The sequence below is a fragment of the Oncorhynchus gorbuscha genome, linkage group LG16, assembly GCF_021184085.1.
Source record: "Oncorhynchus gorbuscha isolate QuinsamMale2020 ecotype Even-year linkage group LG16, OgorEven_v1.0, whole genome shotgun sequence".
Taxonomy (NCBI): Eukaryota; Metazoa; Chordata; class Actinopteri; order Salmoniformes; family Salmonidae; genus Oncorhynchus; species Oncorhynchus gorbuscha.
Genome location: NC_060188.1, coordinates 8,408,204 through 8,480,111, shown reverse-complemented (window position 1 = coordinate 8,480,111; position 71,908 = coordinate 8,408,204). Strand labels below are relative to the sequence as shown.

The following is a 71,908-nucleotide window of genomic DNA, read 5'->3' as shown; positions in this document are numbered from 1 at the left end:
GTCCAACATCACTACTCTGGACGGTTCTGACTTAGAATATGTGGACAACCACAAATACCTAGGTGTCTGGTTAGACTGTAAACTCTCTTTCCAGACTCATATTAAACATCTCCAATCCAAAAATGTAATCTAGAATCAGCTTCCTATTTTGGAACAAAGCATCCTTCATTCATGCTGCCAAACATACCCTCATAAAACTGACTATCCTACCGGTCCTTGACTTCAGCGATGTAATTTACAAAATAGCCTCCAACACTCTACTCAGCAAATTGGATGCAGTCTCACAATGCCATCCGTTTTGTCACCAGAGCCCCATATACTACCCACCACTGCGACCTGTATGCTCTCGTTGGCTGGCCCTCACATCATATTCACTGCCAAACCCACTGGCTCCAGGTCATCTATAAGTCTTTGCTATGTAAAGCCCCACCTTATCTCATCGCACTGGTCACCATAGCAGCACACACCCATAGCACACGCTGAAGCAGGTATATTTCACTGGTCACCCTCAAAGCCAATTCTTCCTTCGGCCACCTTTCCTTCCAGTTCTCTTCTGCCAATGACTGGAACGAACTGAACAAATCACTGAAGCGAGAGAATCATATCTCCCTCACTAACTTTAAGCATCAGCTCTGTACATAGACCATCTGTAAATAGCCCACCCAACGACCTCGGAGTGTGGTGTCAGGAAAATAACCTCACACTCAACGTCAACAAAACTAAGGAGAGGAAACAGCAGAGGGAACACCCCCCTATCCACATCGATGGAACAGTAGTGGAGAGGGTAGCTAGTTTTAAGTTCCTCGGCATACACATCACAGACAAACTGAATTGGTCCACTCACACTGACAGCGTCGTGAAGAAGGCGCAGCAGCGCCTATTCAACCTCAGGAGGCTGAAGAAATTTGGCTTGTCACCAAAAGCACTCACAAACTTCTACAGATGCACAATCGAGAGCATCCTGGCGGGCTGTATCACCGCCTGGTACGGCAACTGCTCCGCCCTCAACCGTAAGGCTCTCCAGAGGGTAGTGAGGACTGCACAACGCATCACCGGGGGCAAACTACCTGCCCTCCAGGACACCTACACCACCCGATGTTACAGGAAGGCCATAAAGATCATCAAGGACATCAACCACCCGAACCACTGCCTGTTCACCCCGCTATCATCCAGAAGGCGAGGTCAGTACAGGTGCATCAAAGCTGGGACCGAGAGACTGAAAAACAGCTTCTATCTCAAGGCCATCAGACTGTTAAACAGCCACCACTAACATTGAGTGGCTGCTGCCAACACACTGTCATTGACACTGACCCAACTCCAGCCATTTTAATAATGGGAATTGATGGGAAATGATGTAAATATATCACTAGCCACTTTAAACAATGCTACCTTATATAATGTTACTTACCCTACATTATTCATCTCATATGCATATGTATATACTGTACTCTACATCATCGACTGCATCCTTATGTAACACATGTATCACTAGCCACTTTAACTATGCCACTTTGTTTACTTTGTCTACACACTCATCTCATATGTATATACTGTACTCGATACCATCTACTGTATGCTGCCCTGTACCATCACTCATTCATATATCCTTATGTACATGTTCCTTATCCCCTTACACTGTGTATAAGACAGTAGTTTTGGAATTGTTAGTTAGATTACTTGTTGGTTATCACTGCATTGTCGGAACTAGAAGCACAAGCATTTCGCTACACTCGCATTTAACATCTGCTAACCATGTGTATGTGACAAATACAATTTGATTTGATTTGATTTGATTTGATCCCCATACTGTTATTTATTTTGCTCCTTTGCACCCCAGTACTTGCACACTCATCTTCTGCACATCTATCACTCCAGTGTTTAATTGTTATATTGTATTTACAGTGGGGCAAAAAAGTATTTAGTGAGCCAACAATTGTGCAAGTTCTCCCACTTAAAAAGATGAGAGAGGCCTGTAATTTTCATCATAGGTACACTTCAACTATGACAGACAAAAGCAGAAAAAAAATCCAGAAAATCACATTGTAGGATTTTTAATAAATTTATTTGCAAATTATGGTGGAAAATAAGTATTTGGTCAATAACAAAAGTTTATCTCAATACTTTGTTATATACACTTTGTTGGCAATGACAGAGGTCCAACGTTTTCTGTAAGTCTTCACAAGGTTTTCACACAGTGTTGCTGGTATTTTGGCCCATTCCTCCATGCATATCTCCTCTAGAGCAGTGATGTTTTGGGGCTGTTGCTGGGAAACACGGACTTTCAACTCCCTCCAAAGATTTTCTATGGGGTTGAGATCTGGAGACTGGCTAGGCCACTCCAGGACCTTGAAATGCTTCTTACGAAGCCACTCCTTCGTTGCCCGGGCAGTGTGTTTGGGATCATTGTCATGCTGAAAGACCCAGCCACGTTTCATCTTCAATGTCCTTGCTGATTGAAGGAGGTTTTCACTCAAAATCTCACGATACATGGCCCCATTCATTCTTTCCTTTACACGGATCAGTCGTCCTGGTCCCTTTGCAGAAAAACAGCCCCAAAGCATGATGTTTCCAACCCCATGCTTCACAGTAGGTATGGTGTTCTTTGGATGCAACTCAGCATTCTTTGTCCTCCAAACATGACGAGTTGAGTTTTTACCAAAACGTTATATTTTGGTTTCATCTGACCATATGACATTCTCCCAATCTTCTTGATGGTAGGCGTTTGTTACTTTGGTCCCAGCTCTCTGCAGGTCATTCACTAGGTCCGCCGTGTGGTTCTGGGATTTTTGCTCACCGTTCTTGTGATCATTTTGACCCCACGGGGTGAGATCTTGCGTGGAGCGCCAGATCGAGGGAGGTTATCAGTGGTCTTGTATGTCTTCCATTTCCTAATAATTGCTCCCACAGTTGATTTCTTCAAACCAAGCTGCTTACTATTGCAGATTCAGTTTTCCCAACCTGGTGCGGGTCTACAATTTTGTTTCTGGTGTCCTTTGACAGCTCTTAGGTCTTGGCCATAGTGAAGTTTGGAGTGTGGCTGTTTGAGGTTGTGGACAGGTGTCTTTTATACTGATAACAAGTTCAAACAGGTGCCATTAATACAGGTAACGAGTGGAGGACAGAGGAGCCTCTTAAAGAAGAAGTTACAGGTCTGTGAGAGCCAGAAATCATGCTTGTTTGTAGTAACTTGCACAATTGGTGGCTGACTAAATACTTTTTTGCCCCACTGTATGGCCTATTTATTGCCTTACCTTCCTTATCCTATCTCATTTCCACACACTGTATATAGACTTTATTTTCTATTGTATTATTGCTGTATGTTTGTTTATTCCATGTTTAACTCTGTGTTGTTGTATGTGTGGCACTGCTTTGCTTTATCTTTGCCAGGTCGCAATTGTAAATGAGAACTTGTTTTCAACTAGCCAACCTGGTTAAATAAAGGTTAATTTTTTTTTTTAAATAACAGAATGACACACATACACAGTGCACTGTCATCGCCCTGACGCTCTTTATTATGGAATGACACACACACTCCCTTTGTCCAATAACCGTCACAAGCACACGCACACGCACACACACACGCCGGTAGACTGACCTTCAGTACAGATCCTCTATGGACACAGGTACGCCCATTAGAGGAGGGGTAGGTGGGAACTGAGGAACCAGCCACAAACTCCGGCCTTGCAGGTCGAAAAGCATCTTTATCAGGTCTAAAACATACTTTAAACCTCTAAAACGGGCTTTCTAACGGTCTAACAGTGTTGTTTAAGTCATAAAAGTATTCTTTAAAAGTACAAAAGTATAACATTCTAAGCAGTAATACAGCGTTAGCATTTCACCGCAGTCTATTGAAGCTATAGCATTGCAGCACAGGACTAAGCCTTATATAAAAGGCTGTGGTCCTGGCCGTGCAGCATCACTGGACAGAACATGACTGACAGAGCCGGCTCTAACTTTTTGGGGTTTCTAAGCGAGATTTCGTGGGGGGCCCCCCCACCAAGCGGGCACATTTTTTAGTGGTCCACCTCTTGACGGCGGAGAGAACTTTTTTCCTGCAATTCTACACATTGTGGCATGAGTTGCAGAGAACATTTTTGAATTTTATAACACATTGGAGGGGGCCCTAAGCGACCGCTTATGTCGCTTATGCCTGGAGCTGGCCCTGGTGACTGATCTTTGATCCAGGATGAGAAGATCAATGGAGGCTATTGGAGCCCCGATCCAGAAGAGGCTAGCTGGTTCTCCACCCCATAACGCCTCTACCACCTCCTGCTAGACCTCCACCCCATAACATCTCTACCACCTCCTGCTAGACCTCCACCCCATAACATCTCTACCACCTCCTGCTAGACCTCCTCCTCATAACTCCTCTACCACCTCCTGCTAGACCTCCACCCCATAACGCCTCTACCACCTCCTGCTAGACCTCCACCCCATAACGCCTCTACCAGCTCCTGCTAGACCTCCACCCCATAACATCTCTACCACCTCCTGCTAGACCTCCTCCTCATAACATCTCTACCACCTCCTGCTAGACCTCCACCCCATAACATCTCTATCACCTCCTGCTAGACCTCCACCCCATAACATATCTACCACCTCCTGCTAGACCTCCACCCCATAACATCTCTACCACCTCCTGCTAGACCTCCACCCCATAACGCCTCTACCACCTCCTACTAGACCTCCTCCTCATAACATCTCTACCACCTCCTGCTAGACCTCCACCCCATAACATCTTTACCACCTCCTGCTAGACCTCCACCCCATAACATCTCTACCACCTCCTGCTAGACCTCCACCACATAACATCTCTACCACCTCCTGCTAGACCTCCTCCTCATAACATCTCTACCACCTCCTGCTAGACCTCCACCCCATAACATCTCTACCACCTCCTCCGAGACCTCCACCCCATAACATCTCTACCACCTCCTGCTAGACCTCCACCCCATAACATCTCTACCACCTCCTGCTAGACCTCCTCCTCATAACATCTCTACCACCTCCTGCTAGACCTCCACCCCATAACATCTCTACCACCTCCTCCGAGACCTCCACCCCATAACTCCTCTACCACCTCCTGCTAGACCTCCTCCTCATAACATCTCTACCACCTCCTGCTAGACCCCCACCCCATAACATCTCTATCACCTCCTGCTAGACCTCCACCCCATAATATCTCTATCACCTCCTGCTAGACCTCCACCCCATAACATCTCTACCACCTCCTGCTAGACCTCCACCCCATAACATCTCTACCACCTCCTGCTAGACCTCCACCCCATAACTCCTCTACCACCTCCTGCTAGACCTCCACCCCATAACATCTCTACCACCTCCTGCTAGACCTCCTCCCCATAACTCCTCTACCACCTCCTGCTAGACCTCCTCCTCATAACATCTCTACCACCTCCTGCTAGACCTCCTCCTCATAACATCTCTACCACCTCCTGCTAGACCTCCTCCTCATAACATCTCTACCACCTCCTGCTTCCCACCCCTTTACTTTGTTACTGGGTACAGTGTATTATTACCTGGTGGTGTTTGTGTGTGCATGCGTTCATTTAAGCATGTGTGTGTCTTCACTCAAAGCACGGGTTGACGTGTGTATACTGCAGATGTATTGCTCATACAGACAGCAGCAGCCTACTAGACCAGGGGAAAGGTCTGAGAGGAGAAGAGGTCTTTCAAAGATTTACATCTCCAGTCTTCGCTCTAGTGAAAACATGCCTGAGACATGCAGGGCCAAGTGGGGAGTGGAGGGAGAGTATCATGTATATAGATTGACTGTATGAGCTTGGCTTACTATGGATCATCCTAAAATCCTAGCTCTGTGTGTGTGTGTGTGTGTGTGTGTGTGTGTGTGTGTGTGTGTGTGTGTGTGTGTGTGTGTGTGTGTGTGTGTGTGTGTGTGTGTGTGTGTGTGTGTGTGTGTGTGTGTGTGTGTGTGTGTGTGTGTGTGTGTGTGTGTGTGTGTGTGTGTGTGTGTGTGTGTGTGTGTGTGTGTGTGTGTGTGTGTGTGTGTGTGTGTGTGTGTGTCTGGATAAGAGCATCTGCTAAATGACTAAAATGGGAGTATAGCTTCTAAAGGAATACTGTGAGATATGATACTGTGAGATATGATACTGTGAGATATAATACTGTGAGATATGATACTGTGAGATATGATACTGTGAGATATGATACTGTGAGATGTAATACTGTGAGATATGATACTGTGAGATATGATACTGTGAGATATAATACTGTGAGATGTAATACTGTGAGATATGATACTGTGAGATATAATACTGTGAGATATGATACTGTGAGATATAATACTGTGAGATATGATACTGTGCGATGTAATACTGTGAGATGTAATACTGTGAGATATAATACTGTGAGATGTAATACTGTGAGATATGATACTGTGAGATATGATACTGTGCGATGTAATACTGTGAGATATGATACTGTGAGATATGATACTGTGAGATATAATACTGTGAGATGTAATACTGTGAGATATGATACTGTGAGATATGATACTGTGAGATATGATACTGTGAGATATAATACTGTGCGATGTAATACTGTGAGATGTAATACTGTGAGATATAATACTGTGAGATATGATACTGTGAGATATGATACTGTGAGATATGATACTGTGAGATATGATACTGTGAGATATGATACTGTGAGATATGATACTGTGAGATGTAATACTGTGAGATATGATACTGTGAGATATGATACTGTGAGATATAATACTGTGAGATGTAATACTGTGAGATATGATACTGTGAGATATGATACTGTGAGATATGATACTGTGAGATATAATACTGTGAGATATGATTAGACATCCAGGTGGAGTCACACCTCAATGTGTATATCATGAACCATTTTCCATAGCTATGCAATGACCTGTTATGCTTGGCCTAACCATGGTTATCCATGTGATATGTGCACGTGTATGTTTATGTGTTTTACATGTAATGTTCTGCTCAGCAGTGACATACAATACCCCGCCCCCAGCCTTCTAGGTAAACTGAGCTGCTCTTTGAAAACTCATTCTAGTATTGTGTCAAGCTGCACTACTGTTCAGCGTTTCTTTCCCTGGTGCTTTGATGTCCGTCGTAATTCTTTCTCCAGTTGTCTTGTTATGCTGTTGCATTCCCACCAAGCAACGCCAACCTCCCGTGGGGGCGCTAATATTCTCTCTCATCCTCAATCTATAGGAACAATAAAAGCCATGTTTTTTGTTTGAACTGGGACAGGGAATTTCCAGTGACCATAATGATGAGCCGTCTAGTTAATCAGATCATGAATAATGCATGAGATGGAAGTGTGTCTCCTGTGTGATCAAGATTGCATCGCAGCACAGTTCCTGGGAGGAGAGGAGGTTGCGAGAGAAAGACACGTGTGGGGAGCATGTAGAGCACGTGAAATACCTTACTTTATTTTAAAAAAAATATTGAACCTTTATTTAACTAGGCAAGTCAGCCTGAGCACCGTCATTAACAATCATAAACACTTTCGACCCAGTCTCCTCTAAAATATGTCCCATTACTTTGCAAGAATGTCTGTTCAAGTTTTAGTCATCATAAATGATATAACATCATAGAGAAACACTGTTGATATTACATAGTGTGAGATATGATTAAACATCCACATAGAATCACACCTAAAAGCACTTTGAATAACCCCTAATTATTGATTGGTGCTTAGCTAACACCAGCATGAATGTGTTGCATATTGAATATCAAACGTTACCTCTAATGGTTTGGTGTGTAACCTAACCTCTAATGGTTTGGTGTTTAACCTAACCTCTAATGGTTTGGTGTTTAACCTAATCTCTAATGGTTTGGTGTTTAACCTAATCTCTAATGGTTTGGTGTTTAACCTAACCTCTAATGGTTTGGTGTTTAACCTAACCTCTAATGGTTTGGTGTTTAACCTAATCTCTAATGGTTTGGTGTTTAACCTTACCTCTAATGGTTTGGTGTGTAACCTAATCTCTAATGGTTTGGTGTTTAACCTAATCTCTAATGGTTTGGTGTGTAACCTAACCTCTAATGGTTTGGTGTGTAACCTAATCTCTAATGGTTTGGTGTGTAACCTAACCTCTAATGGTTTGGTGTTTAACCTAACCTCTAATGGTTTGGTGTTTAACCTAACCTCTTAATGGTTTGGTGTTTAACCTAACCTCTAATGGTTTGGTGTTTAACCTAACCTCTAATGGTTTGGTGTTTAACCTAACCTCTAATGGTTTGGTGTTTAACCTAATCTCTAATGGTTTGGTGTTTAACCTAACCTCTAATGGTTTGGTGTTTAACCTAACCTCTAATGGTTTGGTGTTTAACCTAATCTCTAATGGTTTTAACCTAACCTCTAATGGTTTGTTTAACCTAATCTCTAATGGTTTGGTGTTTAACCTAACCTCTAATGGTTTGGTGTTTAACCTAACCTCTAATGGTTTGGTGTTTAACCTAATCTCTAATGGTTTGGTGTTTAACCTAACCTCTAATGGTTTGGTGTTTAACCTAACCTCTAATGGTTTGGTGTTTAACCTAATCTCTAATGGTTTGGTGTTTAACCTAATCTCTAATGGTTTGGTGTTTAACCTAACCTCTAATGGTTTGGTGTTTAACCTAACCTCTAATGGTTTGGTGTGTAACCTAACCTCTAATGGTTTGGTGTTTAACCTAACCTCTAATGGTTTGGTGTTTAACCTAACCTCTAATGGTTTGGTGTTTAACCTAACCTCTAATGGTTTGGTGTTTAACTCTAATGGTTTGGTGTTTAACCTAACCTCTAATGGTTTGGTGTTTAACCTAACCTCTAATGGTTTGGTGTTTAACCTAACCTCTAATGGTTTGGTGTTTAACCTAATCTCTAATGGTTTGGTGTTTAACCTAACCTCTAATGGTTTGGTGTTTAACCTAACCTCTAATGGTTTGGTGTTTAACCTAACCTCTAATGGTTTGGTGTTTAACCTAATCTCTAATGGTTTGGTGTTTAACCTAACCTCTAATGGTTTGGTGTTTAACCTAATCTCTAATGGTTTGGTGTTTAACCTAACCTCTAATGGTTTGGTGTTTAACCTAACCTCTAATGGTTTGGTGTTTAACCTAATCTCTAATTGTTTGGTGTTTAACCTAACCTCTAATGGTTTGGTGTGTAACCTAACCTCTAATGGTTTGGTGTTTAACCTAATCTCTAATGGTTTGGTGTTTAACCTAATCTCTAATGGTTTGGTGTCTAACCTAACCTCTAATGGTTTGGTGTTTAACCTAACCTCTAATGGTTTGGTGTGTAACCTAACCTCTAATGGTTTGGTGTTTAACCTAACTAATGGTTTGGTGTTTAACCTAACCTCTAATGGTTTGGTGTTTAACCTAATCTCTAATGGTTTGGTGTTTAACCTAATCTCTAATGGTTTGGTGTTTAACCTAACCTCTAATGGTTTGGTGTTTAACCTAACTAATGGTTTGGTGTTTAACCTAACCTCTAATGGTTTGGTGTTTAACCTAACCTCTAATGGTTTTAACCTAACCTCTAATGGTTTGTGTGTAACCTTACCTCTAATGGTTTGGTGTTTAACCTAACCTCTAATGGTTTGGTGTGTAACCTAACCTCTAATGGTTTGGTATTTAACCTAATCTCTAATGGTTTGGTGTTTAAAATAATCTCTAATGGTTTGGTATTTAACCTAACCTCTAATGGTTTGGTATTTAACCTAACCTCTAATGGTTTGGTGTGTAACCTAACCTCTAATGGTTTGGTGTTTAACCTAACCTCTAATGGTTTGGTATTTAACCTAATCTCTAATGGTTTGGTGTGTAACCTAACCTCTAATGGTTTGGTGTTTAACCTAACCTCTAATGGTTTGGTGTGTAACCTAACCTCTAATGGTTTGGTGTTTAACCTAACCTCTAATGGTTTGGTGTTTAACCTAACCTCTAATGGTTTGGTATTTAACCTAATCTCTAATGGTTTGGTGTTTAACCTAACCTCTAATGGTTTGGTGTTTAACCTAACCTCTAATGGTTTGGTGTTTAACCTAACCTCTAATGGTTTGGTGTGTAACCTAACCTCTAATGGTTTGGTGTTTAACCTAACCTCTAATGGTTTGGTGTTTAACTAACCTCTAATGGTTTGGTGTGTAACCTAACCTCTAATGGTTTGGTGTGTAACCTAACCTCTAATGGTTTGGTGTTTATCTAACCTCTAATGGTTTGGTGTTTAACCTAACCTCTAATGGTTTGGTGTGTAACCTAACCTCTAATGGTTTGGTGTTTAACCTAACCTCTAAAATAATTATAATTTGCAAATTGACCACATCTAAGCCCAAATATAGTTTGTATTTGAAAATAACAATTTCATACCTTGATTAAATTGAGACATGATCTCATATCTCTTCTTTTAATTTGTGGGAATACTGGGAAACAGATTTTCTAAATTATACATATATTTTTGCTGAATTCCAGGTGTTCTTACAGTCTTTTTGTCACAACTTCCTCCGAAGTCGGTCCCTCTCCTTGTTCGGGCGATGTTTGGCGGTCGACGTCAATGGTCTTCTAGCCATCGTCGGTCCACCTTTCAGTTTCCATTTGTTTTGTCTAGTCTCCACACACACCTGGTTTCAACCCCAGCAATTACATGTTGTGTATTTAACCCTCTGTTCCCCACATGTCCTTGTCCGGTATTGTTGATTCTAAGAGTTTGTGCACGTTATGTCTGGCCTGCGAAGGGTTTCGTCCCATTGCATTTATTTATTGTTTTTGTTCACAGTGATTGTATTATTAAACTGTACCGTTGTAACAGTCTTTGCCATCCTGCCCCTGACTTCTCTGCCGCCAGTACGCACGCTTTACACATTTTGACCAAAAACTAAAATCCCCAAAACATTGGGGGTTCAAAAACAAATCACTTGGGACAGTTGTGGCTCGAGGCTGCCTGTTCCCGACCCCTGCTTTAATGGTTTGATCGAAGAATCTCATATCAATATTGACTAATTGGATTGTCCTGATATTAATCAGTGACCACCAGAGGTGATAGGTGAACCATAGCCATGACCCTGGATGGGCTATTCGATCCTGATTCATAGCTAAGAGAATCATGGTTATATTCCATCAATCAAGCACTTGTGGGGGTATGGGGGTATGGACGGTAGGCTATTCATAAATTGTCTGCTTTCAACTTCTGCATATAACACTGTTTATTACACTGCAGTGTTGTCATTCAAAAAAGTGATGTGAAGCATTCCATGGCTAGTGTTAAAAACAGGTGGATGGGCAGTATTTATAAATGATCTGCTTCTGACTTTTAGTTGAATATCACAGACAACCTCTGATCCCTACAAAAATACTAGGTAAGCACGGAAATAGAGCAGTGACACTTGCAACTTTACTACTCTGCTCCTACCTGCAGTGAGGTGTGGTAATTTGGACACATAATTCCAGATATGCTGCAGTGAATTTAGTTTGGGATAACTTTTTCTGTCAGCACCGCACTTAACAGACCCAATGTGCATTCTTTCCTAGTTATCTTCCACATATCCTTCTGCCTCAGTGAGAGAATGAGAGGGAGTCTGGTGTTTGTGCTGTTTCTATTTTGCCGTCATGTTTGGGTTTTTGCACCGGCTGGTTATTATGGTACAGATTATGGGAGGTCAGTTTGAGGGGTTGCCATGGAGACAGTGTGCCCTGCGCTGGCGGAGGATGATTCGGTAGCTCCTTGGTGTGTCAGTAGCCTCTGATGAGGTGAAATAGATTTCACCTGAATAACACATCCAACCATTTACACATAAACACAGCCAGGCCTCCCTGCCTGAGAGCAGGCAGTTCAACCCACCATTCCATCTCCACTCCTCCCTGCCTGAGAGCAGGCAGTTCAACCCACCATTCCATCTCCACTCCTCCCTGCCTGAGAGCAGGCAGTTCAACCCACCATTCCATCTCCACTCCTCCCTGCCTGAGAGCAGGCAGTTCAACCCACCATTCCATCTCCACTCCTCCCTGCCTGAGAGCAGGCAGTTCAACCCACCATTCCATCTCCACTCCTCCCTGCCTGAGAGCAGGCAGTTCAACCCACCATTCCATCTCCACTCCTCCCTGCCTGAGAGCAGGCAGTTCAACCCACCATTCCATCTCCACTCCTCCCTGCCTGATAGCAGGCAGTTCAACCCACCATTCCATCTCCACTCCTCCCTGCCTGAGAGCCATTCAACCCACCATTCCATCTCCACTCCTCCCTGCCTGAGCAGGCAGTTCAACCCACCATTCCATCTCCACTCCTCCCTGCCTGAGAGCAGGCAGTTCAACCCACCATTCCATCTCCACTCCTCCCTGCCTGAGAGCAGGCAGTTCAACCCACCATTCCATCTCCACTCCTCCCTGCCTGAGAGCAGGCAGTTCAACCCACCATTCCATCTCCACTCCTCCCTGCCTGAGAGCAGGCAGTTCAACCCACCATTCCATCTCCACTCCTCCCTGCCTGAGAGCAGGCAGTTCAACCCACCATTCCATCTCCACTCCTCCCTGCCTGAGAGCAGGCAGTTCAACCCACCATTCCATCTCCACTCCTCCCTGCCTGAGAGCAGGCAGTTCAACCCACCATTCCATCTCCACTCCCCTCTTGTTTTATTTCCATCTCTCTAATCTGTAATTTTCACCAAAAAATACATGCCAGGCATTCAGTATGTGTTTCTGAAGTATTTGCTTATCATTTTTATCTATCTCTCTGTATCCTAGTCATCCCCCTCTTTCTGCATTTCTCCTTTTCCTCTTCATCTCACTCCATCCCTCTCTTCTTCTCTCCTGATGAGGTGGGTGGAAGTGAGGACATCCTCTCTCCATTTCTTTCTCCATATCCCTCGCTCCTCTCCCTTTGCTTTTTGAGAGTGATGTATGCAGTCATCCTTTCATTGTCAGTCCTGAATTCTCTCATCCGACTCTCCTTCTCTCAAATGACTCTCTCTCTTCTCCCCTTCCATTTCTATTATCACTCTTTCGTTTATTCTTTCCATACCTCTCTCTCCTGTGCTCTCTGAGAGGAGTGGAGGCGGCTGGAGGGAGGATGTCATCCTGAGCATCAAGCCCACAACGAGGCTTTGAAGCTGGGTTGGACTCCACTCACTGGCTGCCTCTCCTCCCTCTCTGCCTCCGCAGCTCCTGGCTCTGGAGCTATGGCTAGGCAGGCAGGACTGCAAACGCAGCAAAAACACAGAGAGAAAGAAAGCTAATGAAAAAGGAAAGAGGGAGGGAGGAGAAAGAAACAGAGAGCTGCTGGGCTTTTACTCAGAGCCTGTGTGGGGCCTAATTCCTGTGGAGGGGCCATCTGCTTAGAGGAAAGGAGAAAGAGAGGGGGGGGGATTCAGAAAAGAGCAGTAGTAACAGTACCACACACACATTTATCTAACCAGTCTCCCCTGCAACCAGTCTCCCCTGCAACCAGTCTCCTCTGTAACCAGTCTCCCTGCAACCAGTCTCCTCTGTAACCAGTCTCCTCTGTAACCAGTCTCCTCTGTAACCAGTCTCCCCTGCAACCAGTCTCCTCTGTAACCAGTCTCCTCTGTAACCAGTCTCCTCTGTAACCAGTCTCCCCTGCAACCAGTCTCCTCTGTAACCAGTCTCCTCTGTAACCAGTCTCCCCTGCAACCAGTCTCCTCTGTAACCAGTCTCCTCTGTAACCAGTCTCCTCTGTAACCAGTCTCCCCTGCAACCAGTCTCCCCTGTAACCAGTCTCCTCTGTAACCAGTCTCCTCTGTAACCAGTCTCCTCTGTAACCAGTCTCCTCTGTAACCAGTCTCCTCTGTAACCAGTCTCCTGTAACCAGTCTCCTCTGTAACCAGTCTCCTCTGTAACCAGTCTCCTCTGTAACCAGTCTCCTCTGTAACCAGTCTCCCTGTAACCAGTCTCCTCTGTAACCAGTCTCCTCTGTAACCAGTCTCCCCTGCAACCAGTCTCCTCTGTAACCAGTCTCCTCTGTAACCAGTCTCCTCTGTAACCAGTCTCTCCTCTGTAACCAGTCTCCTCTGTAACCAGTCTCCCCTGCAACCAGTCTCCTCTGTAACCAGTCTCCTCTGTAACCAGTCTCCTCTGTAACCAGTCTCCTCTGTAACCAGTCTCCCTGTAACCAGTCTCCTCTGTAACCAGTCTCCTCTGTAACCAGTCTCCCCTGCAACCAGTCTCCTCTGTAACCAGTCTCCTCTGTAACCAGTCTCCCCTGTAACCAGTCTCCCCTGTAACCAGTCTCCCTGTAACCAGTCTCCTCTGTAACCAGTCTCCTCTGTAACCAGTCTCCTCTGCTGTGTTACTATGACAGAGGAACAGTACAGTAAACATCACCTACAGCCTCTTACCATCACCTGGTGTCCTGAGGACTCTCTCTCTGCTGCTCACTCCACAATTATGTTACACTACTAATGGTATTAAGTGGTAATAATGCTCATGTGTGTGTGTGTGTGAGACAGAGAGGGTGTACTTTCATGCTCTATCCACCATGCGTTACAGTACTAAGTGTGAAGGAATAAGCCCTTCACTACAAGGACATTGTTTTAATTGTGTCTGTTGCTTTATTGGATAAAACAAAATGAATGCAGAATCCCTATCATGTTAACCATTCATCATTCCATGCAATATTATAGCTGCAATGTCAATTGCACCTCTTCTGTGTTAATTCATTATGTAGCTCCTGATTGGCTAGTTAATTGAGTGGTTGTTTGAACACAGGTGTGGTCCCTCAGACCTAATTATTGAAGGAACCGCTTTTAACAGAGAGTGTGTTATTGTTTGAGAGATTATTGTGTGTGTGCATGGTGAGCCACTGTTTTAGCCATCCGTTTTGTCATTTTACCTGGTTTATCTTGCCTTTTTACAATAAATGTAGCATTATTGCACATCTTACTCGTCAGTCGGTTTTAAAAGCCTTATGTGCAAGTAGGCCAGCTGTTTCACAGGCACAAGTGATAATGATATGTGATAATGGGTAGTAGTGGAACAGCAGCCTCAGACAAAAGGTAATACATGACTCTGGAGGAGAGTCCTCTGGCCTCACTACTAGATGACTGACAGGTGACATAGTAGGTGTGTGTGTGTGTGTGTGAGAGAGATGGAGTCAGGGTCGTTAGACAGACAGTCGAGTGACATTGCATTACTGCTTTTACTGTCACTTGATGAATGGCCCTCTGATACAATCTATGGACGGCTCTCCCACTCAACCTTCACTTGTACACTACTGACTATGTGTGTGCAGGTGACAGGGAGAGAGGGAGGGAAGGAGGAGAAAGAGGGAAGGCAGAGAGATGACCATCCATCCCCATTATCCTTTTTCACTCAAGTTATTTATGCCTCACATCCGACTGACTCTCTGTTTGTTTTTCTATCGCTCCCTGTCATTTTCACTTGTTCATGACTGTCCCCTCTCCCGCTTTCTCTGTGCTCTCATTCTGCCCTGCTCCCTGAGGAAATACCAGGGTCCTAATGACATGCAGAAAGGTTGAGGTGGGAGAAATACCAGAATGACATGCAGAAAGGTTGAGGTGGGAGAAATACCAGGGTCCTAATGACATGCAGGGTCCTAATGACATGCAGAAAGGTTGAGGTGGGAGAAATACCAGGGTCCTAATGACATGCAGAAAGGTTGAGGTAGGAGAAATACCAGGGTCCTAATGACATGAGGAAAGGTTGAGGTGGGAGAAATACCAGGGTCCTAATGACATGCAGAAAGGTTGAGGTGGGAGAAATACCAGGGTCCTAATGACATGCAGAAAGGTTGAGGTGGGAGAAATACCAGGGTCCTAATGACATGCAGAAAGGTTGAGGTGGGAGAAATACAGAGAAAGGTTGAGGTGGGAGAAATACCAGGGTCCTAATGACATGCAGAAAGGTTGAGGTAGGAGAAATACCAGGGTCCTAATGACATGCAGAAAGGTCGAGGTAGGAGAAATACCAGGGTCCTAATGACATGCAGAAAGGTTGAGGTAGGAGAAATACCAGGGTCCTAATGACATGAGGAAAGGTTGAGGTGGGAGAAATACCAGGGTCCTAATGACATGCAGAAAGGTTGAGGTAGGAGAGATACCAGGGTCCTAATGACATGCAGAAAGGTTGAGGTGGGAGAAATAGCAGGCTATTGACATATAGAAAGGTTGAGGTGGGAGAAATAGCAGGCTATTGACATACAGAAAGGTTGAGGTGGGAGAAATTGCAGGCTATTGACATACAGTAGTGTGTGTAACACTGGTCAAATGTCAGTGATGTTATTCTCAATGATCCAGTGTGTGTGTGTAAATGACTGTGCGACACTCACTAGCAGACACACACACTCCCCTCTCGTGTCCTGGCACATCAAAAGCCTTTGGGGTGAAAGTGACACAGCGCAGACAGTTACACACTGACCCCTGCTGCAAATATTGGGTAATACAACCAGCACATACAGGACCACTTTAAACAGGAAGATAACACTAGGCATGACGTTGCATTGGAGCCTCTGGGCTGGTAAAACTCTTGTGACATCACATGTACATGTAGGCTGTTTTACAACAGCAATGCAATGTGGTCCTTTACTTTTTCTGGAGAACAGTGATCTGACCACTAAAACAGAATTGAAATACTATTTACTCATATTCTGCCGAGGTTAAAGCATAGCAGTGAAACAAGTTGAAAGAGATACTGACGTTCCATTCCAAACTGCAGCACACCTGCTCTCATCACCACGTCTATTGTGCTGCAGAGGGCAGAGTCAGCCACAGCCTTTAACTCTGTGGACCAGGGCCAATGTAGTAGAGACAGACTTCAGAACCTGTATGGGAGCTTTACCAAGACATTTCAGTCTTCAAATTTACAACCTTGGCCGGGACTCAATCCAGGCCACATCTGCAGTGTTTACCTAGAATACATTGCCTTTAAACGGTGCATTGCATAAATCATGGTTTAATGAACTGATACAAAAAACACTTGATTCAACACGGACTTTTTCCATTTTAAATTATGATACAAATTTTTCGCCACCAACAGAATATATATATATATATATATATATATATATATATATATATATATATATATATATATATATAAATATATATACACAGTGGGGCAAAAAAGTATTTAGTCAGCCACCAATTGTGCAAGTTCTCCCACTTAAAAAGATGAGAGAGGCCTGTAATTTTCATCATAGGTACACTTCAACTATGACAGACAAAATTAGAAGAAAAAAAATCAGGAAATCACATTGTAGGATTTTTTATTAAGTTATTTGCAAATTATGGTGGAAAATAAGTATTTGGTCACCTACAAACAAGCAAGATTTCTGGCTGTCACAGACCTGTAACTTCTTCTTTAAGAGGTTCCTCTGTCCTCCACTTGTTACCTGTATTAATGGCACCTGTTTGAACTTGTTATCAGTATAAAAGACACCCGTCCACAACCTCAAACAGTCACACTCCAAACTCCACTATGGCCAAGAACAAAGAGCTGTCAAAGGACACCAGAAACAAAATTGTAGACCTGCACCAGGCTGAATCTGCAATAGGTAAGCAGCTTGGTTTGAAGAAATCAACTATGGGAGCAATTATTAGGAAATGGAAGACATACAAGACCACTGATAATCTCCCTCGATCTGGGGCTCCACGCAAGATCTCACCCCGTGGGGTCAAAATGATCACAAGAACGGTGAGCAAAAATCCCAGAACCACACGGGGGGACCTAGTGAATGACCTGCAGAGAGCTGGGACCAAAGTAACAAAGCCTACCATCAGTAACACACTACGCCGCCAGGGACTCAAATCCTGCAGTGCCAGACGTGTCCCCCTGCTTAACCTCTTACCTCCACCCGACACGCAGGCGTCCCATCTAGACATCTGGAAATGCAAATGCGCTACGCTAAATGCTAATAGCACTCGTTAAAACTCAAACGTTCATTAAAACACACATGCAGCGTACTGAATTAAAGCTACACTCGTTGTGAATCCAGCCAACAAGTCTGATTTTTTAAATGCTTTTCGGCGAAAGCATGAGAAGCTATTATCTGATAGCATGCAACACCCCTAAAGACCCGCAGGGGACGTAAACAAAATAATTAGCATAGTCGGCGCAACACAAAATGCAGAAATAAAATATAAAACATTCATTACCTTTGACGATCTTCTTTGTTGGCACTCCTAGATGTCCCATAAACATCACTATTGGGTCTTTTTTTCGATTAAATCGCTCCATATATAGCCTAGATATCGATCTATGAAGTCTGTGTGATCAAGGAAAAAAACTGCGTTTTATAACGCAACGTCATTTTTTTAAATTAAAAAAGTCGACGATAAACTTTCACAAAACACTTCGAAATACTTTTGTAATGCAACTTTAGGTATTAGTAAACGTTAATAATCAATCAAATTGATCACGGGGCGATGTATATTCTATAGCTCTACATCTTGAAATAATGTCCGGATAAATCTCAACCAAAATATCCGGTCGGAGACCGGAAGAAATGGGCTGTCTCTTGTTCGTTTGACCAAGAAACTAAGCCTAGGCAAATGACAAGACTGTTGACATCGTGTGGAAACTGTAGGTATTGCAACCTCGGCTCCAGGTAATGTGGTTTCCATTCAACAATACATTCAAGTGGCGCATTGATATATTTTCCAGTTTTCAGTGATCAGATTTCCCTGCGCTTTTCGATGAAACGCACGTTCTGTTATAGTCACAGCGTGATTAAACCAGTTTTAGAAACGTCTGAGTGTTTTCTATCCACACATACTAATCATATGCATATACTATATTCCTGGCATGAGTAGCAGGGCGCTGAAATGTTGCGCGATTTTTAACAGAATGTTCGAAAAAGTAGGGGGTAGGATCAACAGGTTAAGCCAGTACATGTCTAGGCCCGTCTGAAGTTTGCTAGAGAGCATTTGGATGATCCAGAAGAAGATTGGGAGAATGTAATATGGTCAGATGAAACCAAAATATAACGTTTTGGTAAAAACTCAACTCGTCGTGTTTGGAGGACAAAGAATGCTGAGTTGCATCCAAAGAACACCATAACTACTGTGAAGCATGGGGGTGGAAACATCATGCTTTGGGACTGTTTTTCTGCAAAGGGACCAGGACGACTGATCTGTGTAAAGGAAAGAATGAATGGGGCCATGTATCGTGAGATTTTGAGTGAAAACCTCCTTCAATCAGCAAGGACATTGAAGATGAAACGTGGTTGGGTCTTTCAGCATGACAATGATCCCAAACACACTGCCTGGGCAACGAAGGAGTGGCTTCGTAAGAAGCATTTCAAGGTCCTGGAGTGGCCTAGCCAGTCTCCAGATCTCAACTCCATAGAAAATCTTTGGAGGAAGTTGAAAGTTCGTGTTGCCCAGCAACAGCCCCAAAACATCACTGCTCTAGAGGAGATCTGCATGGAGGAATGGGACAAAATACCAGCAACAGTGTGTGTAAACCTTGTGAAGAATTACAGAAAACGTTTGACCTCTGTCATTGCCAACAAAGTGTATATAACAAAGTATTGAGATAAACTTTTGTTATTGACCAAATACTTATTTTCCACCATAATTTGCAAATAAATTCATTAAAAAATCCTACAATGTGATCTTCTGGATTTGTTTTTCTCATTTTGTCTGTCATAGTTGAAGTGTACCTATGATGAAAATTACAGGCCTCTGATCTTTTTAAGTGGGAGAACTTGCACAATTGCCCCACTGTATGTAAAATGTGTTTGCAAAATGTATGTATATGTAGCAGAAAAGCTGTAAAAAACAAAAAAAGATGTGTCCTCCTTAGGGAGGGGTAATAATAATACAAATCAATATATACAGTACCAGTCAAAAGTTGACACACTCATTCAAGGGTTTTCTCTATTTTTTACTAACCTTTACTACATTGTAGAATAATAGTGAAGACATCAAAACTATGAAATAACACATGGAATCATGTAGAAAGCAAAACAGTATTTTATATTTGAGATGCATCAAAGTAGCCACTCTTGGCATTCTCTCAACCAGCATCATGAGGTAGTCACCTGGAATGCATTTCAATTAACAGGTTTGCCTTGTTAAAAGTTAATTTGTGGAATTTCTTCCCTTCTTAATGCATTTGAGCAAATCAGTTGTTTTGTGACAAGGGTGGTATACAGAAGATAGCCCTATTTAGTAAAAGACCAAGTCCATGTTATGGCAAGAACAGCTCAAATAAGCAGAGAAATTACAGTCCATCATTATTTTAAGACATGAAGGTCAGTTCATCTGGAAGGTTTCTTCAAGTGCAGTCACAAAAACCATCATGATGAAACTGTCTCTCATGAGGACCGCCACAGGAAAGGAAGACCCAGACTTACCGCTGCTGCAGAGGATAAGTTCATTAGAGTTACCAGCCTCAGAAATTGCAGTCCAAATAAATGCTTCACAGAGTTCAAGTAACAGACACATCTCAACATCAACTGTTCAGAGGAGACTGCGTGAATCAGGCCTTCATGGTCGAATTGCTGCAAAGAAACCACTACTAATGGACACCAATAAGAGGAGACTTGCTTGGGCCAAGAAACACGTGCAATGGACATTAGACCAGTGGAAATCTGTCCTTTGGTCTGATGAGCCCAAATGTGAGATTTTTGGTTCCGTCTTTGTGAGGTGTAGAGTAGGTGAACGGACGATCTCCACATGTGTGGTTCTCACCGTGAAGCATGGAGGTGTGACGGTCTTTCGCCGGTGACACTGTCAGTGGTTTATTAAGAATTCAAGGTACACTTAACCAGCATGGCTACCACTGGTTTGCACTTAGTGGGACTATCATTTGTTCTTCAACAGGACAATGACCCAACACACCTCCAGGCTGTGTAAGGGCTATTTAACCATTAAGGAGAGTGATGGAGTGCTGCATCAGATGACCTGGCCTCCACAATCCCCCGACCTCAACCCAATTGAGATGGTTTGCGTAGGACCGCAGAGTGTAGGAAAAGCAGCCAACAAGTGCTCAGCTGTTGGAAAAGCATTCCAGGTGAAGCTGATTGAGAGAACGCCAGGACTGTGCAAAGCTGTCAACAAGGCAAAGAGTGCCTACTTTGAAAAATCTCAAATATAAAATATGTTTAATGCTTTTTTTGGTTACTACAAGATTCCATGTGTTACTTAACAGTTTTGATGTCTTCACTATTATTCTACAATGTATAAAATAGTACAAATGAAGTAAATGAGTAGGTGTGTCAACTTGACTGGTACTGTATATAGACTATATAGAAATATCCTCTCACTGTCAACTGCATTTATTTTCAGCCAACTTAACATGTAAATATTTGTATTTACATAACAGAACAAGTTTCACAGACATGTGACTAACAGAAATGGAATAATGTGTCCCTGAACAAAGGGGGGGGGTCAAAATCAAAAGTGGCGACCAGCTGCATTAAGTACTGCAGTGCATCTCCTCCTCATGAACTGCACCAGATTTGCTAGTACTTGCTGTGAGATGTTACCCCACTCTTCCACCAAAGCACCTGCAAGTTCCCAAACATTTCTGGGGGGAATGTGCTCAATGGGATTGAGATCCAGGCTCTTCGCTGGCCATTGTAGAATACTGACATTGCTGTCTTGCAGGAAATCACAAACAGCACGAGCAGTATGGCATTGTCATGCTGGAGGGTCATGTCAGGATGAGCCTGCAGGAAGGGTACCACATGAGGGAGGAGGATGTCTTCACTGTAATGCCCAGCGTTGAGATTGCCTGCAATGACAACAAGCTCAGCCCGATGATGCTGTGACACACCCCAGATCATGACGGATCCTCCACCTCCAAATTGATCCTGCTCCAGAGTACAGGCCTCGCTGTAACGCTCATTCTTTTGACGATAAACACAAATCCAAACAGCCCCCCTGGTGAGACAAAGCCGCGACTCGTCAGTGAAGAGCACTTTTTGCCAGTCCTGTCTGGTCCAGCGACAGTGGGTTTGTGCCCATAGGCGACATTGTTGCCGGTGATGTCCGGTGAGGACCTGCCTTCCAACAGGCCTACAAGCCCTCAGTCCAGCCTCTCTCAGCCTATTGGGGACAGTCTGAGCACTGATGGAGGGATTTTGCGTTCCGGGTGTAACTCGGGCAGTTGTTATTGCCATCTTGTACCTGTCCCACAGGTGTGATGTTCGGATGTACCGTTCCTGTGCAGGTGTTGTTACACGTGGTCTTCCACTGCGAGAAAGATCAGCTGTACGTCCTGTCTCCCTATAGCGATGTCTTAGGCGTCTCACAGTACGGACATTGCAATTCATTGCCCTAGACACATCTACAGTCCTCATGCCTCCTTGCAGCATGCCTAAGGCATGTTCACGAGATGAGCAGGGACCCTGGGCATCTTCCTTTTGGTGTTTTTCAGAATCAGTAGAAAGGCCTCTATAGTGTCCTAGGTTTTCATATCTGTAAGCTGTTAGTGACTTCAACCGTTCCAAAAGGTGCATGTTCAATAATTATTTATGGTTCAATGAACAAGCATGGGAAACAGTGTTTAAACCCTTTACAATGAAGATATGTGAAGTTATTTGGATTTTTACTAATTATCTTTGAAAGACAGGGTCCTGAAAAGGGGACCTTCCCTTTATACCAGCCCATGTCTCTGTGATAAAACCATTGCTATCAGTGTTTAATGAGTGTTATTAGGTATGGTTTTGAATTGTTAAATCAAATATTCTCAATTGCTAGTACGGTACTTTATGGCCTGCAGGTCACTTGGTTAGGGAAACCTTTTGGCCCTAATCACGATTTATCATCAACCAGGCTACAAGCTCCAAGCCCTAGACCCAATTCCCCTCTGTAAGAGGCAGGTGCAGTCTACACCCAGTACAATCACTTAGACCTTGGCACTAATCCTTAAGCAGTTGGCTGGGCTCCAGTGGTCACTCAGACCAGCCACAGGAGGCAGGCACAAACCCAGCCTGTACACTGACCCCACCACCCTTAATTATTAATTACAAAGCTCTGATCATGTCTAGAAACACCCACTGCGTTGTCTAATTGCCTGCTGGGTTGACAAGGTCAGTTCTGAGACTGAAAAGCCGAAATCACACTAATAAAAAGGCGTGACTAAGCCAAACTAGGCTACTGGGGCCTCGTTACACATTCACTATAGTTGCCGAGCACAGTGGGGTTCAGGTCAGCCCTAAAGTGTGATCCAGGGAAGGGTGAGAGGCTAGTAAAGCATCCTTATTAGGACCATAATCAGACCAAACTCCCTCAGTTATCTTGCTGCTGGATGGTAGACAGGGAATACCTAGTCAGTTGCTTAACCACTAGGCTACCTGCCACCCCAAAAAGACAGAGCAAGTGAAAGAGACAAAGATGGAGTGAGTCAGCTACCGTTGATGAATGAAAATGTCTGGGTTTTATACAGAGCCAGTGGGGCTCATCCTCAATTTAGATTTTAATGAGCCGGGGCCTGTATTCACAAAGCATCTCAGAGTAGAAATGCTGTTTTGTCGGGATCAGTTCCAACCTCTTATTTATTAAGACTTAAAAGGCCAAACTGACCCTAAATCAGCACTCCTAACACAGGAGTCAAACAAATCCACAGACATCATTCAAACTCTTTTTATTGATCAAGATGAACAGGTTTAAAAATCAGAACAAAAAAAATAATTCAATCTCACTATATTTTACAGTAAGGGGCTAGAGAGATCAGTCAGTGAGTGTGAGAAGGAGAGAAAGAGATGCTCCTGACTAACATTGTACAAACACTTCCCAAACTGATTTCCCCCAAAAAGTCAAACCGTGAAAGAGTGGAAACCTGACATTACAAACCAAAACAAGCACGGTTTTTATTTGTCATAAACTGCATGAGAAACAGAACATAGATAAAAGCCTTAATGTACCATTCTACCTCAGCAGCTACTAGACAAGGTCCTTTATATCAGAAACGATGAAGGAAAGAAATACAACGGAAAACTGAATGAAGAATGTCTGGTCCTGCGCTAAAAATGTGATCTTCCAAAAACAACAACAGGAGGACAACAGAGGGCACCTTTACACACGTGTCTTTTGTTGTGATTTACATGTCACAGTTGTTTTAATAAGCCACTACATCTGTGGTTCACCTTGTTTGAAGCAGCGCAGAGACAGGTTCAGGGTGGAGCGACAGGTGGTCTTCAGATCTTCCTCCTCCAGATTTCCCAGCGTCCCCTGGGGTGCACAAACGGTCAAAGAGGTGATACATTAGCAAAGATCCTGGTAACACAGCTTGTAGCAGCCACAAGCTGTTATCATCAACTATACATACAGAAATCCCCCTATAGACATGTCACAGAGGAATGGTAACTAATCTAACGAACTGGAAAATAAAACTAAAACTAGCAAACATTGGGGAAAACTAAATTGCATTTTTGGAGCAGGGAACATCCTGGAATTTTGTGGACGTTTCTCCAACAGCCCTTTAATGTTAGTGGACATTAGCTGACGATGTCCGCCCTGCTCTTCACACTCAGTTTGGGACACAGTATAAGGCAATAGAACTCAACTTTAAAAGCTTTAACCATCCTATTTTGAGATTATGGAACCTGCTTGATATCCCCTTTACCATAAAATAGACAAACCCAAACCTAAACTGAGGAATGTTAGTTGGATGATAGATATAACCATCGATATCAAACATGGGCCAAAATTAAGTGTTTTCAATTAACAGCATGTAAATAATATAAATTGGTACACTTTCAAAGTCAATGAAGTCCTGAAAGGCAGGTCCACTAATAAGTACCAAATCTAATTAAACTAGACAGCTGGAGGATATCAAACAAGTTCACCTGTACCTCTATACATCATTATCATCACTTCCTGAAAATAAATCCACCAAAAACAACCCTTAAAAGATGAAAAAAATCCACCAAAAAAGCAAAGGAGAAACAAAAAACAAGACACATCAAGCTTTAGTCATGATAAAGAGCAGTAAGCTCACAGGCAACAGCATTCAGTAGAAATGGATGTGGGTAGAGAAAGGAGTACCTGGGTGAGTACCTGAATAGTTTGACAGTTTGATCCTTGAGGGTTTATTAATTTGCCTTTTTCTTTCATGAGGTCGCTCACTCACTCAACACCAACGCTGTGTGAGGTATGGAAGTCAGCTGCAATCATTCATTAACCCCTACCCTTCCATCATCAGCCCAATGCTAACCAACACACTGTGTTACAATACATATCAGAGAACAGAGAGCTGTATATAGAACACAATATCCATGGCAGTGGGAGAAAAAAATGGTTTTAGACTGTGCATTCAGTAGGTCAAAGAAATAGTACGGATCCGTCCATATATAGCTTCACTTTACTTTTAAAGTATCTGTAAAATGCAGTGTGTCTATGTGTGGATACATGTCCACATTTCTAGACAAACAGTCACTTTAATATGTTCCTTAGGCTATGAAAATCGACAAATTAAAAGACATGGTTACTGCCACCATCACTGAAGAGAAAAAATATATACAAGAGGCAATACAGGCAGAAAGAAATGCTTGGATTTAAATTTGGAAGAGATTTTTGTCCAATAGACCAAATATAGAGATATATAATATGTATGCATGTATATAACCGATACAAAACGAGGGGTACCTCCAGGTATGTTTTTCAGGACTACACTGGTCTTTCCCTCTGGGCTTTGTGACCTCTGTTTCTACCTTCTTCTCTCATCATGGGTCTAGCTCCATCTTCAGTGCATACTTACGATGCACTATATCCAAAACAACAGGATAAAGATACAACATACAAATCAAAGGCAATAGAACTGAAAGTAAACAGGGGGACAGGAGAACAGGAGGGGGAGGTTTGAGAGGGGAGATGGGGGAGGGGTTTGTGTTTTGAGAGCCAGGATGACGGGGGAGGGCGCACTTACCTGAGCCTGATCTGAGGTCCTATCAGATCAGTTTTAATTGGACTGAGTGTCACCTTCAGAATGGAGTTCGTCTTGAGCAGCCCCGTTGACCCTGGCCAGAAGGGCCAGGCCCAGAGTGGAGGCAGGAGCCTCAGCCTCCACGGGCCCAGGCTTGGCCACGTCAGAGGAAGGCTTGTCATCCCCTAACACCTCGTCCTTCTTGGAGCTGCTCCTCCTCTCCTCCGGCTCCTTACGCTCTGGGAGGGATGGAGGTATGAAACAGAGTCATGACAAAGACTTCTAGAGTAGGACACACTTCAGATCACACTTGTGAATTCGGTAGGGCCCATGATGGTCCAAATGTTGTTGCATCACCAGCTCAATCACAAGTGTGGAGTCACTAAACCAAACGTGGGTAAAAGGTCTAGTCAGGGATTTGTCTGCCGTTTAAATCTTTAGGTGGGCCGCTAAGTGTTTTTCAGGCCACCTAAGTCCAATCTGTAAAAAAGTATATTTATTTGATCAATTTTAGGGATGGAAACCGCTTCAGTGTAAACTTAAACGACAAACCAGATAGAGTATTTACAATAAATAATAGGGAAAGAAATGGTAGTCTTTGAGATCTAACAATCAACAAAAGAAAAGCTAGACAGTCGAGGAGAATTTAAAAAAAAATATGAATTTAGCAGTATTGATTTTATCTTCGAGTAAAAGAACACCGCATTAGCAATGGCAAAATGAATAGAATTGCAGGAAATTAGCTTTAAAACAAACATTCTCGCAGCTCAATGGGGAAATTTGTATAACTAAGAAATTCACTTAAATTCAAACATTTCTCTACACCGCCTCTAAAATATTCTCTAAAATTCAGCCACGCCAACAGATGGACCGCACCCATTGCCACATCCACCACCAAAGCCCCTTTTAGATTCAGAAAAGAACCCTGCTATTGCTGCAAGAAATGTGCTAGATCTGAGTTGTAATTATTCTAAATGTGTTTGATGTGCCAACTTGTCCCATGTCTCACCTTTGTCTCTGGACGTCCTGTCCTTGTCCCGGCTGCGGCTCCGGTGGCGGTGAGACTTGCGCTCCGAGCTGCGGGACCTCTTCCTCTCCCGGCTACGGGAGCGCCGTTTCCTGTCCGAACGCTCCCGGCTGCGCCGCCTCTCCCGGTCCCTGTCCCGGCTTCTGTGGAAAAACACAGGAACATGTTAATCCATGACACACTCAATAGCAGAGCAGTGGAACTTTCAACGAGTGAGAGTTTTTCACAAACACATGAACTGTGATCCCTGATTAACATTATAGGGCCAGGCAGAGCTGTACTGGGCTGGTTAACCCCCTAAGGTCGATGTCCGCACCCCACGGAAAACTAATTAGCATAATAATAATAATATCTCCATAAAAATATTTCAGATTAAAGGTAGAGATATGTTGTTTTTGCAATGGATGCGTCTCAATCCACTGCATTCGCATCAATCCACTTCCGCATCTGCAGTGATGCGGTGTTTGTCAGACCATGAGACATCCCGAAAAATCGCTCCTCACAAAATCGTCTGTAGCGTCCGAACTACTATGACCCCTCTATGGAAAGATGAGACTGGCATGAACACGATGGTGTTCTCCATTTTGCTCTACGACCCACAAGCCTCTTGGGACTCGTCAGAAGTCATTACAGCCAATCTGCCAACTTCTGCCTGTAGCGTCCAAACAGTTTGGGGTACACACTAATATGTAAAAGGTGAGACTCAAGAACATGTCTGTCTGTTGTTCTGCTCTAAGGCCTCAAGACTGTTCTGAAGGACCACCGGGGTACCAGTTGAAAACATTTATGGAAGTATATATGGACTGTTAATTGGAAAAAATAAGGGCTTAAATACATGTTTAAAAATAAAATAATCTCTCAATGTAGGACAGACACTTCAGTACAAACTTCCTTCAGATGTCTTTTTGGGACTATTTGTTGTTCCATGTAGTGAATCTGTTTTTCAATGTGAATCTGTTTTTCAATGTGAATCTGTTTTTCAATGTGAATCTGTTTTTCAATGTGAATCTGTTTTTCAATGTGAATCTGTTTTTCAATGTTTGTATAGGCTAAAAGCAGTAAGGCAAAAAAATGTTTTCATCAAATATGTTTAACATTTATTTTTAAAAAGTGTGATACAAAATACCAAATCAAATAGCAAAATGATCTTTGGTATGACCGTAACACAAATCCTTATAGCTTAGTAGACCCCCTCCCCCGTCTTAGACTCTTATGGATTAAGCATCCACCATAGTTGCTGGGACCGTACAGTACAGTTGGGGGTCGACCTATAGTGTAAATCAGCCATAAGGCTAGTCTACGTGCCATACAGTACGGTACCTGCTACGTTTGCGCTCCCTCTCCTTGCTCCTGGACCGCCGGCGTTCCCGGGAACGACTCCTCTTACGGTCCGACGCCCGGCTGGAGTGGCGGCTGTTGGAGTGGCTCCTCCTTCCTCTCTTCTCCCTCTCTCGCTCCCTCTCTCTCTCCCGCTCCTTCACTCGCTCCCTCTCTTTCTCCTTCTCCTTCTCGCGCTCTTTCTCCTTCTCCTTCTCTTTCTCCTCCTCTTCCAACTTGCGCTTAGTCTCCCTCTCCTCCCTCTCACGCTCCCAGTCCTTGCTTTCTAGCTCTCCCTTGTCTTCTCCGGCAGGGTCTTCGGATCGCCGATTTAACTTCTCCTTAACAGAAAATCATTCATTCATTATTCATGATGAACAATTAAATTATATGACCAAATGTTTTTCTGCATCAGCAATATCAACATACTGGTCTTTCAAAACAGCAACAGTCAAAATGATTAAATTATACTTCCTTTTCATGGGTATTAAAGCATACAGTACAACAAATGGCATATATGGAATATTGACAAACAAACATTGGCTTGGGAGTGAACAATCCTTCAAACCTTACCTTGAGCTCCTCCACAGTGGATTTGATCTTGGCGTAGCCCATGTGCTGCTTGCCCATCAGGTGGTCATCCACCCGGGACTGGGCGTCTCCCACAATGAGAAACGCCCCGCACACCTCACACACCTCCATCTGTTTCTCCTGGGCCGCAAAGGTCTCAATCGTCTGGAATCAATCAGGATAACTTTTAGTTTTACAAGTACAGTACTTTCAACTAAAAATGCATTCATCCCCGGGTTTAGTTCACGGTATTGAATTCATACTAAAGGCTTACTGAATAGATCACCGAGTTGATCAATGCTGATGGAGTGAGAAAGAACCGGGAGTAACTCACCGAGGGGGTGGAGCTGAGCAGCTCTCGCTCATCCTTTAGCTGTTCCACCAGTTTCATCATCCCCTGGGCCTCCTCCACTCTGCCCTCAGAGCCCAACTCCTCGATCTGAACACAGCACATACAAACGGCAACTTTGGTGACATAGAAAACAACTTACTCACACCAGAGTGTGTGTCCTGCATGAATGTAGGCCTTCACATGATGGATGCATGTACACTACATTTCAAAATTGTGGTCACTTAGAAATGTCCTTGTTTTTGAAAGAAAAAATAAAAGCAAACAGTGTACACTGTATTTCTGACCAATTTGATGTAATTTTGTTGGACCAAGAACTAGGACATTTCTAGGTGACCCCAAACTTTTGAACGGTAGTGTAGGGTCCATGTACATTTGAAGTCGGAAGTTTACATACACCTTAGCCAAATACATTTAAAATCAGTTCCACAATTCCTGACATTTAATTCTAGTAAAAGTTATTTGTCTTAGGTCAGTTAGGATCACCACTTTATTTTAAGAATGTGAAATGTCAGAATAATAGTAAGAGAGAATAATTTATTTCAGCTTTTATTTCTTTCATCACATTCCCAGTGGGTTAGAAGTTTACATACATTCAATTAGTATTTGGTAGCCTTTAAATTGTTTAACTTGGGTCAAACGTTTCAGGCAGCCTTCCACGAGCTTCCCACAATAAGTTGGGTGAATTTTGGCCCATTCCTCCTGACAGAGCTGGTGTAACTGAGTCAGGTTTGTAGGCCTCCTTGCTCGCACACGCTTTTTCAGTTCTGCCCACAAATTTTCTATAGGATTGAGGTCAGGGCTTTGTGATTGCCACTCCAATACCTTTACCATGTTCTTACGCCATTTTGCCACAACTTTGGAAGTATGCTTGGGGTCATTGTCCATTTGGAAGACCCATTCGCGACAGAGCTTTAACTTCCTGACTGATGTCTTGAGATGTGGATATATTGAAGCAACATCAATTTTCTGCCTCATTGCACCATCTATTTTGTGACGCGTACCAGTCCCTCTTGCCACAAAGCACACCCACAACATGATGCTGCCACCCCCGTGCTTCATGGTTGGGATGGTTATCTTTGGCTTGCAAGCATCCCCTTTCTCCTCCAAACATAACAATGGTCATTATGGACAAACAGTTCTATTTTCGTTTCATCAGACCAGAGAACAATTCTCCAAAAAGTATGATCCTTGTCCCCATGTACAGTTGCAAACCGTACTCTGGCTTTTTTATTGCAGTTTTAGAGCAGTGGCTTCTTCCTTCCTGAGCAGCCTTTCAGGTTATGTCGATATAGGACTTGTTTGACTGTGGATATAGATACTTTTGTACCCGTTTCCTCCAGCATCTTCACAGGGTTTATTGCTGTTGTTCTGGGATTGATTTGCACTTTTCGCACCAAAGTACGTTCATATCTAGGAGACAGAACGTGTCCCCTTCCTGAGCGGTATGACGGCTGCGTGGTCCCATGGTGTTTATACTTGCATACTATTGTTTGTACAGATGAACATGGTACCTTTAGGCGTTTGGAAATTTCTCCCAATGATGAACCAGACTTGTGGAGGTCTACATTTTTTCTGAGGTCTTGGCTGATTTCTTTTGATTTTCCCATGATGTCAAGCAAAGAGGCACTGAGTTTGAAGGTAGGCCTTGAAATACATACACAGGTACTCCTCCAATTGACTCAAATTATGTCAATTAGCCTATCAGAAGCTTCTAAAGCCCTGACATCATTTTCTGGAATTTTCCAAGCTGTTTAAAGGCACAGTCAACTTAGTGTATGTAAACTTCTGTAAACCCACTGGAATTGTGATACAGTGAATTATAAATTGAATAATCTGTCTCTAAACAATTGTTGGAAATATTACTTGTGTCATGCACAAAGTAGATGTCCTAACTGACTTGCCAAAACTATGCTCTGTCAGGTTGGAGGGAGAGCTTCACTGCACAGAAACTATGTTAACTTCTTTGGGGTAGGGGGCAGTATTTTCACATCCGGATGAAAAGTGTGCCCAGAGTAAACTGCCTGCTCCTCAGGCCCAGATGCTAGGATATGCATATTATTAGTAGATTTGGATAGAAAACACTCTGAAGTGTCTAAAACTGTTAATGATGTCTGTGAGTATAACATTACTCATATTGCAGGCAAAAACCTGAGAAAAAGGAAATTTGAGGTTTGTAGGTTTTCAAGTTTTTGCCTACCCAATATACAGGGTCTGTGGGGTCATATTGCACTTCCTAAAGCTTCCACTAGATGTCAACAGTCTTTACAACCTTGTTTCAGGCTTCTACTGTGAGGTGGGAGAGAATGAGAGCTGATTGAGTCATGGGTCTGCCAGAAGGCCATGTGCTCAGTCAGGCGCACACCCGTGAGAGTTAGCTCCGTTCCCTTTCATTTCTAAAGACAAAGGAATTCTTTGGTTGAAACATTATTGAAGGTTTAAGATAAAAACATCCTAAAGATTGATGATATACATCGTTTGACATGTTCTAAGAAACTGTAATATAACTTTTTTTGACATTGTCTGGACCTAGTGCCTGCGCATTTGGATTACTGTACTAAATGTGAACAAAAAGGAGGTATTTGGACATAAACATTGGACTTTATCGAACAAAACAAACATTTATGGAACTGAGATTCCTGGGAGTGAATTCTGATGAAGATCAAAGGTAAGTGAATATTTATAATGCTATTTCTGACTTTTGTTGACTCCATAAAATGGCGGGTATCTGTATTGCTTGTTTTGGTCTCTGAGCGCTGTAATCAGATTATTCCATGGTGTGCTTTTTCCGTAAAGCTTTCTTGAAATCTGACACCGCAGTTGCATTATGGAGAAGTACATCTTTAATTCCATGGATAACGGTTATATTTTCATCAACATTTAGAATGAGCATTTATGTAAATTGACATGGCTCTGAACTTTTACCGGATGTTTTGGAAGCAAAACATAACGCGCCAATGTAAACAGAGATTTTTGGATATACATATGAACTTTATCCAACAAAACATATATGTATTATGTAACATGAAGTCCTGTAAGTGCCATCTGATGAAGATCATCAAATGTTAGTGATTCATTTTATCTCCATTTCTGCTTTTCGTGACTCCTCTTTGGCTGGAAAAATGTGTCTGGGTGCAGACCTAACATAATCGCATGGCATGCTTTTGTCGTAAAGCCTTTTTGAAATCGGACACTGTGGTGGGATTAACAACAGGTTTATCTATAAAATGGTGTATAATACATGCATGTTTGAGGAATTTTAATTATGATATTTCTGTTTGAATTTGGCGCCCTGCACTTTTACTGGATGTTGGTCAGGTGGGACGTTAGCGTCCCACGCACCCTAGAGAGGTTAACAAGACATTTGTGGAGTGGTTGAAAAACAAGTTTTAATGACTGCAACCTAAGTGTAAACTTCCGACTTCAACTCTAATTGTGCTCAATGGAGGAATGTAATGTTTTAGTAAACCCAGGCAGCTCACCTGCATGACTAGGTCCTCGATCTTCTCTGTCAGGACTGTAGCTTTCTCCTCGTTCTTCCCCACAGGACCACCAGGCCCCTGCTGGAGAAAGGTCCAGTCAGCATAATCTAACAACATTGATGAACATGTCAAACCGAATACAAGGGTTGGACTAGGTTTCCATGTTGAGTTCTGTGTTCTCTATAGTGGCAAACCTATGGGCATTGACTGAGTATATCTATATATATTCTTACTCCTGCGGCCTGCTGGGCCTGCGACAGGGCTAGACGGGCGTGGCCCCTGCGGATCCTCCTCTCCACCTCGGCCAGGAGAGACTGCAGGTAGCGCAGGAAGTCCCTCTCATAGCCCTCCTTCATGAACCGGGAGCTCTTCTCATACCTGGTGCACATAGGGATGAAAAGGAAGTTATACACCTGTAATTCCATGTTATACGCTATAGACATGTGATACTAGTTTAAGGACAGCCCTTAGTCATGGTATATTGTCCATATACCACACCCCCCAGGTTGTATTGCTTAAATATACCACAGGTATAATACAAAATTACTTGTTTACCTTTCTAATTACTTTGGCAACCAGTTTATAATAGCAATAAGGCCTGAAGGGGTGTGGTATATGGCCAATATACCATGGCTAAGGGCTGTATCCAGGAACTCTGCGTTGTGTCGTCCCTAAGAACAGATGTAAGACGTGGTATATTTGCAATATGCCACACCCCCCTTGGGCCTAATTGCTATTAGAAACTGGTTACGAATGTTATATTGGCCATATACCACACCCCTCGGGCCTTATTGCTTAATTATAACACAAACAACAAAAAGTGATGGGGAAAAAAGGTCAAACTTACATTTTCCTAAGGTTTTCATCGTGGATTTTTTCACAGGGACCCAAGTCAGACCGGGTGTTTGTGAATAATTCTGCAGGGCAGAATCCACAGAGATAGTACTTACAGGTCTGCAAGGGAAGGGAGAAAAGATAAGCCACGTCATTAGTGAGCCAACAGTTGCATGATTTTGGGAAATAAGAAGCCACAAAACCCAAAACCTCTTCAGTGCCGGGCCTGACAAAAATGTTGCTTGCAAACTGGTTGGGAAATGCAACATGGATCTTCAAACATTGATTAGCCTAATCTCACTGATGAACCAAATTAGTAGCTAGTGACCTTTGCTTTGGTAAGAATGCCAATTCTAATATTTTTTAGAGGTAACCATTTGGCCCATCATACACACAGTGCGTTAGGAAAGTACCCCTTCACTTTTTGTAACGTTACAGCCTTATTCTAAAATTGATTAAGTGAACAGAAAATCCCCTCAACCTACACACAATACGACAATGACAAAGCAAAAACAGGTTTAGAAAATGTTGCATAAAAATACAAAAAAAAGAGAAATATCTTATTTAAATTAGCATTCAGGCCCTTCGCTATGAGACTCAAAATTGCGCTCAGTTGCATCATGTTTCCTTTGATCATCCTTGAGATGTTTCTACAATGTGATTGGAGTCCACCTGTGGTAAATTAAATTAATTTGACATGATTTGGATAAGCACACAGCTGTCTATATAAGGTCCCACAGTTGACAGTGCATTTCAGAGCAAAAACCAAGCCGTGAGGTCAAAGGAATTGTCGATTGTGTTGAAGCACAGATCTGGGGAAGTGTACCAAAAAATGTCTGCAGAATTGAAGGTCCCCAAGAACAGTGGCCTCCATTATCAAATGGATGAAGTTTGGAACCACCAAGACTCTTCCTAGAGCTGGCCGCCCGGCCAAACTGAGCAGTCGGGGGAGAAGGGCCTTGGTCAGGGAGGTGTCCAAGAACCCGATGGTCACCGACAGAGCTCCAGAGTCTCCTTCCAGGACAACCATCTCTACAGCACTCCACCAATCAGGCCTTTATGATAGAGTGGTCAGACGAAAGCCACTAAACATTAAAAGACGCATGACAACCCGTTTGGAGTTCGCCAAAAGGTACCTAAAGGACTCAGACTACTGATGTAACGATAAGACATTTTTGGCCGATACCAATATCCGATATTTTCCTTGCCAAATAAAACGATACCGATAAGATATTTAAATTTTTTGTAGACTTTTAAGCATTCTAGTTCAGTTAAATAGTTAAGACACACACGGACGCAGCGGTCTAAGGCACTGCATCTCAGTGCAAGAGTTGTAACTACAGTCCCTGGTTTGAATCCAGGCTCTACCACATCCGGCCATGATTGGGAGTCCCATAGGGCAGCGCACAATTGGCCCAGAGGCATCCGAGTTTGGCCATCATTGTAAATAAGAATTTGTTCTTAACTTACCTAGTTCAATAAAAAGTTCACACACACACTAACCAGAATTTAAAAAGTAAACATCAGCATCTGGTGTGGCCATCAGCTGCATTAAGTACTGCAGTGCATCTCCTCCTCATGGACTGCACCAGATTTGCCCATTCTTGCTGTGAGATGTTACCCCGCCCTTCCACCAAGGCACCAGCAAGTTCCCGGACATTTCTGAGGGGGGTGGGCCTAGCCCTCACCCGCCGATCCAACAGGTCCCAGATGTGCTCAATGGGATTGAGATCCGGGTTCTTCACTGGCCATGGCAGAACTGGTGGCATTGCATTGCTGGAGGGTCATGTCAGGATGAGCCTGCAGAAGGGTACCACATGAGGGAGGAGGATGTCTTCCCTGTAATGCACAGTGTCGAGATTGCCTGTGCAGGTGTTGTTACATGTGGTCTGCCACTGCGAGGACGATCAGCTGTCCGCCCTGTCGCTCTGTCAGAGGAGTCTCACAGTACAGACATTGCAATTCATTGCCCTGGCCACATCTGCAGTCCTCATAACTCCTTGCAGCATGCCTAAGGCACGTTCACACAGATGAGCCGGGACCCTGGGCATCTTTCTATGTGTTTTTCAGAGTCAGTAGAAAGGCCTCTTTAGTGTCCTAAGTTCTCATAACTGTGACCCAATTGTCTGTAAGCTGTTAGTGTCTTAACGACCGTTCCACAGGAGCATTTTAATGAATTGTTTATGGTTCAATGAACAAGCATTGGAAACAGTGTTTAAAACCTTTACAGTGAAGAGCTGTCAAGTTATTTGGATTTGTATGAATTATCTTTGAAAGATAGGAGACGTTTATTTTTTTGCTAAGTTTATGTATGTCGTGAAGCTAACAGCAGTGATGCTATTACTGTGTAACTCCAGTAGGACAACATCTGAAAAATATCGCACTTGGTAGTGTGTACCAGTGCTTGACCAGTCGGCGAAAGCCAACTACCCCACGACAGAGAACGGTTGATTGTCAAGAGCAATGAATGCCATTATCTTGGCTTTAATGGATTTTGCCTTTGAGTTGTCTCACTGAAAATTTCTTACTCTTTCAAATGACTGCTCAACTTTTTGACTGCTCGATCCACACAGCAGACATTGTGGGCTCGGTTAGGGATGCTGTGCTGCACAACATTTTACGTGGTGTCATTACGTCATTTACCTACATTATATAGATATGCACGACAGCTTTGACGTCAGTGTGAAACTAGATATCGGGCCGATACCGATATCGGCATTTTAACTAATATTGGCTGATTCCGATATGTTCGCCGATATATTGTGCATCCCTCGACCATGAGAAATAAGCTACTCTGGTCTGATGAAATCTTTGACCTGAATGTCAAGCGTCACGTCTGGGGGAAAGCAGGCACCGCTCAACTCAAGAGCGCTCATGACCTCAGACTGGGGCAAAGGTTCACCTTCCAACAGGACAACGACCCTAAGCACAGAGCCAAGAAGAGGCAGGGGTGGCTTCATGACAAGCCTCAATGTCCTTGAGTGGCCCAGCCAAAGCCCGGACTTGAACCCGATCGAACATCTCTGGAGAGACCTGAAAATAGCTGTGCAGTGAAGCTCTCCATCCAACCTGACAGAGCTTGAGAGGATCTGCATTGAAGGGATTAACTCCCCAAATACAGGTTGTAACATCATACCAAATTAGACTTGAGGCTGTAATCGCTGCCAAAGGTGCTTCAAATAAGTACTGGGTAAAGGGTCACAATACTTATTTGATTTATTTAACTAGGCAAGTCAGTTAAGAACAAATTCTTATTTTCAATGACGGCCTAGGAAAACGCTGGGCCAATTGTGCGCCGCCCCACAGCCAGATGTAATACAGCCTGGATTCAAACCAGGGACTGAGATGAGATGCAGTGCCTTTAGACCGCTGCGCCACTCAGGAGCCCTGAAAATGTTCGTAAAATAAAAAATAAAAATACATTTGCACAAAAAAAAACGTTTTTGTAATTATGGGGTATTGTGTGTAGATTGAGGGGACAACAATGTAATCCATTTGAGAATAATGCTGTTATGTAACAATGTGGGAAAAGTCAAGGAGTCTGAATACTTTCCGAATGCACTGCATGTTACATTACTTTTTAGATGTGTATATTGTTAGATATTACTCCACTGTTGGAGCTAGGAGGAACACAAGCATTTGGCTACACCCGCAATAGCAGATAGTAAATATGTGTATGCGACCAATAAAATGTGATTTGACTCAAGACTCATGCAACTTGATTAACTAGCTAACGTTACATTGACAACGACATAGCGTAAGGTTACTAAGCTAGCTAATGTCTAACTTTGAGCCAATACAAATGTCAATGTTGACTGAAATTCGCAGCTACCTAACGTTAGTGTGTCTCCATTACGGTTTCACATTCGGCCGATGTCTGCAAATAATGTTAAAATTACCCACTTGTTTTTATTTAAGCAAGCCAGCTAGCCCAGTTGTCAGTGGACCTGTAGCTAGCCGTCGTTAGCAAACGCGTATGTTGCCTTTGGCGAAGTTACTCATTAACTACTATATAACATTATCTAGCGAGCTATATATAGTACAGGGCCAGTGTTGCTCGTTAGTTTAAATGTTGAATGCGGATTCGTGGGTCAGGGGGGTTGGGCCTGAGAGGAACATGCTGTCCTCAATTGTAGCTAACGCGTTAACTTACTACCTAGCTAGCTAACACCCGACCCTGGCGGTCGTTAGTTCATAGCTAGTTAGGATGCTGTTAATAATAATATAATATATGCCATTTAGCAGACGCTTTTATCCAAAGCGACTTACAGTCATGTGTGCATACATTCTATGTATGGGTGGTCCCGGGGATCGAACCCACTACTCTGGCGTTACAAGCGCCATGCTCTACCAAGCGAGCATCATGTATGTAGCCAGCTATTAGGTTTAAGCAAACACATTAATATCAACGTCAGTTTGCTAGCTACCTACCTATGAAACGAAAACAAGAACCGGACAAAATTGTTTCCAGCGAGCTGGCTAAAGCTAACAAAGTGGCTAACTTACGGTCTCGTGGTCCCAGCGTACGTTGCATCGTTTCTCGTCGGGGGCCAAGTTTCTGTCTCGACCCATCAACTCATCGAGTAACTGGGCTGCGGAAAGCATTTTGCGTCAAAACTGAAAGCAAAAAGCTATTGTATCTACTAAGTTAAACCATTTATTAATGCGCCAAAGAAACACAGATCCTAGTTATTTCAGATCAAAATGGCAGCCGTTCGCATTCAGCAACAGTCGCTACCCACTGTGCATCCGTGTGCGAAAAACCTGAACCCGCCGCTGTGTGAGAAATTACGCCACCCTCTGCTAGGATGTCCTATAACATCCACTCTTGTTCCCCCACTAGCCCTTGATCATCATGACTCCAACATACGAGTTATTGGGCGAAAGCGTATTCTGTATGGGGGTTTATTAAGAGCCCTGACGCTTGGTCTGAAAATTAACTAGCATCGCTTGCAGTAAGGTTTTAGAAGCCTAGGGATCTTATCTTTCATATCACCGATATATTATATATACTGAAATATGGCTGTGTGGGAACCTTAACATGGCTGTGTGGGAACCTTAACCCTAACCCTATTAAAGGTGTGTATCAATTTAACTTTTGTGTATATATATATATATTTCCATGTTTCAGTGATTGTTTACAAGAGCAGATGGAAGACAGAGGCCGTGTTGGAGAGCATTAAATAAACTGGATAATATATATAGATTAAATAAACTGGATTATATATATAGATTAAATAAACTGGATAATATATACAGATTAAATCAACTGGATAATATCTATAGATTAAATCAACTGGATAATATATATAGACTAAATCAACTAGATAACATATAGAGATGAAATAAATTGGATAATATAGAGAGATTAAATAAACTGGATAATATATATATAGATTAAAAGCAGAAGGAGCCTTTATTAGATCTAGGAGAAAAAAATGGATTTAGGAGGGAGAAAAGAAATCATCCTATTTCTTTAGACTTAAGAAATTTCTCTCCACAAATAACACTATCCAAATAACACTATTTCTACAACAAGGACGACGCACAAGACATTCTCCAAACACCCCACAGGGCCAACATCCCCGTTATTTGCAAGAGGAAGCGGCGCAGGTACAGAGGACAAAGATCTGGACAAAGACCCGGAGAAGGCGACTGGGAAAGCTGCCGTTACAGTCAATACTACTCGCCAACGTGCAATCATTGGACAATAAATTAGACGAGGTACGATCACGAATATCTTACCAACGGGACATCAAAAGCTGTAATATCCTATGTTTCACGGAATCGTGGCCGAATGACGACATGGATATCCAGCTAGCGGGATAGACACTGCACCGGCAAGATAGAAGAGCACACTCAGGTACAATGAGGGGTGGCGGTCTGTGCATATTTGTAAACAAAAGCTGGTACACGAAATCTAAGGAAGTCTCTAGATTTTGCTCGCCTGAAGTAGAGTATATTGTGATAAATTGCAGGCCACACTACTTGCCTAGAGAGTTTTCCCGCTATACATTTCGTGGCTGTTTATTTACCACCACAAACAGATGCTGGCACTAAGACCACACTCAGTCAGATGTATAAGGAAATAAGCAAACAGGAAACCACTCAACCAGAGGCGGTGCTTCTAGTGGCCGGAGACTTTAATGCAGGGAAACTTAAATCAGTTCTACCAAATTTCTATCAACATATTAAATGTGCAACCAGAGGGAAAAAAATTCTAGATCACCTGTACTCCACACACACACCCGCGTACAAAGCTCTGCCTAGCCCTCCATTTGGTAAATCCGACCACAACTCTATCCTCCTGATTCCAAAAATTAAAGCAGGAAGCACCAGTGACTCGGCCTCTAAAAAGTGGTCAGATGAAGCAGATGCTAAACTACAGGACTGTTTTGCTATCACAGACTGGAACATGTTCCGGGATTCTTCTGATGGCATTGAGGAATGCACCACATCAGTCACTGGCTTGATCAATAAGTGCATTGAGGACGTCGTCCCCACAGTGACTGTATGTACATACCCCAACCACAAGCCATGGATTACAGGCAACATTTGCACTGAACTAAGGGGTAGAGCTTCCGCTTTCAAGGTGCGGGACTCTAACCCGGAAGCTTACAAGAAGTCCTGCTATGCTCTGCGACGAACCATCAAACAGGCAAAGCGTCAATATGAGACTAAGATTGAATCATACTGTACCGGATCCGACGCTCGTTTTATGTGGCAGGGCTTGCAAACTATTACAGACTACAAAGGGAAGCACAACCGCGAGCGGCCCAGTGACATGAGCCTACCAGAAGAGCTAAATCACTTCTATGCTTGCTTCGAGGCAAGCAACATTGAGGTATGCAAGAGAGCATCAGCTGTTCCGGGCGACTGTGTGATCACGCTCTCTGTAGCCGATGTGAGTAAGACCTTTGAACCGGTCAACATACACAAGGCTGCGGGGCCGGACGGATTACCAGGACGTGTGCTCCGGGCATGTACTGACCAACTGGCAGGTGTCTTCACTGACATTTTCAAAATGTCCATGATTGAGTCTATAATAGCAGTTTCAAGCAGACCACCATAGTCCCTGTGCTCAAAAACACAAAGGCAACCTGCCTAAATGACTACAGACCCGTAGTACTCACGTCTGTAACCATGAAGTGCTTTGAAAGGTTGGTAATGGCTCACATCAACACCATTATCCCAGAAACCCTAGACCCACTTCAATTTGCATACCGCCCAAACAGATTTACAGATGATGCCATCTCTATTGCACTCCACACTGCCCTTTCCCACCTGGACAAAAGGAACACTTATGTGAGAATGGTATTCATTGACTACAGCTCAGCGTTCAACACCATAGTGCCCTCAAAGCTCATCACTAAGCTAAGGATCCTGGGACTAAACACTTCCCTCTGCAATTGGATCCTGGACTTTCTGACGGGCCACCCGCAGGTGGTAAGGATAGGTAGCAACACATCTGCCACGCTGATGCTCTACACTGGAGCTCCACAGGGGTGCATGCTCAGTCCCCTCCTGTACTCCCTGTTCACCCACGACTGCATGGCCAGGAACGACTCCAACATCATCATTAAGTTTGCAGACGACACAACAGTGGTAGGCCTGATCACTGACAATGACGAGACAGCCTATAGGGAGGAGGTCAGAGTCCTGGCCTAGCCCTCAACGTAACCAAGACTAAGGAGATGATTGTGGACTACAGGAAAAGGAGGACCGAGCACGCCCCCACTCTCATCGACGGGACAGTAGTGGAGCAGATGAGAGCATCAAGTTCCTTGGTGTCCACATCAACAACAAACTAGAATGGTCCAAACACACCAAGACAGTCGTGAAGAGGGCACGACAAATTCTATTCCCCCTCAGGAGATTAAAAATATTTTGCATGGGTCCTGAGATCCTCAAAAGGTTCTTCAGCTGCAACATCGAGAGCATTCTGACTTGTTGCATCACTGCCTGGTATGGCAATTGCTCGGCCTCTGACCGCAAGGCACTACAGAGGGTAATGTGAACGGACCAGTATATAACTGGGGCTAAGCTGCCTGCCTTCCAGGACCTCTACACCAGGCCGAGCCACCCCTGTCATACACTGTTCTCTCTACTACCACATGGCAAGCGGTACCGGAGTCCCAAGTCTAGGACAAAAAGGCTTCTCAACAGTTTTTACCCCAAGCCATAAGACTCCTGAACAGGTAACGAAATGACTACCCAGACTATTTGCATTGTGCCCCCCCCCCCCCTAATCCCTCTTTTTACACTGCTGCTACTCTCTGTTTATCATAAATGCATAGTCACTTTAACTATACATTCATGCACATACTACCTCAATTGGGCCGACCAACCAGTGCTCCCGCACATTGGCTAACCGGGCTATCTGCATTGTGTCCCGCCACCCGCCAACCCCTTTTTTACGCTACTGCTACTCTCTGTTCATCATGTATGCATTGTCGCTTTAGCCATATCTACATGTACATACTACCTCAATCAGCCTGACTAACTGGTGTCTGTATGTAGGCTCGCTACTTTTATAGCCTGTCCTTTTACTGTTGTTTTATTTCTTTACTTACCTATTGTTCACCTAACACCTTTTTTTGCACTATTGGTTAGAGCCTGTAAGTAAGCATTTCACTGTAAGGTCTACACCTGTTGTATTCGGCACACGTGACAAATACACTTTGATTTGATTTGACTATCCATAAGTTAAACATTGATGGTGTTGTTAGAGATGACCAAAAATGTATCGCTAAATACTGTTGCCACTTTTGCAGGAAATCGTATAGCTCTTCGTAATGTCAGGAATCCACAGATATGTTTTTTGACTCACTGAATAATGTTCACTCTATCAGTGATATAGAATCTAAACAGTGTGATGAACCCATCAAAGTTTAAGAGATTATAGAGTCTATCAAACATCTAAAGAACAATAAATCACCAGGTGTTGATGGAATTACATCATAATTTAAAAAATAATTTTCTGAACAAGTAGCTCCCTTCCTATTTGAAGTCTTTTTAGAGAGTATTAAAAACAATGTTTTCCCTCCTACGGGTCCTATGGGTTAATAACACTGATAATAACAATAACACTAAAGAAAGTGCTGCTCATTGATAACTGGTGTCCAATTTGTCTTCTTTTTTTCTTAACCTTTATTTAACTAAGCAAGTCAGTTAAGAACACATTCTTAACAGTGGGTTAACTGCCTGTTCAGGGGCAGAATGACAGATTTGTACCTTATCAGCTTGGGGGTTTGAACTTGCAACCTTCTGGTTACTAGTCCAATATTCTAACCACTAGGCTACCCTGCCGCCCCATAATAATCTTAATAATGACTATAAGATATTAGCCTTACTACTTGCAAAAATAATTAAAGAAGTCCTGGATCCAATCATCGATGAAACACAGTCTGGCTTTATGAGGAACAGACATATTTCTAGCAATATCAGACGAGTATTAGACATACTTGACTACTCAGACCTAATAACTGAGGATAGCTTCATATTATTTGTAAGGCTATTAAGACTCTCTATACTCTCTATACAAATGGTAACAGCTCTATCAAATTGAAATATGGCACCTCACCTAGAGTTGAGTTAAAGAGAGGAATTAGGCAAGGTTGTCCTATCTCTCTATACCTGTTTTTATTAATCACCCAACTTTTTACAAATTCTTTAAATAATAATCCTGTACAAGGTATTTCCATAGCTGGTAAAGAAAATATTATAAGCCAGCTGGCTGACGATACTACACTTTTTATGAAAGATGCTAACCAAATTCCCATATCGATCAATGTGATATACAATCCTTTTCCAAAATGTCTGGTCTAAATCTTAACATTAATAAATGTGAACTCATGGCTGTCAAAGATTGTGTGACACCTTCATATTATGGTATTGCAGTAAAAGAAGAACTTACATATTTAGGCAGAACCGTTACAAAGGATCAGAAGTCTAGAGGCTTACTAAACTTTAACCCTCTTATTAAAAACCCCCAGAAGGTGCTAAATCAATGGCTACAGAGGGACTTAACTTTAAAAGGTAGAGTCCTAATAACCAAGGCTGAAGGTTTCTCTAGACTAACATATGGCGCTCTATCTTTATATCTTGACAGTAAAATTACAAGACCATGGTGCTTGCCTACGGAGCTGTGAGGGGAACGGCACCTCAGTACCTCCAGGCTCTGATCAGGCCCTACACCCAAATAAGGGCACTGCGTTCATCCACCTCTGGCCTGCTCGCCTCCCTACCACTGAGGAAGTACAGTTCCCGCTCAGCCCAGTCAAAACTGTTCGCTGCTCTGGCTCCCCAATAGTGGAACAAACTCCCTCACGATGCCAGAACAGCGGAGTCAATCACCACCTTCCGGAGACACCTGAAACCCCACCTCTTTAAGGAATACCTAGGATAGGATAAAGTAATCCTTCTCACCCCCCCCCTTAAAATATTTAGATGCACTATTGTAAAGTGGCTGTTCCACTGGATGTCATAAGGTGAATGCACCAATTTGTAAGTCGCTCTGGATAAGAGCGTCTGCTAAATGACTTAAATGTAAATGTAAATGTAAATGTAAAATAAGCAAGGAGATAGACCAGATGCTTTTCAACTTTCTTTGGAGAAACCATACCCATTACATTAGGAAAACTGTTGTAATTAACACTTATGAGTATGGTGAGCTGAATTTTCTGGACTTTACTACCTTAAATAATAATTTCAAGATCAATTGGATAAAACAATTCCTAAGAAGACCCACTTCTATCTGGAATTGTATTCCTCATCATGTCTTCTCTACTTTTGGTGACCTTAACTTCATGTTGTTTTGCAATTATAATATTGATAAAGTTCCAGTGAAACTTTCTGCTTTTCATTGGCAGGTTTTCTTGTCATGGTCCTTAATTTATAAGCATAATTTTCTCCATATTGTCCATATCTCCTTCTACATATTATATATGGAATAATCGGGACATTTTGTATAAAAATACTTATTTCAATATTCTTTTAGAATATTGGTTCCGAAATAAATTCCTATTGGTGAGACAACTGGTAAATTCAGAGGGTAATTTACTTAGTTCTAAAGAATTCTTATCACTTTACAAGGTCTCTGTAACACCTAAAGATTTTGGAATTGTTTTAAATGGCATTCCCTCAGGTGATGCTTTATTATTCAGGAAAGTGTCAAGACCTGACCCTCAATTGAGAATCGATTCACGTTTAGATGGGACTCTTTGGCTGCTTTGACTTCCAGAGCCAAATGAGCCTTTAAACAGAACATGCACACGGTCCTTGGACTATAAGGAGTAATGTTAGGCTGCTTTAGTCCATGTTTGGGCTAGGTCCCCCACATTATATACTTTCTGATACACAAAATCAGTTTGAAATCAAATAAAGTTGATTGATCACAACTTTGAAGAGGGTATAACTGTAAATCAGTGACCCTCTACCTTGATTATAATGCTACTAAGTCGATGAGGTCAAAGTCTACTGTGGTGTCAAGCTATAAAGTTTTGTTGAGTCTGAAAAATTAGAATGCTTTTGGTTGTATATATAGACGATTTCAAGGGAATCCTCAAGGAGGTTTAGAGGTAGAAAATTACTTATTTGTGGGAATGAACAAAGCAAGGGTGCTGTAGGTGCTCTCAGTAAGCACTGTCCTCAATTCGTGTACTTTTAAACACACACACACACCAGATATTTTCTGAATATCGTCCAGAAAATCTGTAACTAGACCTGTTGGACAGCTAACTCGTTGACTCCAAACGGAGTATACATGGACATATTGCACAAAACAGTGTACGTTGAACATTCAAATATGTATTTTCAGGGTAAATACATGTCAACAGAACACATGGTTACTGTAACATTCATTATTACGAGAGATAATTAAAATAAATCGTATTTTGCAAGGAGGAACATACAACTTTCTTCCCACTGTTGTTACACTCAAACCTGTCCCCGATATGGGAGGAATAGTTGACAGCGCACGTCGGAGCCTTTACGCAACACAGCTACAATGTAATGGACTTTTAATTTCAAAACTCATTTAAAATAGTTGACAAGCCGGTGCAGCAACAACATATTACATTAAACTAACCGCTGACCATTGATGGTGTCCTTTGATAAACATTGTTCTTGTCAAGCTTAACGTTACGGACATCAACAATCTTGCGCGAGCCTAGTAGCTGTAAAGCTAGCTATCTAACGTTAGTCAGTTAACGTTAGCTTCTCCCCGGCTATTTTTAGTGCAATTAAGCAGCTATTTCCAGACCAAGGCGTCACCCTCTTACGACCTGTAAAGTCATTATTGTCTCCCATGATCTCGTTAAGTTAGCTAATCATTTGTACAAAATGTCAACGACATCGTTGGATAAGGAATTGCAAGAGCGCTTGAGAGAGGCGTCTGCGATTGGAGACATCGACGAGGTGCGGATTTTAGTGGAAAGCGGAGTAAATGTCAACTCTCAAAACGAAATAAACGGATGGTAAGTGTGTCATATATATATATATATATATATATATATATATATATATATTAATCAAACTTAAACACAAGTTGATCAATAATCACCCGTCCTTACATGTTATTTATCGATTGATTGTTAAAATGCTGCCGGCGCAATGTTGGCAACGTGCTCTATGCAATTGCATGTCAAATGTCACCATTTCATGCTGGCCTAAGAAAAATAGTGTTATCCAATTATGCCTAGATGGCAATCTCCTTTAACTGCAAGTGATGCAAATATACCCCGGCGTGGGTTCTCAAGTTTGACTATGAACACTGTATTTCATCTGGATCTACCTCCAGTAGCTACTCCAGTAGCTACTTTATCATTCACAATGACTGTTCCAACATTGGCTGTTTGAGTCATCATCATGCAATGTCAGTCTTTCATCAACATTATGAATCATCCCAGAGCAGATCAGAGACTTACTTTTTCCATTGTCTCCTATTCAGGACATGTTTGCATTGGGCATGCAAGAGAAACCACAAACCGGTTGTGTCGTACCTGCTGAACTCTGGCGCTGATCAAGAGATCCTCACTGCAAAAGATGAGCTGGCTGTCCAGCTGACCTCTAAGCCTGAAATCAGAAGACTGTTAGGAGGTAAATGTCCCATCACATCACCACTCTCCCAGTTATTACTGTTTTTGTGTTAAAATTATCTTAAACATGTTCATGAAATATCTGTAAAATAGCTGTATTTTGCATTTAATGACTATTAGAAGCACTAATGCCACCCCTAAGCACTAGTTCATTGCCAGTGAATTGTTTTACCTGCTCATAGTTAGGGGTCACAATTTGGATAATGATCATAGATGGAGACTCCTGCCAGGACCTGCTATGTTTTGGTTTTCACAGCATACTCTGGGCATGTCAATGTTCAAGGCTCCCCCAATTCAATGTGGTGTCTTATATATTTTTTCACAGTTGAGGAGGAGGAAGTGCCTGAAATCAAGGAGCCTGAGTTGCCAATCATTCCAAACTACCTGTCCAACCCGCCATTCATGTACAGTAAGATGGACAACAAGGCTGAGCTCATATTGGCACAGTTGACCCAAAATGGCAATGGAGACCACTCATCAGATGACCCACACAGTGACTCAGCTTCCCTGTCGCCCACCCACGAGCAACAGCTGCCTCAGCAACCGCAGAGCCTACTCTCTGACAGGCCGAGGGAGGGGGCCTTCATCCCATTGGCGCAGCAGAACGGAGTGTCACCGAACCCCGCCTCGTCTCTCACCGTCAACGGAGGCCTGCCTATGGACATCTCCATGGAGCCCCACCTGGTCAACCATGGGGAGTACCCACACTCGGTGGCCCATAATGGGGCTGTGTGCTCTCCTCCCCTGCCCTCCCCCAGCCCCAGCACCACCAGCAGTAGCAGCCAAGCCCAGGTGGCTAACGCTAACCCATCTATGACCCGGCAGCAGTCCCTCCCTCAGCAGCTCAACTGTGGCCAGGGTGCTGGGGGTAACATGCCTGCTTTCCAGCCTTTCTTCTTTACCAGTACATTCCCTGTCAATGTGCAAGGTAAGGACGGTCGCCACACTGCACTTGCTACTGATGTTGTGCTGTTGATGTCTGTTTGTCTCTAATGTTGTGGTGTTCGATCAAGCATTGATTTGAGTCAACAGCAGAGCTTTTTTGGAGCCAATGTTGAGCCTGTTTTATCACTGCTCTGCACTTTCAGACCCATTATCCAATGCTTTCTCCCCATGTGTGTGCCTGAATGTGCCCCAGGTGCTGAGTGTTCTCTCTACTGCATCTTACACACTGAAGTAGCTAGCATAATCTCATTGGTGTATTTGTGTGTCTCTCCCAGAGCTGGTCTTAAAGGTGCGTATCCAGAACCCCAACGCGCGGGAGAACGACTTCATCGAGGTGGAGCTGGACAGACAGGAGCTGACCTACCGCTCGCTGCTCCGGGTGTGCTGTCGCGAGCTGGACATCAGCACCGAACACGTGGAGAAGATCCGCAAGCTGCCCAACACCATGCTGCGAAAGGTATGGAATGGCAGAGGCACGCACACGCAGGCACAAAAACACACACATGCATCAGAAGGGTGATGTTTCAGGTGGCTCTGGTACTCAAACTGGCTGGTTATAACACTAGTGGCTGAGCACTAGCACTGTGAACCCTGAGGCTGCAGCTACCGTTCCACTCCACTAACCAGCTCAATGGAGCGAGCAGGGCAGGGCAGGGCCAGACACCACTAATAAAAGATGCAGGGCAGGCAGGAACACTCCTAGACACACCTCGATGACAGTTCACTGTTCTGTTAGGTTGGAGCACCACGCTGTTCTGTTAGGTTGGAGCACCATGCTGTTCTGTTAGGTTGGAGCGCAACGTTGTTCTGTTAGGTTGGAGCACCATGCTGTTCTGTTAGGTTGGAGCACCATGCTGTTCTGTTAGGTTGGAGCACCACGCTGTTCTGTTAGGTTGGAGCACCATGCTGTTCTGTTAGGTTTCTGTTAGGTTGGAGCACCATGCTGTTCTGTTAGGTTGGAGCACCATGCTGTTCTGTTAGGTTGGAGCACCATGCTGTTCTGTTAGGTTGGAGCACCATGCTGTTCTGTTAGGTTGGAGCACCACGCTGTTCTGTTAGGTTGGAGCACCACGCTGTTCTGTTAGGTTGGAGCACCACGCTGTTCTGTTAGGTTGGAGCACCACGCTGTTCTGTTAGGTTGGAGCACCACGCTGTTCTGTTAGGTTGGCAGCTGTTCTGTTACCTGTTAGGTTGGAGCACCACGCTGTTCTGTTAGGTTGTCTGTTAGGTTGGAGCACCACGCTGTTCTGTTAGGTTGGAGCACCATGCTGTTCTGTTAGGTTGGAGCACCACGCTGTTCTGTTAGGTTGGAGCACCACGCTGTTCTGTTAGGTTGGAGCACCACGCTGTTCTGTTAGGTTGGAGCACCACGCTGTTCTGTTAGGTTGGAGCACCACGCTGTTCTGTTAGGTTGGAGCACCACGCTGTTCTGTTAGGTTGGAGCACCACGCTGTTCTGTTAGGTTGGAGCACCACGCTGTTCTGTTAGGTTGGAGCACCATGCTGTTCTGTTAGGTTGGAGCACCATTGTTAGGTTGGAGCACCACGCTGTTCTGTTAGGTTGGAGCACCATGCTGTTCTGTTAGGTTGGAGCACCATGCTGTTCTGTTAGGTTGGAGCACCACGCTGTTCTGTTAGGTTGGAGCACCATGCTGTTCTGTTAGGTTGGAGCACCACGCTGTTCTGTTAGGTTGGAGCACCACGCTGTTCTGTTAGGTTGGAGCACCATGCTGTTCTGTTAGGTTGGAGCACCATGCTGTTCTGTTAGGTTGGAGCACCATGCTGTTCTGTTCTGTTTCTGTTAGGTTGGAGCACCATGCTGTTCTGTTAGGTTGGAGCACCATGCTGTTCTGTTAGGTTGGAGCACCATGCTGTTCTGTTAGGTTGGAGCACCACGCTGTTCTGTTAGGTTGGAGCACCACGCTGTTCTGTTAGGTTGGAGCACCACGCTGTTCTGTTAGGTTGGAGCACCATGCTGTTCTGTTAGGTTGGAGCACCATCTGTTCTGTTAGGTGTTCTGTTAGGTTGGAGCACCACGCTGTTCTGTTAGGTTGGAGCACCACGCTGTTCTGTTAGGTTGGAGCACCACGCTGTTCTGTTAGGTTGGAGCACCACGCTGTTCTGTTAGGTTGGAGCACCACGCTGTTCTGTTAGGTTGGAGCACCACGCTGTTCTGTTAGGTTGGAGCACCACGCTGTTCTGTTAGGTTGGAGCACCACGCTGTTCTGTTAGGTTGGAGCACCACGCTGTTCTGTTAGGTTGGAGCGCAACGCTGTTCTGTTAGGTTGGAGCACCATGCTGTTCTGTTAGGTTGGAAACACTGATCATGACGGCTGCTTGATGATGGAATGATGGTCACACATTATTACCATTTTAATAAATAATTTGCATGAGAGCGAGAGTGTGTGTACAGCTCTATTCTTTTCTTATGAGTTAGGGTCACAGAAAATGTTAATGTTTGCAAGTTAATTGATCAAATCAAATCAAATTTTATTTGTCACATACACATGGTTAGCAGATGTTAATGCGAGTGTAGCGAAATGCTTGTGCTTCTAGTTCCGACAATGCAGTGATAACCAACAAGTAATCTAACTAACAATTCCAAAACTACTCTCTTATACACAGTGTAAGGGGATAAGGAATATGTACATAAGGATATATGAATGAGTGATGGTACAGAGCAGCATACAGTAGATGGTATCGAGTACAGTATATACATATGAGATGAGTATGTAGACAAAGTAAACAAAGTGGCATAGTTAAAGTGGCTAGTGATACATGTATTACATAAGGATGCAGTCGATGATGTAGAGTACAGTATATACATATGCATATGAGATGAATAATGTAGGGTAAGTAACATTATATAAGGTAGCATTGTTTAAAGTGGCTAGTGATATATTTACATCAATTCCCATTATTAAAATGGCTGGAGTTGGGTCAGTGTCAATGACAGTGTGTTGGCAGCAGCCACTCAATGTTAGTGGTGGCTGTTTAACAGTCTGATGGCCTTGAGATAGAAGCTGTTTTTCAGTCTCTCGGTCCCAGCTTTGATGCACCTGTACTGACCTCGCCTTCTGGATGATAGCGGGGTGAACAGGCAGTGGTTCGGGTGGTTGATGTCCTTGATGATCTTTATGGCCTTCCTGTAACAACGGGTGGTGTAGGTGTCCTGGAGGGCAGGTAGTTTGCCCCCGGTGATGCGTTGTGCAGTCCTCACTACCCTCTGGAGAGCCTTACGGTTGAGGGCGGAGCAGTTGCCGTACCAGGCGGTGATACAGCCCGCCAGGATGCTCTCGATTGTGCATCTGTAGAAGTTTGTGAGTGCTTTTGGTGACAAGCCGAATTTCTTCAGCCTCCTGAGGTTGAATAGGCGCTGCTGCGCCTTCTTCACGACGCTGTCAGTGTGAGTGGACCAATTCAGTTTGTCTGTGATGTGTATGCCGAGGAACTTAAAACTAGCTACCCTCTCCACTTGATTTGAGCTACATTGTGTTCCATGGCACACGGTAGTCCCATCTTGCACTGCATGGGTGGATTTGATATGAAAACAATGTCACCCATCCAGTTATGAAGGGAGCTGTTGTCACATTATGTAATCCCAGAACAACTGCTGACTAAGACTGTGAAACACACACACACACACACACACACACACACACACACACACACACACACACACACACACACACACACACACACACACACACACACACACACACACACACACACACACACACACACACACACACACACACACACACACACACACACACACACACACACACACACCTCTTCTTTCCTCCCACTTAATGTCTGTAAGTCCTGTGTGTGATGAACCATGTATGTACTCGATTTTGTACCGTAATCACTACAAACAATTGGACCTTTTGTGGACAATAAAGATGTTTTATTGAATGTAACTTTATTATTCCCAGGACAAAGATGTGGCTCGGCTGCAGGACTTCCAGGAGTTAGAGGTGGTGCTGGAGAAGGCTGAGGGCCTGGCACTCCTCTCTGGGGCGGGAGGCCTCACCGACAGACCCTGCTACAACATGAAGGCCTCCAGACTCACCTACTAGAGACCAACAGGATTGACAGACACACAGACAGACCCTGCTACAACATGAATGCCTCCAGACTCACCTACTAGAGACCAACAGGACGGACAGACACACAGACAGACCCTGCTACAACATGAATGCCTCCAGACTCACCTACTAGAGACCAACAGGACGGATAGACACACAGACAGACCCTGCTACGACATGAATGCCTCCAGACTCACCTACTAGAGACCAACAGGATTGACAGACACACAGACAGACACTGCTACAACATGAAGGCCTCCAGACTCACCTACTAGAGACCAACAGGACGGACAGACAGACCCTGATGTCCATGTGGACCCTACTATCTCTCTATTGACCGTAATAGCCACTATCGTTATTAGTCAATTTCATTGCATTATGATCCGGTGTCGTTCAGCCAGCGTTATTGGGGGTTTGTTTAAAAATCCTGTTGTGTTAGCTAGGTAACGTGGTCGCCCTGCCTGTCCTTGCCTTGCTCCCTGCCAGTCTGTCCCCATGCAGCGCTCGCTAACCGATTGCTCATGCAACATGTCCTCAGTTACATACTGAAGAATTTGGGCCTCCTTCCCTCTCTGTCCCCTCTTCTCTTCCCTCTGTCCCTCACTCTCTCCTCCCTCTTTGTGTTGTCGGGCTACAGTGGAACATTGGCGTTGAGGGACAGTGACAGTCTTCCTAGATGGCTTAACTTATGTACTGTACATGGATCCCTTTGTACTGGGCATTAGTCATACATGTACTGGGGACTTGGCTCCTGGGAATGAGGGGTTTGAGAAGAGTAGAGGCCATTTGAACAGCTCTTCTGATATACAGCCATGGCTCTTATTAGTCCAACATGGGCGGCTTAGTACAATGTTGCGACACAGCTGACTTGCACACAGCAACATGCAGTATTGCCGCTTGCTTAGTGGGCATAGCAGGTGGCTGCCGACGTTCCAACTGGCATTCACACCCATGCTGCAGACTGCACACACACACACACACACAGTCATACTCCCACACTTCAGTGATATTTCCAGTTTTTCCTTCAGTGGTTGCCCATGTTATCACACTACCCTGTTTATTTGTTCTTAGGTGGATGTTGATGGAGCTATTAACAGAGATGTTGCTTTGTGCTGCTGAGGTTTGATCATCTAAGAGGGAGTGGGTTTGAGTGTTGTCTCTTGCCAATTGAGAAGTTTTTGTTAGTTTCGTAGAACTGTTTATGTGCTTAGTAAGCAAACAGATGCTTCAAGTTGAATCCGTATTGTTAAGACGGTGTGTCTGTTTCTTAAAGAACTCTCTTCGTCAGTTGGAAGATAACGGCCTTCTAACAGATGTTATGGTTAACTAGCTCCACAGACACTGTCTGGATTTCAATCAAACACCCAATGTGGAACAATTCTTCATTGCTCCTGCTCTGTGAATTTAGTTTTATTCTACAATGTTTACTTGCTGAAACAAAACTCATTTAGATTAACATGTATTGGGTGCAGGGGCAATATTTAAATGTTCTACAGTTTGGTTGAATGTTTGTGTGTGTGAGGGGTTATTTTCAATGTAACAGTTATTGGGTCTAATATTCAACTGCCACTTTCAGCTGTGAATGAATTGAATGGTAGACCGTTCCTATAGAGTTCAGGTATTATTGATTGAAGCAGAATCTGCTAGGTTCACTTTAGGGGAAGTATATTCCCAGCTCAAGTAGGGGTTCCCCTAAAATGAGCATTTTAAACTGTTTCTGAATCGCTTCGCTTAAGATACTTCCATTTACTGTGATTAGATCAAAACCAAATACAAACCTAGCCAGAAAAATAGTATGGTTCTCCACAATAGATTATCTATCATAAATGTCCTATTTTTGAATTGCTGTATGAAATGTTTTTAGTTTTTTCGGAGTGAACTGAATGACGTGGGCAAAGGACAGTTTGAAAGGATTGTTTCTGTTTCATAAGTTTAACACGGCTGTTATGTTTGAGTGCTTCCATAACACGTTTCCCAGCAATTCTCCCTGTTGCTTCTATCATACAGGGCATTTGTCATAATACTCAAGTTCACACTGCTCTGTGAGAACGTTTTAAACACATAACCTACATTAACATGTAAGCTAGCTAGAGATCAAATGTTAGCTCTTGAGGGGTCCCCGAGTTTAACCTACTGACATTTGACTTTTGTCAAGTTGTGGTGTTTGCTACTTCTTTGTTTGAGTATAAATGACGATTCATACACAAGAACGCAAACGTTAGTGTTGAAGCTGAATGAGAGTGCATTGATTGAAAAGATTACTGCTTAAAATGCTTTATGACAAACACATTTGCTCATAGAGGAAGACTAAGACCCTAACATGTCCTATCAGTCCTTTATGCTGGTTAACATTCAGTTCAGTGGTACAGTCAGTGGTCCACTACAGAAGTTTATAAACAATCAACAGTCAGTTACTAACAAAGGCGTTAATTGTTTACTGTTCAGATGTATACCTTAAGCTCTGGCTGTCTTAGTATGTTTAATGATGATATATTTTTATTCATTTGTCATTTCCTTTTTTAACGAGAAATGTCTTTAGTTTGTATCGATGCCTACAAGTATGGACCGTGTTTATCAATGGGGGTGAAAGGGAAGGTAGGTTGCAGCTAGGATGAAACCAAGTGTAAAGCCACAGTATCTACTGTGTTGAATGGGTTGAGTGTAAAGGTTGAAGAAATACAAGACTAACTTGAACATGTCAAATGGGCTCTCCAGAGGATTTTGTATTCCTAACTTGTGCCACGAGACCGAGAGGTACCTGGTTGAAGAAGCTGAATGATGATGTTTGAAATGCCTACGGCCATTTTGTGCCCAGTGAAGGAGCACCAGTGTTCTAGAATGTTCCAGAATGAATACTAGTTCTGTGAAATGGATGACTAACATTGTACTGATTGATTGCTCATGTTCTAGAGGAAGAATACAGTAACTTTACCTATGCATTCAGAGTCTGATATTTTTATATGTCCTGTGTACCTTTGATAAATTCCTTATAGGCACTGTTTAACTTGTGTTTGATTGTGAAGACCTGTACCTGTTCTTTGATAAAGCATGGTGGGTAACTTGATCAATCTGTCCTTTTGTCGGAAATTGGTGGTTATATCAAAGGATCAGATGGTAATTATGAATATGGCAGAGAACTGAATTGAAGCCTCATCGGTTTCTACTAAGATCCACTAGAGGGTGTAGTTAGGTCAGTGTTGACATGAATCAACCATGCCAATGCAGTGGTGTAACTGTTCACTGCCTTGCTCTCCTCCCAAAGTAAATCGTTTCAAATGAAACATGCTTAAATTTCATCCAAAAAGCATGGTTATATGGAGCTTTAACATTGTTTAACTAGATTGATTTGGGAGTCGGGGGGTGTTATTATAATAGGATACACTGTACAAACCATTAGGAACACCGCCCTAATATACTGTAGCGTTGCACCCCCTTTTGTGCTCAGGACAGCCTCAATTCATCGGGACATGGACTCTACAATGTGAAAAGCTTTCCACACATGTTGACTCCAGTGCTTCCCACAGTTGTGTCAAGTTGGCTGGATGTCCTTTGGGTGGTAGATCATTCTTGATACACACGGGAAACTGTTGTCTGGGAAAAGCCCAGCAAGGTTACAGTTCTTGACACAAACCAGTGAGCCTGGCACCTACTACCATATCCTGTTCAAAGGCACTTAAATCTTTTGTCTTGCCTGTTCACCCTCTGAATGGCACACATACACAAACCATGTCTCACTTGTTTTAAGTCTTAACAATCCTTCTTAACCTGTCTCCACCCCATTCATCTCCACTGACTGTAGTGGATCTAATAACATGTGACATCAATAAGGGATCATGTCTTTCAACTGGATTTACCTGGTCAGTCTATGTCATGGAAATAGCAGGTGTTTCTAATGTTGTGTACACTCAGTACATAGTCTAGAAACCTCTGAAAACATCATTCTGCCTGGTTTAACATTTTATGCAGGTGGCTAAAGAAGAAGACTAGTTCAGTGTAGTGTCAGACGAAGGTAGAAAACCTACAGAAGCACATCACTTTAGTTCACACACAATTTAGGAGTGGAAAAGTCATGAATTTGTTCAACTTTAAACAGCCTCGTCATCAACCACTCCAAATCTCTTTATTTATTCCAGTCCATTGACAGTGGCAGTTTGGTCAACAACAAAAAAATACTATTTTATTTAACAATTTAATAATACATAACATCAGTAAAATAGTTTTTTAGATATTGGGGTACACGATGTTATGGGCCAATGCCAGCTTACGCTGCGGGACCCTTTTATCAACTGATAGCCACAACATGAGCCTGATGACTAAGATTCAGAATGACCCATGACATGTTATTTGGAGCTGTCTAACTTCTTGGTGAAGTTGGGGGAGCTACTGTACCAGTTAGTGCATGCATAATCAAATTGATGCTTCACTAACGGTGATGAAAGTTTTTTCATGGTCCCTTTATCTAGAAATGTGGCTTTTGGTGACCTTGGTAACCAGAAACAAGCATGGGAATTGTTTTCCTTCCTACTGTGGCTCAGTGGCCACAGTAGGAAGTCTCACTGGTGAAGCTCCAAGAGAATGATTGGATGTGTAGATTGATGTGTAGATTGACCTCAGGGACTTTGACACAACATAGCTGCTTCCCCAAGTACAGGTGGGAGTGGGGTCTCAAAATAACACAGCTGCTTTAGTCGGAGTGGAATCTCATAACAAAAGCTAGAACTGAACAGCCCTAGGTGAATGGGGCAGAAATCCTACAGGTGACAGGAGCAGAAATCCTACAGGTGACAGGAGCAGAAATCCTTTAGGTGACAGGAGCAGAAATCCTTTAGGTGACAGGGGAAGAAATCCTACAGGTGACAGGAGCAGAAATCCTTTAGGTGACAGGAGCAGAAATCCTTTAGGTGACAGGAGCAGAAATCCTACAGGTGACAGGAGCAGAAATCCTACAGGTGACAGGAGCAGAAATCCTTTAGGTGACGAGCAGAAATCCTACAGGTGACAGGAGCAGAAATCCTTTAGGTGACGAGCAGAAATCCTACAGGTGACAGGAGCAGAAATCCTTTAGGTGACGAGCAGAAATCCTACAGGTGACAGGAGCAGAAATCCTTTAGGTGACAGGAGCAGAAATCCTTTAGGTGACAGGAGCAGAAATCCTTTAGGTGACAGGAGCAGAAATCCTTTAGGTGACAGGAGCAGATATCCTTTAGGTGACAGGAGCAGAAATCCTACAGGTGACAGGAGCAGAAATCCTTTAGGTGACAGGAGCAGAAATCCTTTAGGTGACAGGAGCAGAAATCCTTTAGGTGACAGGAGCAGAAATCCTTTAGGTGACAGGAGCAGATATCCTTTAGGTGACAGGAGCAGATATCCTTTAGGTGACAGGAGCAGATATCCTTTAGGTGACAGGAGCAGAAATCCTTTAGGTGACAGGAGCAGAAATCCTTTAGGTGACAGGAGCAGAAATCCTTTAGGTGACAGGAGCAGAAATCCTTTAGGTCACAGGAGCAGATGTCAGATGTCTTTAGTGGCTGTTCCTGATAGTTAGTTGTGTACAGCTTTGTTTTCAGCCGGTCCACACACACTTGACCCTGCACACAATGTCTGTATAAGTGTTGACATGTACTATAAAAGCCCATGTTCAAGAGTGCAGGAATGTTATTATGTTCTCTTCCTAATTTAAAGAACACAAACAGTGAGTAAGCTATCGCCACACTGCCCCCAAATATGTGCGAAGTGCACAAGCTGGTTGGAAAAGGAATGAAAATATTCCTCATGTGGTCAGCAGATGTTTTAAGGCCTGCTCAACTGACACAAGAGCAAGGCACTAGTTGCGTAATACCAACCGGCTGGAAAGTGACACTTAACAGAGTGATATTTGTGTGCTGACGTGCTCGTAGGTGTGTGTATGTGCGTAGGTAAGTAGGTCTGTATGTTTGTTTGTTTGCTACATGTCTAGCCGCTGTCTGTTTGGTCAGGGCGGGCGGATATGTGTGGGAGTGTGTGTGTCCGCATGTAGTTAAGTCTATACCTGGGTGTTTGACCTTCATACATGTTCTGTGTGTGTGTGTGTGTGTGTGTGTGTGTGTGTGTGTGTGTGTGTGTGTGTGTGTGTGTGTGTGTGTGTGTGTGTGTGTGTGTGTGTGTGTGTGTGTGTGTGCGTGTGTGTGTCTGCACACGTGTGCCATGTCTAGCCATCATGTGTCTGGCCTCCTCCCTGGGTCAGGGTCTAGGAATCAGCTTAGGCTGCTGCTGAGGCTGGACGCGTTCCTCTCCTTTGTCTTGGTGTCAGACACTTTAATAAGATTAGAACCAGCAATAACACCTTCATTGTTTTTTTAACAGCCCTCAGTCCCTACCCAGACAGAACCATCTGCAAAGCCAGTGGCTGGCTCTTCCATGGCCAAGGCTCCTAAGTGCTTTTAGGGTCAGAAACTTTGGGTATGTTCCCCGCAGGAACGGAGACAAAGGGCGACGTTACTCACAGGTACCTAAAGCGATGGGTTTGGATTGGACTGTGGCCCTGCAGCATGGTTTTCGTGCAATTCGTGCCATTCACCGGGGGATAAAGCACAGCGCTACTTAGCTGTTGCACAAATGCACATACAACATTGTAAACCCACTGTAAAAAGAGAAAAAGGCAGGAATGGAAAACCATTTCAGGCACATTCTAAGCCCGCTGTGTATTTCTGAGGGCTGGTACATCACAGTGGGAAACAGGTGCTGTACTGGTCACAGTTTCAAGGAGATAACCAGGTATTACTGCATCGCTAAACTCTTAGAATAAAATGTGCTAACTAGAAACTTAAAGGGTTCTTTGGCTTTACCCATATGAGAACCCATTTTGGTTCCAGGTAGAACCCTTTACACAGAGGGTTCTACATGGAACCCAAAAGAGTTCTACCTGGAACCAAAAAGAGTTCTCCTATGGGGACAGCCGAAGAACCCTTTTGTATAGCTTGGTCACAGGTCATTTTCTGGTGGATAAAAATCATAGAATTAGATGCTGATTCAAAAGTCAGTGTAGGCAGTGAAGCCCTTGACCGAGGCAGGCTTTGACCAGCCCTTGACCGAGGCAGGCTTTGACCAGCCCTTGACCGAGACAGGCTTTGACCAGCCCTTGACCGAGGCAGGCTTTGACCAGCCCTTGACCGAGGCAGGCTTTGACCAGCCCTTGACCGAGGCAGTCTTTGACCAGCCCTTGACCGAGACAGGCTTTGACCAGCCCTTGACCGAGGCAGGCTTTGACCAGCCCTTGACCGAGGCAGGCTTTGACCAGCCCTTGACCGAGGCAGTCTTTGACCAGCCCTTAACCGAGGCAGGCTTTGACCAGCCCTTGACCGAGGCAGGCTTTGACCAGCCCTTGACTGAGGCAGTCTTTGACCATCCCTTGACCGAGGCAGTCTTTGACCAGCCCTTGACCGAGGCAGTCTTTGACCAGCCCTTGACCGAGGCAGTCTTTGACCAGCCCTTGACCGAGGCAGTCTTTGACCAGCCCTTAATCGAGGCAGTCCTTGACCAGCTTCATTTTGATTAACAACACATCCCCATATCCCCATCTGTCAGACTGCAACTCAAAGATGCCAATTATTGGAGGTTTGGTTGAACTGAACTAATTGTTCTTGATTGTATGCTAATCTATCCTTTGTCCTGTGACTCAGTATTCTATAAATTCTATTCACTATCTAATATTGTCCTGGCAAATGTGTAAAATGTTCCCGTATTTGAGAGGGCAGGGTGGCGAGAAGGGAATCTAGGTAGGAACAGATTAAGAACAGATTCAGTTTCAGATTTAGGTGTTTTCTCAGAATGACAGATCACATCACACATCACCCCATCTGGACCTTATTGGCTTGAGTTGACCAAGGCAAGAGGGCTTTGTGTGGTGGTTGTGATTGTATTGCTGGTTACAAATCACACTATGTCAACCTGTGAAATAACGCAATTTGGGGAATTTTGAAATATTGTCTAGTTCACTTAGCTGGTTTTCAGTGAGCTACATTTCATTATGTTTATGGCTCTCAGCCTTACTTGTAGATTGATGGAGTACTGCCAGCAACAAGGGAAAGACAGTACGAGAAAACACCTCACACCCCTGTTTATTTTAACAGGAAATAAAATCCTTTGTAAGAACACCAAAACACACAGGAACTTATAGAATATTTATGTGACTGTTTTATTATCATGTCTCCATACTGTGAAATTGCGTGGGTTTGGATAAGATTATATAAGTGATCAAAAAAACATTGTGCTTGTTTTGGACAAGGTTCAGAGAGGCTGCAAAGTCCTCACAGAAGGTCAAAAGGACTGTTTGCAGACAAGACATATAGGCTGAATGCAAGGAGGGTGTCAGAGTGCTTGGAGGGGGTTCTCTGGAAATCCTTATTCAATATGTGACATGTTTTCAAGCCTTCATGTGTCAGCATTGGTGGGAATGTTGGGGTCTCAACCTCCCAGGGGTGAGGGCTGGAGGGGGAGGCTGGGGGTGAGGCTGGGGGTGAGGAGGCATCAAACCGTCTGAATGCATGTTGTGAGAAAAGGGATCACTTATTACTGTTGCTCAGATTATGGTAGTGTGTGTCTGTGTGTGTGTCTATAAGTGTGTGTGCACTTGCGCGCGTTAGTGTGTTAGCTTGTGTTTTAGTGTGTGTGTGTGTGTGTGTGTGTGTGTGTGTGTGTGTGTGTGTGTGTGTGTGTGTGTGTGTGTGTGTGTGTGTGTGTGTGTGTGTGTGTGTGTGTGTGTGTGCGCAAGCGTTCACAAACTTTGTATATGCACATGTATGAGTGTGTTTGTGGAATATATGAATGTGTGTGCATACATGTGTGGAATCTGTATGTGTGTGTTTATGTGTGTGAGCAGCAGGTTGCTAGTCTGCCAGTGTGCCTGGTCAGTGGGTCAGTGAGGGCTCTGACTGAAGTTAGAGCTGCAGGGGCCTGGGCCTCTTAGACACAGCAGGGACTCCACTTGGAAGGAGACTGGATGCAGAGAGACTGATGTAGATTTACACATGCATACAGACCACTCAATCCATGTCCCATAGAATGTTGGGTTGACAGCTATGGGAAAGATCCTGTTGTACCTCTGTGTGTGAACATCATGGACCCTCTCTCTTTCAGAACTAACCACAGGACGGCTCATAGTAATGGCTGGAAAGGAATACATGGAATGGTATTGAACACATCAAACATATGGTTTCCATGTGTTTGATTCCATTCCATTTACTCCATTCCAGCCATTGTTATGTGGCGTCCTCCCCTCAGCAGCCTCCCGTGGAACTAATGTTCAGAACAGTGATAGTAGATGGGCTGAGAGGTCTCGGAAAATGGAAATTAGGCAGAAAGGGAGTTGTTCTTAAGGTAGGCTGTTCCTTTGTGACACGTCAAAACATTGTGTACTCATTTCTTCATTGAGTCCTCTGTTGACTGTTTATAACGTGTCATGCCAATGTTCTGTCAGTGTTATACAGGTCTTATGACAGAGGATCAAGGTGTTGCTGATGTTTCCATAATCATGAGGCATATTCGTCAGTGGCCGAGTAGGGAGATGTGTGAGAGTTCAATACAAACCTTTGACCCCAGGATGACAAGCAGAGTTGGGGAGTAACTGGTTACATGTAAATTACATGTAATCTGATTACATAAAAAAACTGTAATCAATTATGTTACAAGCAAAAATATTCGTAATCAGATTGCAGATACTTTAGAAAAAAATAGATGATTGCTTCTTGGATTACTTAAAAATTAAGAGAGGATGTTTGTGAAAACAAATACATTATGCCATCTATCTGTTTTCTCAATGATATTCAATTCAGCATTGAAAAAGGAGCAAGTTTAAGTTTGTTGCAGCTGAGGGAGTCTGGCCACACGTCAGAGACGACTATGATGACACACCAAATGCATTTGATGGATCATTTTTGTCTTCTTCTAATGCCTCTTAAAGGGAAAGTAATCCAAAAGTAGCTGAAAGTAATCAGATTATGTTACTGAGTTTGGGTAGTCCAAAAGTTAAGTTGCTGATTAAAATGTTGGACAGGTAACGAGTAACTGTAACTGATTACATTTAGAAAGTAACTTACCCAAGCTTGGTGACAAAATACTGTGTCTGTGAAGAATATCACTGGGTATGGTGCCATCCCCAGGAGACCCATAGTGTGACCCATTCACACTGTACATACAGTATAGTACGACCTACAATAGTCATCATAATTTAGTCAGTGCTTATATATGTCCTATTTCACACATGTACAAGTGTGTTTTATATGCATGTGTGAATAAGAAATGTGTTTTGCATATCACAACCCTTTGAATAGGAAATGTGTTTTGCATATCGCAACTCTCCCTGAGACACCCTTGGAGAGTGGGGAAAACCATTGTCTATGGCGACCCTGGAGCATTTTAGGGTTAAGTCCCTTGTTCAAGAGCACATCCCTTGTCGGCTCCGGGATTTGAACTAACGACCTTTCGGTTAGTGGCCCAATGCGCTAACTGCTAGGCTACATTCCACCGAGTATCATATAACCTACAGTAGTAGGAGAGAAGTCTCAGAGCAAAGATCTCCAATAATTCCACCCTTGCCGTATTATGGAGGTATTAAGCTCATTCCACATGGTTTTACTGATTCATCTCTGAAGATGTAAACTCACTCCTGGGAAAGGTTGAACAAAGCACTATGCAACGTGTTCAATAAGGCCATATTGATCCAGATGGTTAACTGTTTAGATATTATTATCCAAATATCTAAATGTGTATCAACACAAGAGTAAATATTGTGTTAATATAAAAATACTTGTATCAGTATGAATATAATTAGTTTTTATGTTACCACAGTATGTTTTCCACATTTACAGTGCTGCATAGTGGGCTACAATGATGGTGGTTCAACTATTTACACAAAGGGGGAAAAGGTGTCAACACGCGCCTTGCGCACCACACGCGCACAGCACAGGTATTTTGCCGGAGGTCCCTGCTCGAGCCTGCTGCTGCTACGGACTTTTTAATATGTTCATCAGAACTGTAACTCGCCTGGGATTTGCTGTCGGGGTAGACTAGCCACTGTAATTCATGTAGTTAGATTTTAAGTAATAGGGTTCAAATACCACCTAATCTCTCCAGACTATTAAACGTTGACCAGCGGACTGACGGAGTTCTTCACTGCAGCAACACTCCGCACTGACCACACGTCTTCCTGACCGTTTAATCACATTTTACTTTACATTTCAACTTAATTTCTCCCTTTGGCTTTGTCATTTATGACCATTTAATAGTTTTGCACTCATCGGGAAAATTTGCTAACTTCGTCGCTCCTCGGATCTTGATTTATTTCTTCGGGATCCTTGTGAAAGTCCCGTTACGCGCTGGATATGTGGTGGATGTTGTTTCCTCGATGGATCTGGTTTCTCTTTGGACAGTGCTACGTCTTGCTCCTGATCATAGACAGCTGTGTGAGGGTGAAAGCGATGCCAATGTCCATGCCCAACAAAGTGGTGTACTCTCACGCGGGCATGTGCCCCAACGAGATGAACCCCAACCTGTGGGTGGACGCCATGAGCACCTGTATGCGCGAGTGCGAGTTGGACCGGGTGAGTTTCTGGGATCAGTTTTCCTCGCGGGATGGAGACAAATGGGGGACACTTTATTCTGTCAAAAGTTTCTCTACATAAAGTTTCTGCAATTAAATTCATGGAATGAAAGGTGGAGATAAGTGGGACATGCGCACTGCGCACTGTTTTTGGCCAAATTCAATTGTGACCACATTGCCTCTGTTGTTTATTTCTGAATTTCTCTTTGAATTAGATTGAATATCTCCTCAATCAGATACTTGTTCATAGACTACAGATTTTGGAAATAGCAGACACTGGTGTATATGCCCACAATATTACCTTTGTTGTCAACAGATTGTTCACCTAGACAGCTCAGTATTCAAACCAGCAACCTTTCAGTTACTGACCCAACACTCTTAACCGCTAGGCTACCTGACCATACCTTTCAGTTACTGACCCAACACTCTTAACCGCTAGGCTACCTGACCATACCAGTTACTGACCCAACACTCTTAACCGCTAGGCTACCTGACCATACCAGTTACTGACCCAACACTCTTAACCGCAAGGTTACCTGACCATACCAGTTACTGACCCAACACTCTTAACCGCTAGGCTACCTGACCATACCAGTTACTGACCCAACACTCTTAACCACTAGGCTACCTGACCATACCAGTTACTGACCCAACACTCTTAACCGCTAGGCTACCTGACCATACCTTTCAGTTACTGACCCAACACTCTTAACCGCTAGGCTACCTGACCATACCAGTTACTGACCCACCACTCTTAACCGCTAGGCTACCTGACCATACCAGTTACTGACCCAACACTCTTAACCGCTAGGCTACCTGACCATACCAGTTACTGACCCAACACTCTTAACCGCTAGGCTACCTGACCATACCAGTTACTGACCCAACACTCTTAACCGCTAGGCTACCTGACCATACCATTTACTGACCCAACACTCTTAACCGCTAGGCTACCTGACCATACCAGTTACTGACCCAACACTCTTAACCGCTAGGCTACCTTACCATACCAGTTACTGAACCAACACTCTTAACCGCTAGGCTACCTGACCATACCAGTTACTGACCCAACACTCTTAACCTCTAGGCTACCTGACCATACCAGTTACTGACCCAACACTCTTAACCGCTAGGCTAGCTGCCACCCATGACTATTGAGTCTAATAACTTTTATTACTCTGCATTATGTGATATTGAGAAGTAAGCATGTAAAATGTATAGCCTACAATACCAACCTCACATTGCATAGTATTGTTTCATTACATTAGAAAGTGCATCACTCTCAAGTTCCTTAACATCCTATATGTTCCCTGAGTGCATAATGAACTGAAACATGCTGATCCTAACAGAACACCTCCCATGTATCCCCTATCACCCCCAAGGACTGTGAAAACTTTGAGAAATGCTGCAACAACGTGTGTGGGAACAAGAGCTGTGTGGCGGCGCGCTACATGGACATTAAGGGCAAGAAGGGGCCGGTTGGCATGCCAAAAGGGGTCAAGTGTGACAAGTTCATGTGTACGCAGCAGGGCTCCGAGTGTGACATCTGGGAGGGCCAGCCCGTGTGTAAGTGCCGGGACCGCTGTGAGAGAGAGCCCCACTTCACATGTGCCTCAGACGGTATGACCTACTACAACAAGTGTTACATGGATGCAGAGGCCTGCTCCAAGGGCATCTCTATCTCTGTGGTCACCTGCAGGTAAACAGGAAACATCTATGTATAGACTCCCATATTAATCACATGTTAATAGAAAAGTTCTGAATAGACTGCGGTGTTTACTGTTTTGTTGTGCTATGACTGCTTTGTTATGTTGATATCCATCTCTATGGTAACAGGAACTGAAAATTAATAGATGGGATTCTGAATGATAACTGTAGACATACTAACCCTATATTTCTGTATTTGTATGAGATCTGTATTCCTCTGTAGTTACACAGGAGTAATGCTCACTCAAACTAGCGTTTCACTTAGCTTTTGTTTAATGCATTTGAGTTTCTTGTACCAACCTTTGTCTATCACACACCCAGCTCAAGGTGGATTACATTACTGTGGTAAATAATCTATTCTTCTCTCTCTGACATCACCTCTGCAGGTACCACCTCACCTGGCCAAACACCAGCCCGTTGCCCATGGAGACCACCCTGCGGCCAACCACTGCCCTCTTGGAGACCACCCCCCCGGCTGACATCCATCCTCCAATGATGCTCAGCAACCCCACTCAGCAGGCTGTGTTCGTGGGCGAGACAGCCAGCTTCCTGTGCGAAGTGTCAGGTAAGCCCAGTCCGGAGGTGACCTGGGAGAAGCAGCTGGAGGGCAAGGAGAACACAGTGATGAGGCCCAATCACGTGCAGGGGAACGTAGTGGTCACCAACATCGGCCAGCTGGTCATCTACAATGCCCAGCAACAGGACGCCGGCATCTACACCTGCACGGCCAAGAACCTGGGGGGGGCTGTGACCTCCCACTACCCACTGTCGGTGATCCAGAGAGACACGGGCCGGAAGGAGGGTGAGGTAGGGAATGCCACCAACCCATTCCCATTCCCCGCCGAAGAGTGCCTGAAGGGGCCGGACAGTGACGACTGTGGGGAGGAGAGCATAAGCTGGTACTACGAAGCCAAGAGAAACAATTGCTTCACCTTCACCTACAGCCAGTGCAACAAGAACCGCAACCACTTTGACAGCTACGAGACATGCATGTTGTCATGCGGGGCAGAGCTGTCGGCTCCCTGCTCTCTCCCCAGCCTGCAGGGACCCTGTAAGGCCTACGAGCCCCGCTGGGCCTACAGCAGCACCCTCAAACAGTGCCAGTCCTTCATCTGGGGCGGCTGTGGAGGCAATGAAAACAACTTTGAATCCAAAGAGGCCTGCGAGGAGATGTGTCCTTTTCCGAAGAACCATAACTGTAAGATGTGTAAACCGCGGGGCAAGATGGTGACCAGCTTCTGCAAGAGCGACTTCATCATCCTGGGGCGCGTGACAGAGTTGCCTGAAGAACAGGACTCGGGCCACGCCCTGATCACCGTGGAGGAGATCCTAAAGGACGAGAAAATGGGCCTCAAGTTCTTCGGCCAGGAACCCTTGGAGGTGACCTTGATGAACATGGACTGGAACTGCCCGTGCCCCAACATCACCATGGCCAACGGGCAGCTCATCATCATGGGAGATGTCCACAACGGCATGGCCGTGCTGCAGCCCGACAGCTTTGTGGGGAGCTCCACCGCACGCAGGGTCAGGAAGCTCCGAGAGGTCATTCACAAGAAGACCTGTGATTTTCTCAAAGAGTTCCCAACAAACCAGTAGTTACTCTCTGAGAGATCCCCCAGTATCCTGTACAAGAGCTGTCTATATCAAGAAAAGCAAACTGGTTCTAGCATCCAGTAGTAGCTATTGTCTGAGATTTCCCCACTATCCAGTAGGGAAGATATCAAGAAGAGTAGACTGGGACTTTGTCAAAGTTTCTTACCATTCAGTAGCCGGATGATGGCTTTTGTTGATTATTGCTTTCTCCTTCTCCTAAAGGTGGGGACTGAACCAATACCTTAACACTGATCCGACAAGCTGTTTCCCTACCCATGACCTTCTCTTTAGTTTCCACAGAAGACACATTTTGTATGCATTTTGTCATATTTTCCACTGGCTATCTCCTTCACTCAGATGTTCTCCATATACAGTAGATATCTAGAAGATCCATGACTTTCTCAGATGACGGCTGCTGTTAGCTGATTCCAGATTCTCGTCTCTCTCCTTCACTCTGAAGTTTGGACATTAAGTGTTGGGGCTCCTCTGTACTATGGAAATGGCTGGAGGTACCTGTATATTTAAAACAACGACAGATTTATACTTTGTGTGGATTCACTTTCTGAAAGGAGAGCTAATTGTCCGTATATAGTACTGTAGTGGTGACTTATATCAAGCGCTTACCTTGGAAATATTTTAGTTAAACTAAAATGGCTCTTTGAATAATATTTTAAATTCAAATATTTTATCTTGGTATGAATGTACTAATGCCTGACAGATAGCTAAACTCTGCCTTGGTTAATATGAATGTTATATTATGTTGACTTAAAGTATCTATGGTATCCTGAAAGAGACATTTTGTAATATATATTCTGAGTGCTTGAGCTCACGATAATGTCATGTAAAGCTCATGGATCAAACAAGTCATTTGATTCCACTAGAAACCACTTTGTAGTCCATGATTGCTGATACAGTATATGAACTTCTGTTCTTAACATCCTATTTATTTTTTATCCCCTCCTTTTAGAGATACACCCAATTCAATAATGGACAGACTTATGTTATTTTGTAAATCAAAATGATAAAGATGTTCATAACACAATGGTAAAGAAATAAAAATGACACTTTGAAAGAATATCCACTTCTTATCTCTGTGTTGCGCTATGCTTTTATACCTGTAAAATGACTGATAGCAGGTGTCTGTCTGTCTGTCTGTCTGTCTGTCTGTCTGTCTGTCTGTCTGTCTGTCTGTCTGTCTGTCTGTCTGTCTGTCTGTCTGTCTGTCTGTCTGTCTGTCTGTCTGTCTGTCTGTCTGTCTGTCTGTCTGTCTGTCTGTCTGTCTGTCTGTCTGTCTGTCTGTCTGTCTGTCTGTCTGTCTGTCTGTCTGTCTGTCTGTCTGTCTGTCTGTCTGTCTGTCTGTCTGTCTGTCTGTCTGTCTGTCTGTCTGTCTGTCTGTCTGTCTGTCTGTCTGTCTGTCTGTCTGTCTGTCTGTCTGTCTGTCTGTCTGTCTGTCTGTCTGTCTGTCTGTCTGCCTGTCTGTCTGTCTGTCTGTCTGTCTGACTGTCTGACTGTCTGTCTGTGTGTATTTGTATGTTCACAGGCAAGCGTAATTGTGCATGTGTGAGTGTCATTCTCTAGTTTAAACCAGCCCCCTATCTTCCTCCACCCCCTTTCCTCATCCCCCCCTTCACATGGAGGGCCAAGTTTGGCATTAAATCTGGAGCAGGTCACATTCCAGCCCAGCTGTGAAGGGCTGCTGAGCCCAGGGGGACGGAGAAGAGAGCAGCCTGGCCGGCCTTGTGTTGTGTCTGGGTCTGGCTGGGACCTCCATCCTCCACCCACCACCCACTGGCCCTCAGATCTTTCATGTGTGAGGGACTGACGGAAGGGGGGAGGAGAGGGGGAGGAAAGGATGTAGGCCATCTCTCTCTCACCCTCGGCTGGACACATCTGCGTAAAGGGGCTATGCTGAGGGGGGAGAGGGGGAAGTGAGGGGTTAGATGAAGGGGCCGTAACGGGAAAGCAAAGTGGAGTTGGGATGGAGTGATGCATGCTCTCTCTCTCCATCAGATGGGCACCCTGCAGCCTGTCTCTCTATCTCTCTCTCTCTCTCTCTCTCTCTCTCTCTCTCTCTCTCTCTCTCTCTCTCTCTCTCTCTCTCTCTCTCTCTCTCTCTCTCTCTCTCTCTCTCTCATCAGATGGGCACCCTGCAGCCTCTCTCTCTCTCTCTCTCTCTCTCTCTCTCTCTCTCTCTCTCTCTCTCTCTCTCTCTCTCTCTCTCTCTCTCTCTCTCTCTCTCTCTCTCTCTCTCTCTCTCTCTCTCTCTCTCTCTCTCTCTCTCTCTCTCCATCAGATGGGCACCCTGCAGTCTGTCTCTCTCTCATCTCAGCGCTCCCTCTCCAGCCACGCTCTGACCCGACGCGGGGGGAGGTGGTAGGCCCACAGACTGGGCTGTGTTTAAAGCTGAATTTGAACTTTTGACTTGGCTGGCTGGGCTGAAGCCAGGGCTGGAGGCTGGGAGTTGGGACTGGGGTAAAGGGAAAGGGCTAGAGCTAGGATGTAGGGCTGGAGATAAGGCTTAGGTTGGGGTAAAAGGCTGGAGCTGGTCCCTGGGCTAGGGTTTAAAGCTAGTAGTCTGGGGTTAGGGTCTGGAGCTGGTCCCTGGGCTAGGGTATAAAGCTAGTAGTCTGGGGTTAGGGTCTGGAGCTGGTCTCTGGGCTAGGGTATAAAGCTAGTAGTCTGGGGTTAGGGTCTGGAGCTGGTCCCTGGGCTAGGGTATACAGCTAGTAGTCTGGGGTTAGGGTCTGGAGCTGGTCCCTGGGCTAGGGTATACAGCTAGTAGTCTGGGGTTAGGGTCTGGAGCTGGGGTTGTAGCTGGGGGCTGGAGTTGGGGTTACGGCTGGGGCTGGAGTTGGGGTTACTGGGGGCTGGAGTTGGGGTTACGGCTGGGGGCTGGAGTTGGGGTTACGGCTGGGGGCTGGAGTTGGGGTTACGGCTGGGGGCTGGAGTTGGGGTTACGGCTGGGGGCTGGAGTTGGGGTTATGGCTGGGGGCTGGAGTTGGGGTTACGGCTGGGGGCTGGAGTTGGGGTTAGGGTTGGGACTGGGGTAGGTAGGTACTAGTTGTGTTGGGGCTTGATCTGAGGCTGACACTGTGTGACTGGGACTAGATCAGAAAGAGGGACAGGGAAATAAACGATAAAGAGTCAAGAAGGTTTTCCCAGGGAGGGCCCCTCAGGCCCACACACAGCACAGGGCCGACCCCTGACCCCCTAAGCTGCTAATGAAAAAGAGGCCAGGGAGGAAAAGACCACTTTCATTATGGGCTGTTGACAAGTGTTACGTACGGAACTAGTCAGGACCTAGACAGAGATGTCAGGCTCAAGTTCACTTTGAACCCACAGACCAAACAGACCATAATAACACAAGCTCTGCTTAGAGGCACACACATCTCTTGGTAGCCATGGAAACAAAATCATGGCAAACACATTTCTGGCAATAGATTATTTTCAAGATGAATGCATTCAAACTAGGCTAGTCTTATATGCTCTGATGAGAACCTCTCTGATTTAAGCCTGAAGATGCTTTACACATTATTTGAGTCATTCCTTAATATACAGATCATATTTATTGTGTTTGGGTATAGGCTACAGTTTTTTAAAAAGTAACACTGTAATGCAGTTTTTTAAATCTGCTTCATTCTAGGTAGAAACACTGACCTCTGTTGATGATTTAGAGGATGTACATGTCAGGGACACGACACAACTGCTACAAGTGTTACAATGTGCTTCACTCATCTTTTACCAATCACATCCAACCTGGATCATCTGATGATTCTTAAACCAAAGGATTTCGACCATGACTCATGCTATCAAAGGATATTCAAATGGATCCTTCTGTCATAATTGCTCAGTCAGAAGAAATTGCGAGGTAACATGCAATGATGTCATAGCAATGATATGAAGCAATGGATCTCTGAAATCCTGGCCAAATCATAATAATGACGATGATAGCAGAAAACCTGCTCTGGATCCCCCTAGCAGAGTCCAGTTTAACGTATTAGCCATTGCAGTTAGCCCAGAACACACACACCGTTAGAGAATGAGAGAGTGATAGAGAGCGAGAAGAATATAGAGATAGAGATGGAGAAGCAATAGACAGAACCAGAGAGGGAGAGGGAGGGAGAGAGAGAGAAAAATAAAATGAGAGAGATAGAGAGGTGTGGAGGGGTGAGAGAGAGGGAGAGAGAGTGTGGAGGGGTGAGAGAGAGGGAGAGAGAGTGTGACCCACTTCCGGTGCAGGTGTTTGATCTTGGTTGACACTGAGCACACAGCAGGAATGACTATCAACACACGTAGCTGACTGAGATGGCCTCCAAAACAGAGCAGCACTCCACAACACTGAGATCAGACATCTCTGTCTCTCTCACACTCTCTTATTGATGGATGTGGTGATAAAAATACATCTCTATAGCTAGTTGGACTTTGAGGAAATCTATGCCCTTTCGGTTCGGTGCCTCTTTCAGTGTAAATTGTTTTCTTGCATTGCGATCGGACATTGTGAGCTGTGATACAGCCATGCCAACTGGTAATGAGTCCTCTTGTCCACTTGATGGCAGTATAATAATCTATCCTTAGGCTATTAAATACTGTTCTCACACACAGGACCAAAAGTCAAAACAGCTGCATCAGTTTTCCTGAACATCGTGTTCTCCTCAGATATTTACTATACTATCACAACATACAATATGCAAGCAGTCCATCTACCGGTATGTTATTGATTTACATGTCCTGAACTATGCTTAGGAATACTGTCCTGTACACAATTGTTTCTCTTATTTATTTATTGTCTATGTGCTGCTTACCTAATGAAGCAGGTGTAAAATAATCGCCTGAAATTACATCCCCTACATACATACTGGTCTTGACGAGAAGAAAAAAAACTGCCGGGGGAGGTTCTCTTCTGCAATGTTCAACCAATCCAGTAAATGTGGAGGAGGAGTTTAGATGGAGTGTCACCTTGTTAACTTCCAAAAGAGGAAGTTGAGTCACAGGCTCTCTTTCCATTCAGCTGAAAACCAGAACATGTTGGGGACTCAGATGGAAAGGATAAATATTGATAGGCTCTTTACACGTTTAAATCACAGGCAGACATTTTATATCTTTTAGCATTGTAAGGAGTCCTTTTAATGCCAGGATGAACTAACTAGATCAAGCATTTTGGACCTTTTGATATGAGCATTAATTATAGCAACAGCTATTGCAGAAATCTCCACTCGCATCAATACCAAAAAGCATCCTTTCTCCTTCTGCCCTTCCGTTAACTTCCTGTCCTCTCCTCTCTTTTCTTAAACTGCATAAGGCGGCCTCGTCCAATCAGGTCCTTTGTTTCTGTCCAAACAGGGAGTATTGTTGTCTCTGATTGGCTGTGGGTTAAAATGACACATCTGCCAGTAATGTGTCTATTTCTAGACCTCTACGTGGATCTTTGTGCCTGTCCATGGCTGTGGAACATGTGGGTTTGAGCATCAGGCT

At 43.9% G+C, this 71,908-nt stretch overlaps 3 protein-coding genes across 10 annotated transcripts; 2 read left to right on the top strand and 1 right to left on the bottom strand.

Moving 5' to 3' along the window:
* Window positions 1-23,555: 23,555 nt before the first annotated feature.
* Window positions 23,556-38,190, bottom strand: luc7l3 (LUC7-like 3 pre-mRNA splicing factor). Of its 8 annotated transcripts, XR_006832479.1 has the most exons (11): window positions 37,936-38,187; window positions 33,443-33,549; window positions 32,829-32,973; window positions 32,596-32,676; window positions 29,099-29,203; window positions 28,768-28,929; window positions 28,198-28,535; window positions 26,860-27,020; window positions 25,574-26,089; window positions 24,986-25,070; window positions 23,556-24,157 (listed from the first exon to the last, which is right to left on the bottom strand). XR_006832479.1 is itself a non-coding variant. In XM_046305391.1 (10 exons), the coding sequence occupies exons 1-9, from the start codon at window positions 38,032-38,034 to the stop codon at window positions 25,887-25,889; spliced, it is 1,401 nt and encodes a 466-aa protein (XP_046161347.1). In that variant the 5' UTR covers window positions 38,035-38,187; the 3' UTR covers window positions 23,556-24,157; window positions 25,854-25,886. The 8 variants fall into 8 exon arrangements, 5 of the variants coding, with proteins under 5 accessions (XP_046161347.1, XP_046161351.1, XP_046161350.1 ...); XR_006832478.1 differs by having other exon boundaries at window positions 24,986-26,089; XR_006832477.1 differs by having other exon boundaries at window positions 23,556-25,070.
* Window positions 38,191-45,352: 7,162 nt separating this feature from the next.
* Window positions 45,353-54,625, top strand: ankrd40 (ankyrin repeat domain 40). Its single transcript, XM_046305884.1, has 5 exons — window positions 45,353-45,905; window positions 46,379-46,527; window positions 46,852-47,454; window positions 47,747-47,928; window positions 51,409-54,625. Exons 1-5 carry the CDS (start codon window positions 45,772-45,774, stop codon window positions 51,550-51,552), a joined length of 1,212 nt encoding a protein of 403 aa, XP_046161840.1. The 5' UTR covers window positions 45,353-45,771; the 3' UTR covers window positions 51,553-54,625.
* A 7,905-nt stretch (window positions 54,626-62,530) lies between these two features.
* Window positions 62,531-67,511, top strand: wfikkn2a (info WAP, follistatin/kazal, immunoglobulin, kunitz and netrin domain containing 2a). The gene is made up of 3 exons (XM_046303813.1): window positions 62,531-63,137; window positions 64,519-64,835; window positions 65,230-67,511. Exons 1-3 carry the CDS (start codon window positions 62,919-62,921, stop codon window positions 66,437-66,439), a joined length of 1,746 nt encoding a protein of 581 aa, XP_046159769.1. The 5' UTR covers window positions 62,531-62,918; the 3' UTR covers window positions 66,440-67,511.
* Window positions 67,512-71,908: the final 4,397 nt, after the last annotated feature.

What these genes read in the sequence shown, in the direction of transcription:
- wfikkn2a (XM_046303813.1), top strand. Translation starts at nt 62,919, where the DNA reads ATGTGGTGGATGTTGTTTCCTCGATGGATCTGGTTTCTCTTTGGACAG. An exon ending in GCGAGTGCGAGTTGGACCGG is followed by an intron (nt 63,138 to 64,518) that starts GTGAGTTTCTGG and finishes ATCACCCCCAAG; the next exon opens with GACTGTGAAAACTTTGAGAA. An exon ending in ATCTCTGTGGTCACCTGCAG is followed by an intron (nt 64,836 to 65,229) that starts GTAAACAGGAAA and finishes TCACCTCTGCAG; the next exon opens with GTACCACCTCACCTGGCCAA.
- ankrd40 (XM_046305884.1), top strand. Translation starts at nt 45,772, where the DNA reads ATGTCAACGACATCGTTGGATAAGGAATTGCAAGAGCGCTTGAGAGAG. An exon ending in CAAAACGAAATAAACGGATG is followed by an intron (nt 45,906 to 46,378) that starts GTAAGTGTGTCA and finishes TCTCCTATTCAG; the next exon opens with GACATGTTTGCATTGGGCAT. An exon ending in ATTCCCTGTCAATGTGCAAG is followed by an intron (nt 47,455 to 47,746) that starts GTAAGGACGGTC and finishes TGTCTCTCCCAG; the next exon opens with AGCTGGTCTTAAAGGTGCGT.
- luc7l3 (XM_046305392.1), bottom strand. Translation starts at nt 38,034, where the DNA reads ATGCTTTCCGCAGCCCAGTTACTCGATGAGTTGATGGGTCGAGACAGA. An exon ending in TCGAGGACCTAGTCATGCAG is followed by an intron (nt 29,204 to 32,595) that starts GTGAGCTGCCTG and finishes TGCTGTGTTCAG; the next exon opens with ATCGAGGAGTTGGGCTCTGA. An exon ending in CAGGACGTCCAGAGACAAAG is followed by an intron (nt 26,090 to 26,859) that starts GTGAGACATGGG and finishes CATCCCTCCCAG; the next exon opens with AGCGTAAGGAGCCGGAGGAG.